A 72,089-nucleotide genomic window follows, 5' to 3' on the forward strand; every position below is an offset into this window, starting at 1 on the left:
TGGTACCTTTGAACCCAAAAGTAACCCTTCAGAAATGGTACCTAGACCCTAGCATTTCCACTGCAAACAGTACTCTTAAATATGGGCGGGATTGTATTTATATAACACCTTTCACACAATCGCTTCACATGAAAATAGACATAATGCCCATTAAACAGACAAGGCAATTTGGTATAAAAAGACATTTAAAACAGTTTAAAACGTGGATTAACTGATTCATAAAATCACAGAGTTGTAAAATTGTAAATCATAAAATTAAGTAAGATTTTTAAAGAGTTCGCAGCAGCATAAGTGAAAATAGAAGGAGTTTCAGACCTGATGTGTTTTTGGCTTTCTTTTAAAAATGTTTAGCAAGCTAGCTTCCCCGATATCTAAAGGTAGTGTGTTCCATAGCTTTGGGGCGTAATTGAGAAAGGCTGCATCCCCGATCTTCTTTTGGCTGTTGCTGGGAACCTCCAATAAACTGGGGGACGGTACAGAACAGTTCCATTGGTACCATCCACAACTTTTCACAATGGAAATGGAAAAAATGCTTACCGAACTGAACTGTACTGTACTACTCGGTGGAAACAGGGCTTAATTAGCACATTATATTGTGTTTAATCTGAACAAGAAGCAAATGTTAAACTGACACTGACTCTTAGCAGTAAAGCGAACAAGCTAATGTAATGTTATACTATTCCATCCTTACATCAATCATCTGTAACTGCTTATCCTTAGAGGGCTGAACACGGTCCCAGACCTCTTGCTGTACTCCAAAATATTCCTTCCCAGACAATTTTTCTTGTTTTTATATATTTATGAAACTTTTTGTGACTTATTGTGAAGCCCTTTGTGCCCAGGATTTCAAAAGCACTACGATGTAACTCACTTACCTTGACTACATTATATTGGTCTTTACTATGATGCTTACGGAAGCATGGTGTCGCAGTTGTTAGCGTTGTCGCCTCACAGCAAGAGGGTTCCTGGTTCAGACCCAGACTGGGGGAGCCCTTCTGTGTGGAGTTTGCATGTTCTCCCCATGTCAGCATGGGTTTCCTCCGGGTACTCCAGCTTCCTCCCACAGTCCAAAGACATGCAGGTTAATTGGTGACTCTAAAATTGCCCGTAGTTGTGAATGTGAGTGTGAATGGTTGTTTGTCTCTATGTGTCAGCCCTGTGATAGTCAGGTAACCTGTCCAGGGTGTACCCTGCCCCTCACCCAGTGTCAGCTGGGATAGGCTCCAGTCCCCCACATGTGCGGTCGCATGTCGCTTACAAGCAATATTGCCAGGGAAAGTTAAAGTAAAAGTCAACCCCAGCAAAGGAATGGCCTGCCCTGCTCTCACTATGATTGGCTAGTACTTGTTGTCTTCATTGGTTCGATTAGTTAAGCAAGAGGAAGGAGATTGGTTAGGGTTGGGGTAAGAATGTGCAGGTAAGCCAATCAAATGCAGAGTAAGATGGGTCTTCCCTTCTCTATACTAGGAATCGCAAATTCGCATCCTGAAACGTCCTAAACACAACAAGAAGAAAATACGGAAAGGCAAAGGACAGAGTCTCTGCAGATAGATACAGCGCTCTTCTAGTGATGATTGTGAGGAATTACTTTTGTACGAGTCCATACATTGTTTTTTCGGAAAATCAAGCATAATACAGCCTAAACTGTCGGAACAAAAGCTGATCCTCCCAAAGGATTCCTCTTAAGCATAAACGAAAAACATTGGACTTCCACAATAGCTGCATCTAAAAAGGAAAAAAACAAGTGCATGTCTCTTGAAACAATTTGACAGCGAGCCTCCAGCTGTCTTGTATATTTATATGTCAAGTTGATGTGCTGATCTTTATGGAAAACATGAAGAGATTATTGGAGAGAGGCGAATCAAAGTGACACTAGTGACACACACTCAAGCCAACCAATATACACTACAGGAACCACAAGCTGGAGTCCCTCAGGCTGTGGTGAGTTTATGGCTTCTCGTGACGTATAAAAGCCGGCGGCTCTTTAGTGTTTCTTTGCTCCTGATTGACTTTTAATTGATTTCTCATAGAAGTGCGGTTCATTCTTGTCATTGAGATGGAGTCTTTTGGGTTTCTAATTTGCAGATCTCTTGATTTATCCCCCGAGTCTGTGATTATTACAATTATGTGGCTTTTGTAATTGGTGGATATCGAGTTGATGTTTTTTTGGGGGAAAACATTACTTTGAAACAGTGAATGCTGCCAGGGACAATGAGGCTGTCCCGGGTGGAGTTTGATACATGGGCACCCTTGTGGTTGAACCAGTGTGTGTATGTGTGTGTGTGTGTAATGTACAGTATGAGCATGTTTATTCATATTTCCTGCATCCTGTGCTTCCACAGTGTGCGTGCCGACCACAGCGCCGTAGCTGCCTTGCCGTCTGCAAGCCAGTGTAATGCGTGTTTATGTTTACTTTAAGTGTGTGTGTGTGTGTGTGTGTGTGTGTTTTAGGAGTAACTGTGATGTGGAGCACCTGCCCTCTCCGCCCAGTCATGCTGCTGTGTGGCAGCTACTGAGCTGGAACCTTCCGGATGACATCATCAAACGGTGACAAGGCAGACAGGTCAGGGCGCCTGTGGTTGTTGCTGGAAAAGGCTACTCCCAAAAGTGTGTGTTTGTGTGTGTTTAAGGACATACACCCATTTTTTTCATATTGAGTTTCATATTGACTTGATCTCATTGACAGGTAGTGTATTATGGTATTTTCAGTTTTAACATGTAACATATTTCACCCTGCTCCACATACATCGTATTGTAGTAACAGTAAAAACAACTATCGCTGTATACAACAGCTGTGTGTATGTGTAGTGCGCTTGTGCTGTTTGTGTGACAGCTGATCATAAAACTTACTAGGAACTGCAGTTCTCTTTGTTGTTGCTCTTCAGACCTCTATCTTGTCTGTTTTTTATGAAGTGGAATTACAAAGTCTTAGAATAAGGGCTGAAGTTGAAACATTTTTCCTCTTCGTATTGACTTAATGTACAATCTTTGCCTCTAAAATTCACCTTGCAGTAAGTGTGGACAGACCTTTGGTTTGGTCACTGTAAAATTGTAAAACAAGATTTTTAAATATTAATATTGTCAAATGATGTGTCACTGACTGAGCATCAATTTAGGAAGCCAGTATATGATTAAAGGCAGTACAAAAAAAATGCAGTTGCAAGTTTTCCACCAAAATTGATAACTATCTCACAGCGCTAGCATTGATGACAGACAAAACGTAGTATCTACAACACTTTGGAGGTTCAACTCGTTGCCATGCAACTAGCAGCCTTCAACAAAATGCTATCCCTAATCTGACAAACACTTGTTAGGGGCCATACACATGCTGCGTCTTTAACTGCCTAGAAAATGCGTGGTCAGGAACTAGGCGCCATTCAAGAGCACGATGGCAGGTTGCGTCTGAGGTTGCTAAGCAACCTTAACAAGCACCGTATTATAGCACATTTACCTGAAATCTTGAGTGCAGAGCTGATCTTCTTCCAGGTGCTGTTTATAAGTGTGTAGGCCTATCATCTGTAGGACAGATGAAAAGCCCTGGATAGCCCTGCACCAGCATGATCAACTTTTCTGTATTTAACACAGACTGATATTTACAGAAGCAGGGAAAGATATCTGTTGGCTGTGATTGGTTGGTCCTTGTCACATGACGTGATTGCTCTGGTGTTTGAATTTGAAGGGCACAAAAAATGCGGCATGTGTTGGCCTCTTTGGGGGGTGCAACTTACAACATAGGTGCATAGTTAGGTTTAGAAAAAAAACATGGTTCAGCTTAAAATAAGTATGTTTGTTAACTCAATTGACTTTTGGTTTCACATGGGACACAAACAGTATTCTCCCATCTGAAAGTCCAGAGTGTGTTTCTGCTCTTTCACCCACCCATGCAGACTTTTTTGCTCTTTTTATGACAGTTGGAGTTTGAAGCATCACACAAACTTTAATTCCAGTAGTCTGTATTTAATTCTACAGTGGTAATAATATGTAAATAAGCAAATAAAAAAAATATTTTTCCGGTGGTTCAGCACAGTGTTTAACAATGCATTATGTACAATCATTTTCATAATTATATGGTTTTATTTAATTACATTTCAAAACACAGTCAGTGCTTTCTAAAAGGGTCCACATACAGAAACAGGATTTTTGCGCCCACACGTTCCTAAAATATTCTACCCACCGCTGAGTTTCTAACCTGTCCATAAATGCTTTCTTACACATTCTGCTCGACTGCTCTTTGTTTGCTCTCTTTAGTTTCACGGTGGAATATGCATATGTTGGTCTGTCTAGACCACAGAGGACAGGTTAGTGAGGGTATATTCTTTTTCCATTTGCAGATTTAGAAGATATTATGGCCTATTTGCACCTGCAAACCCAAAAAGTGTACCTCCGCCTACCTGCTATTTGTCAGGATCTGTGTAATTACCAGCATCTATCCCTCACTCCCCATCTCATATCCTGAGCACAACATTTGCCCAGATTTACCTACTGGCTTTTGAAATGGTTTTCGTTCAAAAACAACACTCAGGTTTCACTGCAGGGGAAAAAGAAGTGGCGGGAAGATGCTGCCAGGGCGCAAAATAGACAAAATATCTCCTGTCCTGTGCGTCCTGCGTGCCACCGCATCATAATCAAATCAAATCATTTTTTTAATGACTTGCTGTGCACAGGAGACGGCGCGTGGCTGCCCAAACAAAATAACCCAGAATGCAGTGCAGGACCAAAAACGGTATCTGCGTTTCAGCGAGCGCTCCCTTGGAGAAACAGTTTTGATTCAGGAACATTCCTATTTCAGGAACTTTAAATGTTAAGTAAAGAAACATTATGAGAGGAGGGCTGAATGGAAATCTGTGTGAGTGTGTGTGCGTGTGTGTGTGTATGTGGACGTGCATGCATGTGGATTGGAGGGGCCGGGAGTGTGTGTGATTTGGACATACACCTCTAAGCACACCTAAGTGTATCTAGCCAAATGTTTTTATATGGTTCCATGACGGGGGAGAGAGTGTGTCTAACAAAGGAGACTATTTCGATGGGGCCGGTCAGTGAAGGAGTGCTGGACTCATAATGACATAGAAAACAAACAGTGGTGAATGGGCACATGGTCCCTCCGTAACCACAGGGCCCTTAACGGGAAGAGCCTGTCCAGCAGTGCACAGCCCAGCTCCAGCACTACAGGAAGACCCAGGCGCCAAGGAGTTAAAGTACACCTACTGTGTCTGTGTGTGTGTCTGTGTGTGCATACAGTGAGTGATATTACAGATCAGCTGCACATATACACAAATACCTGCTGAGAAGATACAAACACTCACACACAAATCCCTAACACCCCCAGTCAAGAAGGTCTATATTAACATACAAATACACACATTCATGCTCCCTCTCTGTCTCACTCGTACACACAGTCACAAGGGAGGCTTCCCAATCAACCACCAGCAACAATATTATTCTGCCATTCACTGTCGCAGGGGTGATTGATGAAGGCGAGAGAAGGCCGGACTCCAGATCCCAACATGGAGCTCATGTAGAATAACAAGCTGCAGACAATGCTCATATGAGACTCAGACTGTTGCTACATGTGCAAACTAATGGCCAAAAAATACCCAGCTGTACCCACGCTGTGTTCCTATTACATGCTTTGGTGAAATGTTTGGCAATGTACGCAAAATTTTAATGGGATTTTAGTTACGTTTGAAATATCAAATACTTGCATACCGTATATCAAGACAGAATTTGGTTTTGAAAATGAAAATGTCAACTGGATTCTGTCCACAGGGAAAGTAAGGTGTCGTTTCTTACCACTTTATCTGAAACAGGACAGTATGTTGGAATTGAAGAACAGGATCAGCATTGCTCAGTATGTTAGTTACATGAAATAGAACATGAAATACATTTGTTTCACATTACTCTTTTTTGTACTTTATCCTGGGGTTAATTCCGGATTTATCAACTTTAGTATTTCTTTAATGTGTTGCTGCGTTAAACATATTTAACTTTGGCTCTGGAATGACGAACGCAAAACATTCTCACACCAACCTTGTCACATATCTCTGCTTGGTCGTGGACCTTTCACATCTACATATGACATGCAAGGTACCCAGGGTGCATATGTTGTTGACGTTCTGGGATGCCGTGTCATCTTCTGCCTGTAACATGCAGTGTTTTTTGAAAATACACTTCTGTTTTCATGGGAAATGTAGAGTTTGCATACAGTCTTTCTCAAAATAACTGTACTACTTCAGCATAACGGTGCAACTTGGCTTTTTTTTCCTTCAACTACAAATGCACGTGGTAACTTTAAGTCAGCACATGCATGTGGTTGGGCTAAGGCAACAAAAGCAAATGGCTGGGTTTAGAAAAAAACAATAGGGTTTGGCTATACAATCAATGAGTAAGCAAACACCGGCCTCTGGGATGAAAGTCAGGTGATTGTTGGACCCATCCACCACCCCTTACGCATGGCATACTTGGACTTTTTGCCCCCTTAAGTTATGTTATTGTCCCGCCGCATCTGACATGGAAGTCACTGCCCAAGCACCGGCATGCAGTGACTTCAGAATGAGACCGGGTTGACGTATAGACAATACTTTGTTTTTCTTCGGAAAATGAATGTCACCTGACCAAGGTGTGTTTTTAGTGTGTCATGTAGTCCCACATGGGATGGACCATTTTAATAGTATGGCACAAAAATTAAAAAATTATTCAGTCATACTCAACGTCAATTGGATAATTTTTTTCTGATGTTGTCACTATTGTTTTGCAATGAAGCGCTCCTACCTTTGCAGAATATTGACTATGTAATATTCATCCATTATCCGTAAAAACTTTTCCTTAGAGGGTCGTTGGGGGATAGGTGATATTGGTACTTGATACCTTTTAAGGTATCAACTGAAATAACCCAGTACCAAGTAGTATCGTACCATCTCCAGTCAAACTATACCTGTATTCAATCCTATTTGTGCTGAGAGTCTCATTTTAGCCACTCTCCTCCCAGCTAACAGAGCTAACATCCGCATGAGCTAACACAGCAGCACCAGCTAACATACAACACCGAGCTGTTGAAAGGTTCCGACAAACTCACATCAAAATGGCTCAAGTCTGTTGTTAAACTTCCTGATAATTGTTAGCCATGCGATGCTAACAGTTAGCTCTGTCACTGTGTGTGTATGTAGATACAACCCATACAGTCTGTAGAGAGGTGAAGTCGAGTGCGTTGTACTGGATGCAGTTGGCAGTTTGGGAACTGCCCATTGGTCCGACATCCCATTGTTCCGACCATATTAAACCCATTGTTCCGAAGTCTGTTCCAAAATCATCATGATGCCCTGTGGTTAAGGTCTGGTTAGGTTTAGGCACAAAAACCACTTGGTTAGGGTCAGGAAAAGATCATGGTGTGGGTTAAAATAAAAAAGAAAGTGACAAACACATAAGCCATGAGCCTGCTTCACTTCAAGTCTTTCCCAGCTGACCCAGAGCTGGTCGCGAAGCATCATCAAGGTAGAAACACCCGCCGGGAGCCGTTCAGCACCGCGGACCGTCGGACTAATGGGATGTCGGACCAATGGGCTGTCAGACCAATGACATGGACCCGGCAGTTTACTGTGCTGAGATGCCACCAATATGTTCGACTGTATGGCTATACTAGTTGCCACTCGATTCGTAAGATGGGTATTGAATGAAGTATTCTACCGGTATCAGTATCACTTTAAGGGTTCCGGTATCGTTACTCTTTAAAAAATTACCCAGCCCTATAGGTAGGGTGGACTTTGGACAGGTCAGTTACACAACATAGAGACAGACAACCACATTGACATTCACATGCAATTTAGAGTTGGCAGTTAACTTAATCTGCATGCTTTTGGACTGGGTAGGAGGAAAACTCTTAGAAAGGCCACACTGACACAGGGGGGAAGATGAAAACTCCACACAGTGTTCCAACTGGCCTGGAAGCTGTGGATAAAGGTCAGCTGCAGAGAGTTGATAGTTTCTCAATTCCCACACGTAACACCATTGGTTGTGCTTTTAATTATTCTTTGCGTCCTGTGACAGTATGACTGTTAAGGTTTTATTCAAAATAACTAGTGCCCTGTATTTTTTTGACAGTGTGTGGGTGTGAACAGTTGGTAAGGGTAGTTTTTGTAATTCTGGATTACTGTGAAGGAGCAGTATCTAAAGATGTCAGTGCAAAGCAGATTTTTTAATTATTATTACCTGTCTTTGGTTTCAGATAGTAATTGCTGTTTCTACAATATTAATGATTTAAAGTATTTTATTATACTGTGCATTCTACACTACACAGATTTGTCTCTACAAAGGCCTGATATTTTGGGATATTTGTTCCCTGTGTGGCAGGACAAGGCTGGTGAAAACATTTAGCGTGGGTTGTAGGTGTCTAAACAACAGATGCACATAGAAGTGCAGACATGTGTTCGTTTTCCGGTTTATGTCCCTCTCCGTCAGCCCACACAGATGTTTTAGAGACGCTGAATTTAGTTTTATTTATTTTCTTACTATGTCTGGCACATACACAGACTTTTCCACCTTATGTGGTTTGGAGAAGACACTTTGAGGGGCCATTTGCTATTTTGAACCCAGCACTTACTGTTTCTGTCACAGTAAACAATGTGCAGCGACTACTACGAGGCTTATTTATACATTTGCAATGCTTATATTTTAAGCACATTGCCATTTTTTTTGCTGATGCACGGGATCATCTGAGGACACACGGGTGATTTAATTATAGATGCAATCACTCAAATACATTGTGTATTTATTACATATGTATTTAAATACACAGAAACAAGGCCCCTTTGAGGCGCAGACACATGCACAGTCATGATGATTGTGGTGTCTCTTTTCACTCTGCTTGTTTACGTGTTACCATGATAACTGTCAATGGCTCTTCACCGACAGCTCTCCCAGCCCACACCTACCCCCAGTTCACTCCCAGTCAGACATCCCAGAGGTCCATTTACCGCACTGAAAACATCATAAAACAGACTCCATGCTCAAAACTGTGCCAGGGCGTCAGCAGATGGTTTATAAGGTCACGCTGATGACTAAGCATCAGGAACGTGTCATAGACAAGCCCTTCACAAGGTGCTTTTTATTGGGAATACAGTGATTTTGTGAGCAAAAATGACACCACATAAATTCATGTTATGTAATTTTAAAAGCATGAATTTAAAATTTTGACATGCACATATGATCATTTCTAGGTGTTAAAACACTTAAGTATTACTCAAGGAATTACTAAAGAATCACCAAAAAAAACCAAAAACAAAAAAAAAAAACAATGAGTATAACTAGAATAATTCTGTGTTTTTTGGAACACACTATTGAAAATTATTTTAGTAGTACTACAGATTTGGTTTTGGTAATAGTTACAAACAATTAAAGACACTATAGTAATACAATAAATTATGACATCATCATTGCTGAAGGAATTTTTTATGGTACTCGAAAAACAACTACAGAAACACTACATAATATGCTATTGTAATGTTATTTGAATTAATATAGGAATACTACCAAAACAGAAAAAACACTTTAATAATACTATTAAAAATACTACTGTAATAGTATACATTCACACTAACATTATCATAGTATTACTGTAGGAATGCCCTATAGTTTGTTTAGAAGAACGACTATATAATATACTATAGTACTACTATTACAAACAAAATAGTAAGACTATTAAGACATTAAAGTAATACTATATATTTTATATAATATCATCATAGTATTACTCACTTGGAAAACAACACTATTTCATATACTATAGTTATTTATAACATTATTGTAGTCAGTGGTGGAAATGGGGTGGAACGCATTGGAACGGCGTTCAAGGAGTAAATGTCGAGAGGGAACAGATTTAGAAAATACAGACTATTCAATGTTTTTGTAGGGGAAATCACTATAGCTGTTTTACAGTGTTTCTAAACTGCACGCTCCTTCTGCCAAAAGCACTTAAGCACACTGAATCCATCTGCAGCCCCAACAGCCAATGGGAATTCATTCCTGCCAGCACGAGACAGCTGCATCTTTTCCAAAGTGCGTTGTCTGAGGAGAACTTGACAGGCTGACAGACGAACAGCAACGGTAACGTTAGCTAACAGCAGGTAAGTTATGAAGCTGTTGATGGTGGGAGTTCGCTTGAATTTCCTCAAACATTGGTGGTGTCTTTGACATGTCTAGTCTTCTTAAAATAACGTTAATCTTGATTGTTTGATGATTTTGTGTTTACTGTAGCATATGGCCCGCGGCATTGTGTACTGTATGTTGAAGCTAGCTAACGTTAGCTAACACGCTTGCTAGCTTGTTAGTAACGTCAACGTTAGCTTACCAGCTAGCCTTTGTAACAGCCTGATATGGCAGCCAATATACCAGCCAAGGTGTTAGCTAGCCGTTATAGACGCAGAGTAGTAAGCCTTGCTGGTTTAATTTAGTCAGAGATAGTTAGCCAGTTACTCTATGTGAAGGCTTTACATGAGATTAACGTTAACTAATTTATATGTTGATAGAGGATTGAAAGCTTTAGACTAGCTAACATTACCTAATGTTATTTTCATTAGCTAGCTTGTTCACTCATGTCTGTATGCACGGTCTATTATATAGTGAATAGAGAATGCTTCAGATAATTACAGGAATAGTTTCACAGTTGGTATTTATATTTGTCATTAAGAGAGAACAATGCAGTGGGGAGCAGAGCAGTGGAGAGAACTAAGGAGACTGAATGAGTAGAGCAGTGGAAAGGATGCAGTGTCAGGCCTCTGTTTTTAAGAGGTAAATGACATTTATTTCATGATGAGAATTGCAGTACATATGAAAAATGTATTTGGTAGCCTAACTATTATTTCTCATTGTCATTTGTCTTTTACAGAGAGAAGAGAAATGTGGAGATGTATGAAGCGGAGCCATCAGTGTCATCAGTGTGATTCTCCTTAATCAAGTAGGATTGTTTGTTGTTTCCATGTACCCTGGGGGAGTGTTTTAGCTTAGTACCTTTTGGGCGTGTGTTCACTGTATTCATGAGTTGAATGCTGGTGTAGCCACCTGAGAGAAGTTGTGTCGACTCATCCATTTACTGTAGTGACAATGTAATAATAGTTAATAAAATAAGGGAGCCATAATCAATAGATCTTGGTAATCTTTAGTGTAGCTTTCATGGTAATGCATTAAATCAACTGAGGAGACTGAATGCAGAGTAGAGCAGTGGAGAGTTAATTTGAACAAAGAATATCCTACATTATTGTGTAATGCAAGAAAGCATCATTTGTTTATATCTTTAATGATTATCTTAATTTTCCGAACGTGGGGATGCGGGTGGGGTCCGTGTCTGCTGTCTGTAGCCCATCCACCCATATCCAAGGGTTCCACTAGTAAAATCTGGCCATTTCCACCACTGATTGTAGCATTACAAAAGGAATGTTCTATATACAAACATTATAGTAAGACTGTTAAGACACTATAGTCATACTATGCATTTACTACAACATCATCATAGTATTATGAAAGGAGTTTTTGTAGTGCGCTCAAAAAACAACTACAGAAACACTGTCTAACATACTATTGTAATATTATTTAAAGTAATATAGGAATCCTGCCGAAACACAAAAAACTGGCTAAACCCAATACTCTACATCTGATTGGCTTACCCTGACATTCTTACCCTAACCCTAACTAATCTCCCTCCTCTTGCTGAACCCTGGGGGGAGGGACTGGAGCCTATCCCAGCTGACATTGGGCAAGAGGCGGGGTACACCCTGGACAGGTCACCAGACTATCACAGAGCTAACACACAGAGACAGACATTCACACTCACATTCACACCTGTGGGCAATTTTAGAGCCACCAATTAACTTGCATGTCTTTGGACTGAGGGAGGAAGCCGGAGTACCCGGAGAAAACCCACACTGACACAGGGAGAACATGCAAACGCCACACAAAAGGGCTATCACACCCCAGCGTTCGAACCCCCCCACCCTGGATGCGAACCAGGAACCCTCACTGTGCTCTTGCCATAGTAATGCTATAAATGAACTAGAACATCATTGTAGAATTAATCCAAAAAACAACTACAGAAACACTATATATTATACTACAGTAATACTATTCAAAATAATATACTTTAAAGATCTAAATGCACAGAATTGCTATTTAAATATTATAGGGCTACTTTAGATAATAAAATGCCATTACAGAAAAAACTATAGTAATACCTGGTTAAAAATGCCTTAGAACACTACAAACTTTCTTTAGGACATGTATGAATTCTGAATGTACTCTATAATAATGCTGTAGTTCATTTTCAGGGAGGCAATCACTTGCATATTCTGCATTCTCTGCAGAGTTAAGCTAACTTGATCCTGATGGGTGAAGTAGAAATGCTGAGAAACATTTTTCACCATAACACCTCTCTGGGGTGTCTGGACGTGCACGTGTGCTGACCGCAGCAGCTCCCCCACTTAGTTTTATTACACGGGGTTGTAATGTTCTTCCTTGCGTTGTTCTACTGGCTTTTTTTCTTCTCTCTATAGTTGCACATAATACTGCCAAAGACTAATTGGCGTAGTTACATATTCTCCAACTGTATCTGGTTCAGTGTGTGTGTGTGTGTGTGTGTGTGTGAGTGTGTGTGTGTGTGTGTGCATGTAAGTGAAAACCAGACACAAACCAGCCAAGAGAGAGACGGGTTACTTGGCAGAATGTCAGGTTCGTGCCCCCGCTAACCACAAGTAGCCGAGATATATCGGCAGTTCCTGTGCATTATGGGATACCGTGCTGGCAATAAACAGACACGGAGGAAATCTGAAATGAGGTGGCTGAGACATTGTCTGAGTTGTCCTCTTCACGATGCAGAGGTCTGCTGCATGAATCGCCAGCTCAAAAATCAAACATATAATCTGTATCATACATATATATCTTACTGTCCACAGCTGAAAAACAGGAACACACACTGAGGTCCTGCATGGAAAAGCTGGACTGTCTTTTGATTGATATTGTCTCTGAGGTTAAGCGCACTTTAATGAGAAGTCCTCCTCTCCTCCTTTCTTTCTTCTTTTAATCTCCTTTTTGTCTGGCGTTCTGGCTCATTGGCCCAGGAAACATGGCCTGAATCAGAGAGGTAAGTTGATGATGATGATGAGCTCTATTCATTCTGCAAGCGTTGACATATTTGCTGCCATAACCATCAATAACTCACTTCCTTATGTCTGTGAGTGTGTGTGTCTGTGCATGCATGAGAGTAAGAGTGTGTCCCTCCAGTTGAGCATCTCTCCACAGCCCCAGCCAATAGGGCGGTGTAGGAATGAGTCTTAAAACCCAAAAAATTAGTTCGCATTTTAGCACGAGGAGTTTCAAAGTCAATGGGTTTTTTGAATGGGTTATTGGTTACATACCTGACATAAGAGCTGTGGTTAAGACAAGCTTAAAAGACTTTCAGTTTTTGTTATGTGACATAAAATTCGCTAGTAAGTATAGCAGAGTGAGCTAGTAAAAAAAAATGGTTGTTCAAAAGTGGCAAAATGAGACTACAGAATGTCATCACGCCAAACACGGCTTTTCAGTCTTGTCGTGGTGGCAACATTGAGTCATGTAATGTTTGTTTATAGCCTAAGGTTAGCTTTTTACTTTTGGTGATTGCATTTACACTCCAAAATCATAAAAGTAGTGTTCATTTTAGTGTTGCAGGGTATACTGGTGCCAACGGTAGACCGTGGTACTTAAACTCCACGGTACATATGATACCATAATGTTGGAGTACTGTAGTGCTACGGAACCTCACAGCACCACTACTGTGGGATAAGTTCAAAGTCCAATTGCAAGAGGGTGAGTGTCCATGTGCCGTCCAATAACGGCGCGCGCCGGCCACCTGACACTCAATTTGCTGCTGCAGTGGTTTGTTTTCCAGTGACATTTCAGGTATTAGCTGAGCTTTTGAGTATCTTTAAGCAGTTAAAGTTATTATTTATTTATTTTTACTTGTAGGTTAGATTTGTAAATATATACTACAGTGATTTGTTTCCACAGAGCTCTACGGTACGAGCATTTTACTCACATTTGCGACTAAAAATAGTTTTGTGTGAGCAAAAGAAATCATTCAGGAGCACGCTGTGCAAGTACAGATTTCAACCAGCAGCAGAAACGAAAGGCAAATCCTGCCGGTTGTGGGTTTAACGGGGGTCACAGACAGGAAATACGGTGGCAATAGTGCTCCGCAGCGCAAGATAACAGCTTACCGGTGACCGAAAAGCCCGGCTCTAGGTCCAATAATTAACTCCTTGTTGGTGTCATGACTGCCCAGAAGTACCTGAACACCCGAGCCATACACACAGGTATGTGGCGTGTCAGGGGAGAAACGAACTGTTCACATTTCTCTCGTTGTGGTAGGTAACGGTCCACAAATCTCACCGCACTGAAGGGACTGTTTTTAACTTATCAGAGGAGGGTGGCTGGTTGATTTTTATTTTATTTATTTATTTTATTTCAAACCCCCCCTATGTTAATCACTTATTGATGCTGTTTTTGAAGTCAAGTCAATAACTGATTTATTCCATTGAAATACCATTGATGTATTATAGAAAAGTGATTTATCTTTTTATAAATGACAAAAGGCACATCTGCGTCATTTTTGCTGTGGTATTGTGATACTACTCAGAACCGTGATACTTTCACTGGTATTGTACCGTGGGTCCCAATTTTGGTACCATGTCAACACTAGTTCATTTTTAAAGGTTATCTTGCGGAACAAAAAGTACTACAAACTTTTGTTCGCCAATTTATTTTCTGCAGAACTCCAAAATCCAATTGAAAAAATCCCTTTGGCATTCTGATGGGTCTTCTGCGTTAGCCAACAAAAAAACATCAGCCCTACAGTACTCTACACACTGTGTATAAACTAGCTGAGTGTATGCATGTGCAGTAGATCTTAGCTTCTTGCACAGGAAGTTGCTTTGCTTATTTTCTCTCCAGAATACTTAGATTAGGGATGTAAGTTAACTGTTAATGGTTAACTGCTGAGAATATTTTTGACCAGTTATGCACGTCGGTCTATAGGTTAATTTTGCAACTCCTCAGTTAACTGCACAGCGCACAACCTGGATTGGGTGGGAGCTAGCTTGCGGCGCTGCTCATTTAGCGATGACTACTGGTAACCTACCCAAGTGCGCTGCTGTGGAAATATTGTGCCCACCAGTCGGTATCCCCTCAGATCAGCTCAGTGAGTAAACAACTCAATTTTTGGCCACAAACCTCCTTTAGCATTGTTAACTACTGTAAGCTCTGTTAGCACCATAAGCAATGTCAGCACAGCTACTGGTGCTAACATAACCAACAATACTAAAGAGGTTTGGCAGCTCAAAGTAAAGCCACTAACTCACTGGGGCTACCTGGGGGGGGGGGCAGAGGGTGGCCATCATGTTGCCGCAGCACCGCCTTTCTGATGGCAAGGTTGCGTAACCAGCTGCAATCACAAAATGAGTGGTGCCGTTAGCTAGCTCCTACCTGACCTGGGTGGTGTGCAGTACAGCTGCCAAAGCAAGCTAACCAGTGGAGACTGAAGGGTGGGCAGTGGCACAGTATTTCCATATTAAAAAGCGACTCGCCAGCTTTCTGTCAGCAAAGCCAACAGAAAATAAAAAACACATTTACACCACAAAATATTAAAATTTCACCACCTCTAAATGGAAAGTGCTTTGAAATGCAGTGCGTACGTTTTTTTTCCTTGATGGGTGTAGGGCTGTCCAAACCAAAATTAGTCGAAACGGACATCCCTAACTTAGACGTAGTGTGACTGAGAGGCTGCTACATGTGGGATAAAGTCGGAAAATTACATGACATGCTGCTGTGTCAGTTTTTATCCAAGTGATCTTTCAGTGCTTAGATTAGCATGGGTGGCCACAGCAGGAAAGTAACTCATTACTAGCTATAGGCAAATAAATTATTAATATAAACAGCCAAAGAAAATAAAACATCATTGCAAGATTTAGCTCATCTTTTTAACATCACTGTGTGGTCAGGGTGGACACTGACTGATCAACTGACTTATGATTTAATAAATTGCTTATATCATCCCAATATATCAGTTCAGCTTCACCGTTTCATTTATATTTCTGTGTCACTTCCTGGGATCTTGAAAACATTAGCACTGAATCTTCACCCCCGCTGCTCCCATCCTCATGTTCCTCCATGCTCTTTGATTTGGTTCTGGCTCCGATATCAATAAGCTTGATTTGGAAAGGAATAACTGAGGTCTTCCTGTGAACTTGAACTGGATCCACTGATACTGTTTGGATAGGTGCACAGTAGGCCTTGAGAGACACACAATGTAGCTGTAACCATCAACTTTTTATTGCATGCTTACTGGGCCACCGCTGTACTTTGGCTCTGTCCTCAAGAAGAATTATTTGGGGGAAAGAAATTGCGGATTGAAAGATGAATTTATATAAACATTTCTCAGAGGCAGAGCTGCACTGAGAGGAGAAATAAGTTCATTTGTTAAAGCATAAGGGTCGGAGCCAAATGTTTGGTAGAGTTAGCTAATACAAAGAAATTCCAAACTTCGAAAATAAGAATAAAACTGTAGCACTTGACTTTCAATTCATTACAGTGGTATTAATGATGAATGCTATATATTATTATTAAAAGCCTTTATACATGGTATTGTTGCTAGTTTACTGTTGCACAGGCAGCTAAGCTAACAGGCTAACATAAATAAACTACATGCTGCATGTTCAGTACCAACTTACAATATACAACCCAATGTTTCTTTAATTAAGTTTCATTCTGGCATTACATAATCAGACAGCAGTTCTTAGCAACCATTCATACAGTCCATCTATTTTCATCTGCTTATTCAGTAGGGCTGGGTTGAAAAAATCGATCGAATTGATTTTCCTTTAAATGGCACAATATCGATTCATTAATTAAAAAATCGATCTTTTACTGTAACTATTTTCCTCCGTGGACGTGTTAAACAGCCGATAGCAGACTGCAGCAGCCTGCAGTACTATCAACCCAGGTAGTCTCGCAAGATCAGCATTTAGCACCTGAGGTCATGGCGAGAGATCTCACGAGACAGCCGGACACTGAATGAAGACAGAGCAGCAAACAATGGTGGGAGCACATCCACTGAAGGCATGGGTCTACGGTGCGAGTATTTTCACTCGCATTTTCCCCTAAAAATACAACACTAATAATGTACGAATGTTTATTAAATGCACATTAGTTTCACAGAAAAGATTAAGAAATACCACTAAGCATCAGCACACTGCTAACTGTAGCCTCAGTTTGTGCCTCATACAGATCTGCTGGTAAAGTTAACTTAGCGTTAGCAAGTGTGATAAAAGATGGCAGAGAGGCGACGATGTGCAAATAAACCAAAGATTTATTAATTCTCTGTAGCAGTAAACACATGGGCCGATAACAAATGTGTTAACTAACTAAGCTAAAGCTTTACAAGCTATTCAGGGCTGCCAACAATAACATTAACATGACAAACAGCAAGGCTAACGTTACAGCTAACAAGCTAACGTACTGACGCTCCTCAGACACTCACACTCACTCACACACACACACACACACACACACACACACACACACACACATACCGGACAGCCTCTCAGTCCTTTGCCGCTAACGGTAGCTCATGTACAACACAGAAACTTTTACAAAGGGTCATAATGTGCTTCTAGTGACTGTCAAATCACTAGCGAACGTTGTTTACACAGACACGGAGAGCAGCGTGCCTAGCCTGGTTCCAGACCATAGACCCCACCCACTCAACTGAGTAGGCTTGCATTACTGGTCTGGCATATGTCACTGACTGTCAAATCACTAGCGAACGTTGTTTACACAGACACGGAGAGCAGTGTGCCTAGCCTGGTTCCAGACCATAGACCCCACCCACTCAACTGAGTAGGCTTGCATTACTGGTCTGGCATATGTCACTGAATTTGGGATTTATCTCGTCCAAACGATGGACGGACCAATGAACGCCGGGGGTCTAGTGATTAGCCAATCAGCGCCACGCTGATGTCAAGCTGTACGCCGGTGGGTAACTGGTGAGGATAGCAACAATGGCGACCGCTACAGATCCTACAGACCACATTAACGATGCTATCGAGGTATTTCGCCAGTACTAATGGAGGACCAAATTAAGGAAGCTGCTAAACTGGATTTCACGGCAATGCAGCTGGGTGTGCACGACGACAGAGACATTTTAAACGGGCAATGCTCGCTGGGTGAGTCGTTGATCTCTACTGATTGGTTAGGGAAAAAATCAAATTCCCTCCCCCTTGTAAATCGCCTTCAGTGGAAGCCATGTCAGACTGAAGGTTCTGGGAGCTTCAGTCTGACACTCAGGCTACAGCGTGCCTGCTCTCATGGGACAAAGATCCTCTGAGGAGAAAGAGGGTTCACTCTGCTCTGCCGCCAGGAACAAACTGGGAGGCAAAGATCCTTTGCTGCAGGGTTCACCTACGTATATTGTTTCTCTTCTGATACAGTCAATGTGTGCATCACAACCACTGTAGCGTATTGCACAAAAGCTTTATACGACGGTTACAGGCAGCAAACTTGTGGATGTCTTTTGTTTACATTTTTTGTAGCCACTTCATTTAAATTGTCTGCCTTGTGATTAGATTTAATTTAAAATATTTATTTTGTAAGTGTTGGTCAGGTAATGTTAAATAAAAGTACATGATAACCAATGTAACTGCTTTGGGGTCAGTTCTTAAAGGGATAGTTTGGGTTTTTGGACATGAAGTTGTGTGAAATGCTGACCATCTGTAGCTCTGATGTGATGGTGTCACCACTGTCAACGAGCCTCCTGCTCTGAGAAATGGCCCATAGCTTACCGGAGAAAAAGTAGTTCTTAAGATATAAGGGGGACACGTAACCAAAAGGTTTAAAGCTACAAAAAAGTATGCATGTGTTTTGTTAGACTATTTCAATAATTTTAAAACATCCCTGCATTACGTCGGACCTTGCTATCAATTGGGACTATTTTCTGGCCAGTATCACTCCGCCGTGCAGGCCCGCAAGACAGCACGCCAATAGAAATCAATAAGACAGTTCATCACCACGCCGTGCAGGTGCGCAGGATAGCAATGGCTAACGAAAACTTCATCGGCTGTTTCCAACAGAGAACCAGTAGGCTATTATTAGTGAGGAAGAAGATGTACTAGCCCTATATATACCTATTACTACAGCGCGAACACCGGCTCAGGCTCACGACACACCCTCGTCAGCTGCTGTAGGTAAACAGAGGAATACCAAAATGGTGCGAACTTGTGATTTCCCCAGCTGTGGGAATAAAAACATCGCTGGCTCCCAATTCCATCAGTTTCCTGTTACAGATGTAACCTGTAGGCAACTTGGGCTTGTGTCAACTGGGATGAACCTCGCTACCAAGCCGGCGAGGGTGAAGCAACTGCGCGTATGTCAGGCTCACTTCAGCTGCCCACAGATCCCGACGGACAGAGTAAACGCAATTTTCGCACTGCTGTGCCCAAAGAGAGATATATTACCTAATACCAGTCTATATAACGATGTCTGTAGCTGATTGTCTGTAAAACAAAATGGTTGATTGAACTAATAGCCTGTTGTGTTGTGGAGAGTAGCTACATTATACACGGCCTCGTTTTACCGGAGGCATTTAGTTTATTATATTAGGCGAACTGCTAAATCCGTGACATGAGTAATCAATCACATAGAAATGTGAATTCATATGTGATTACGACCAGTCTCTGCTTTGTTCTGGTGGTGGGTTAGCCAAAGTTGCCTACGGGTTACATCTGTAACAGGAAACCGATGGAATTGGGAGCCGGCGATGTTTTTGTTCCCACAGCTGGGGAAATCACAAGTTTGCAGAAAAAGTTTGGGTGTGTCGTGAGCCTGAGCCGGTGTTCGCGCAGTAGTAGTAGGTATATATAGGGCTAGTACATCTTCTTCCTCACTAATAATAGCCTACTGGTTCTCTGTTTGAAACAGCCGATGAAGTTTCCGTTAGCCGTTGCTATCCTGCGCACCTGCACGGCGTGGTGATTAACTGTCTCATTGATTTCTGTTGGCGTGCTGTCTTGCGGGCCTGCACGGCGGAGTGATACTGGCCAAAAAATAGTCCCAATTGATAGCAAGGTCTGACATAATGCGGGGATGTTTTAAAATTATTGAAATAGTAACAAATTACATGCATACTTTTTTGTAGCTTAAAACCTTTTGGTTACGTGTCCCCCTTATATCTTAAGAACTACTTCTTCTCCAGTAAGCTACGGGCCATTTCTCAGAGCAGGAGGCTCGTTGACACTAGTGACACCGTCACATCAGAGCTACAGATGGTCAGCATTTCACACAACTTAAATATACTTTGTTAGTTCTCAGAAAATATCTTAATATCCAAGCAAATTCTGTATCATAATTGAAATACACTTGACTGAATCGATTTTGAACTGAATTGAATCGAATCGAATCGTCAATCGGATCGAACTGAGTCCTTGAAAATCGAATCGAATTGATCTGGAAGATCTGAATCGATACCCAGCCCTATTATTCAGGGCCAGGTCACATTGGCAGCAGGCTAAGCAAGGTATTCCAGACATCCCTCTTCCCAGCAACACTTTCCAACTTTCCCTGGGGGAAACCAGAAGCGTTCACAGGCCAGATGAAATATATAATCTCTCCAGCATGTTCTAGGTCTAGCCCGGGACCGGTTGGACATGCTTGAAAAACCTGTAACAGGAGGTACCTGGGGGCATCCTGATCTGACCCAAACCTCCTCAACTAGCCTCTTTTAACGAGAGGGAGCAGCCGCTCTACTCCAACTGCCCTCTGGATGTCTGACCCCCTTGCCTTATCTCTAAGGCTGAGCCAGGCCACCCTACAGAGGAAACTCATTTCAGCCGATCATATCCATAATCTCATTCTTTCGGCAATGAGGTTCAGAAGTGGATCGACTGATAAATTAAAGAGCTTTGGTTTCTGACTCAAGTCCATCTTTAACACAATGGTCTGGTACGACATGCAGAGCAGTGCTGACGCCGCACCAAACTGCTATCTCATGCTCCATTTTATTCATAAATAAGACCCTAAGATACTTAAACGTCTTCATCTGGAGGAAGCAACTTACTACCAACTTAAAAGGAGCAATCACCCCTCTCAATCCAAAGCCGTCAAAATTCAGCACTTGGGCAGTAACTTGCGGCATCAGACACTGAGGATAAAAAGCTGTCCTTTAACATCGGCATGATACGCGGCTGGTCGTCTGGTCGTCACAGTTTATTGGCGCTCGGCGGTGTCGGGGAATTGCAGCGGGACAAGAACAAAAGTTAAGGCACCAAAAGTCCGAGTAGGGTGGGCAGGAGGGGTGGTGGATGGGTCCAACAAACACTGACTTTCATCCAGCGGAGCGGTGTTTGTGTCCCGTAAGATTCTAAAGCCAAACCCTGTTCTTCGTTCCTATACCTAACCACGTGCTTTTGTTTCCTTAACCCAACTACATGCTTTACGAAAAAAAAAGTCAATTTGCGGTGTTGTACTTAAGTAGTGCTTTTTTTTTTTTAAAAGGATTTAAAAGGCGTCCCAGAATGTCAGCAACCAACAAGGGTACCTTTCACATTGTATCTGGACATGGAAAGTCCATGACCAAATGTGACGTATATGTGAAGAGGTCGGAGTGAAAATGTATTGGAGCAATCCACCATTTTCCAACATTCATATTGTCCTGTCTATAGAACCTCTCAACCACTGATTGCAGATGTTTAAGTCAAATACTTTTCAGCTTTCAGGATTTGTAAAAAATGTTACATATAATCCTTACAAAGTGTGGTACAAAAAACAGAAGAAACTGGTAAATAGTGCCTGCATAGTCTCGTGTATAGTATGAGGACACTGCAATGGTCCCAATGCAATGCCAAAAGTTGTACATTACATCAAACTGTGCACTCGTGCCTTTTACTGACTGCACAGCACTTATTTTTATGCGCATATATACTACAGCACATTATACTTACCCGTATTAATACGGTTCAGTCATAGTGTTATTTGCTAGCTGGTGCATTGGCCTGCAATGCTGAATTGGCTATGTATGTTTAAAATCTTAAGGGTGCATGAGTTACTTTGACAGGCACCTCCTTACTGACAAGAGCATCTATGAGATCATTTGCATCACTAAGCTGTGAAAACATATTTCGCTTGATCCTAAGACTTGATCCTTAATTCTGTCTTTCAGTAGGAAACTGTTTGAAGTGCTGATCAACAACAGATGTTGCTCTGTCCATTTTGTCAACCTTCATTTATTGAGCGTAGAGATGCTCGAGGTCAGAGTATGTCACTTTCACTTTCCCCACAAAGATTTTTCCAGTGTGGACTCAAACTAGCAACTCTCCAGCCACAGTCTTGACTCTGTGCCCATTAGGCCACAGCTCATGTTCAAACTCTTTGTTCTCTCCAGGATGTTCCTGCTCCGAGCTGCTAGTTGGGTCACTCAGCCAAAAGTCTAAGCCACTGTGACAGTTACTGGCAACAGAGAGCAGAAGCCCTGCGTGAGTTATGGAAGATCACCACATGTGTGATCCCACCGAGCTTGAGTTATGCTCCCACTGCCTCTTGTTGTCTTTTGATCACAATTTATCGCCGTGTGTTTTGTGTCGACCCTGCCTTCTGACATACTGAGCATAATACTGAGGGTGAGATAATGTGAAGATATTTGATGCTGTCTCTTAGATATTGCTACATATCCTTTTCTGCTGATTGGTTGATGTTAGGCAGGGTGGAAGTGTTTGTCCTTTATTTCATGCAAAATTATGGGAGCTTATCAGAGTTATTCTGGCTGATACAGATTGGTATTGATTTCGTAAATTATTTGACCTTTTGGTAAACCTTGCCAATAAACAACATTCATCATCATAGCTGGACAACCACAGACACAGTAGCTCTGACAGGTTTTATATTCTCTATAGCAGTGTACATGGGCCTCAAGTACTGGAGTGGTGTCTTTATTTATTACAGAAGTGTAGGATCTGCTCTACCGCACTGCAAATGTTAGCATGCCAGGCTAACTAGCTTACCTACTGCAGTAACCTAGTGTTACTCTCCAAAGGCAGCCTGTTGTTAGCCAACTGCTGGATATTATTATGTGGGGGTTACAGATTATGTTTCAAAAAAAACTTTTTGGGGACTGGAACATCTCCTGTGTTTGAGTCAAGGTACAAATAAATCAGAGTTTAGCAGCTCCAAAAAACCTTGTGTGATAAATTTGGCAGCATCTTTAACCTCAGTCTTTTAGTATTATATTTTGTACACTATGCCAGTGGTTTCTAACTGTTGGGTCGCTGTCACAAAGTGGGTCGTGGGTCCATTCTGAATGGAATATGTCAAGTTTGTAAAAAACACGTACAGAGTAAGTGAATGACAGACAACTACTTAACAGAGACTGCAAACTAGCTTGGCGACATGGCCAAACACAAGAACATTGCTGGATATATTAAACTGTGTGGACCCTGAACTAATGACTAAGGAGAAGTCTGGACCCACGTGACTGGACTAGTTGGAAACCACTGTGCTGTGCCATTGTCTTCATATCAAAACCCATTTTACTAGCTTGTGTTAAAAAAAGATGGTAACATTCAATCAATCATGGGGTTTTAGCATTAGCAATAGCTTACAGCAGCTAGGTACAGCTGATAACATTAGCTAGAGACAGTTGTCTCCTCACCTGACAAAATACTTGTTAGCTAACAACCATTTCCATAGTTAACATATATAGCCTCATCTCCACTCTATGGTATGGCTCGAAATTACACAACTCAGGTTGCTCTTTGGTTTTCCATTAGCAAAAGTCATGGATAATATCTGAGATTTGATACTTTATTTAGTACCAACTCAGTCGAGGCTCCAAGTGAGCTGAGCCAATAGCTTGTTTGCAATGACAATGACATTTTGCCCAGTGTGGACATGATAATTCTAACAAACTACCTCATCCTCCAGACTTTCTAATGCTACTAATATTACATGGTGAGCCCATACATGCTTATAACAGTATAATTGTAAGTGGATTGTGCAAATGTGTGTGGTTGGGTCCATAACTGAAATCAGTGCCATCTTATTTTTGGCCAGGTGATTAAATGTGCTTAGAACTGTCTTTTATATTTCAACTCTGTACATGGAGGTACTGCTGACAGGCTAACATGACTAGGTATGTTAGCTAACTTCAGCTAGCCTTCTATTTTCTACCTGCTAGGTCAACCATTCCCATAGGTCTGGTAAAAATCTGGGTCGTGGCAAAAACATGGAGATGTTGTTGCAGCACATTGAAATTGCATCTGACTCGTGGCATGTATAACACAAATGTTTAACGTTGCTTTAACGTGGCCCTTGTTTTTTTTTTCCAATTTAATTAATTGGAACAGCCGTAAACAGCGCAAATCATAAGTATTTACATAGTTGTGGTAGTCTTTGCCTACAGTTATTTTATTCATTCAACCCAGATGTCAAAAAATGGCAGCCTGCAAAGCCATGCTGTGGTCAACTGACAAAGTGCAGACATTCCTCTGTTTGTTTGTTGATTAAAAGGATGTAGCTAGAGCTGGATGGAGCAGGACTTAACAAAATTAGCATCAAAAGCACCTTGAAACAAATATGTATAGCGACTTAAAGTGACTGTTCGTTTCTCAAGATCTTAGTTCACTAGTGCCCATGTTCCTCTAAGATGATAACCTCAGTTTCCACACAAGGGGTGGTGCTCTTGTCCTCTTGTCCTTTGGCCACAGGTTCCCCAGATGTTGTAGCTATGAACAGAGGGAAAAACAGTCAGGGTAGCTCTGATGAGTCACCAGCCTAATGGACCATGGTATGAAACCTGATATGGGCTGCGTCTGCCTTGAGAGGGCAGTTTAGTGAAAACAGTGTCATTACTACAACCTGAGGCCTCCCAGGCCAGGACCTCATGCGGTGAACCGTATGCCAAGGAACGAAAGAGAGGAGAGGGAGAGGACAGGCTGAACATGATACAATCGGGGATGGAGGGAGTCCAGTTTCAGACGGCGAGAGCAGGGAGGAAGGAGAGGGAACGGGCCAAATTCTTTGTTTTATCTGGAGCGAATAAGATACTTGCATCATAGCAGCCCTCCAAGAATAATGTCAGAACCTGATGACTCAAAGAGAAAATAGAGAGTTGATGAAAATAAAGCTTAGCCTGTCTCGCTTGGTTAGCACTCAATGTCGGGAGCAGAGTGCGAAAGTGGCTTTTGGACAACATATATGTTTGTATCTCATTATCTTATTTGTAGTTTGTTTAAAATTCTTATTGCTACAAATTCAAGTATGCTACCAAAATAACGGATGCGCAGACAGTGAGAAATACTCTCTCTTACCTAATACAGCCAGTGACACAGCATATCCCAGGTGACCTACTGTCAGCTGTCACTCAGCATTTTACATTTGACCTCAGTTCAGAAAAGAACTAAATTGATCGTACAAAACCTACCTGTGTGTGTGTGTGTGTGTGTGTGTGTGTGTGCGTGCCTGCACACAAGGATTTTGCTTTTCACTGCATATTTGTTGAAATACTGCTAATGTTATTCGAAGTCCACGAGACAAACTGGGGGGAAAAAACTCAACCTTTGCTGCCTTTTCAGCCATCAGCACTTACTCTAGTACCTCGTCAGCTGAAAATTAGTTTTTCTATTTCAGCCTACATTGGCTCCAGCAAAAAAGTTGTCTCTGGACCGTTTGCAGGAAATGCATGGAGGGAAATAACCATTCATGTTGAATAAACTTACAGATATCTTGTATTATGATGCTTTTCCATCAGTGGCAATTCCCAATTCCAGTTCTTTCCTGCTTATAAGGTGGCATTGCAAAATGCCGCTACATCTGCAACCCAGATTTCAGTAAGTAGGTTTATCAGACCAGAGCTGGTTAATTCCATTTAGCTGCTTCAGTTTCAGTGTCCTGGTATTGTTCACGCTGGCTCACTGCCATGGCTTACTGTAACCACTGAATAGAGCAGAGCCATTTACAATGTTATTAGTAACACTTGTGCTTGTCCTGCTTTGACAAGTCAAAGTGTCTGCTGTGAAAAAGGCAGATGAATTGCAGCCATGACTTGGGATATTAGTTAAATCTGTGTTTTGCAAGTCAAAATCTCTGCCGTGAGAAACTTTCATTGTGCAACTGTCCACTGCCAGTTTGTGTAGTACAGGTTTGATACAGTCCAAGTGGTGACTGGTGGATTTTAACTGTATGTTGGCTGATCCTATTGAGTGGATTAAATTCTGTATTGAGGTAGTTATGAGCCTAATCAAAATGTTGCTATCCAATATTGTGAGCATTGTTATCCACTAGAAATTTGATCTACTATGAGGAAAAAATACAGTAGCAAATATTTCCCACAGAGATATGAATGTTACAAGCAACTAAGGGTGCTCTCACACCCTCCCTGTTTGGTTCAGTTCAATCGAACTCAAGTTCATTTGCCCCCTAGGTGCAGTTTGTTTGGGCAGGTGTAAACACAGCAATCGCACTTGGGTGCGCACCAAAACAACCAGACCGAGACCTTCTTGAAAAGGTGGTCTCAGTCCGGTTACAAACGAACTCTGGAGCAGTTTGTTTGTGGTGAGGACGTGTTCCAACCTCGATCTGAACCAACTGCAGTCGCTTTACGGATTGTTTGGGTTAAACATGAGTGTGTTACAGTCCCTGAGGATTACTGATGTGCACCTTCTCCTGTACTGCCTTAAAGGGCCAGTGTGTAATATTTGGCATGGTTTATTATCAAATCTGAATCTGAATCTGAATATTCTACCCATTAATATGTAAGTGTATAATTGCTATAAAATAAAATTTGTTTGGTTTTCGTAGCCTTATAATTATGCTTATATATATATATATGTATATATATATAGCAAGGGCCTTGCTTTAGAGAGGTCGCCATCTTGCGCCGCCATGTATGTACGGCAGACCGAGCGGACAATCCAGCCAGCCAGAGAACGTGTTTTTCGCGTGTATAAATAAACCAATGAGGACAGCGGAAGGAAGGAAGACGGAGGAGGAAACAGCAGAGAGTGTTAGTAGTTCGTCGATAGAGAGTAGTCAAAAGTTTTTTTAGTTATAAAGTTTGTGAATGGACCACACTTGCCACGTAACAGGAGAGAATGAACCCAAACCGTCATCTGCGAGGAAAAGAAGACGCAGCTTCACTCCATGTGATGCACTCTCTGCGGCGCTTTTCCTCCTGATGATATATCTCCCATGGTGGTAGCACCGAATCACATTCTGTGCAGCAAAATGGGAGCAGAGGATTCAGCCTCTCTTCTCGCCCGCTCAGCATCTAAGTTCCTCATCTGTATGCTCCGGCTCAAACAGGTATGGCTCTGGATCTGTGTCCGCCACAAGAAACTCTTCAAAATCGCGTTCAAAGTCGTCCATTGCAGCTACTATAGTCCGGAGACATTGCTAGGCTAAATAAACAGCTGAGCTCTGTTTACAGGCTACGCTGTCAGTCAGTGTGCGGGCTGCAGATTGGTGGAGCAGAGAGGGGAGGGGGTGCCCGCTAGGTATTGTAAACGAGTATGTGATATGGAGTGTGTGTGTTAAGCTAGAAGAGTCAGAGTTTGGGACGGAGTCTTTTACCCCCTGGAGTGTTACCGGAGTTTTTGGAGTGCTCAAATAAACAGGCCTTTTTCCCGAACGCTACTCTGGTCTCCTGCTCGTGAGTGATTCATTACAATATCGTAACATGGTTTAGATTTCTAAATAAACATTCACCTCATCGCTAGATAGACCTACTCCTGAAAAACTCTTGTCTGCGCAAGGCTTTTTGTCCCTACGAGGCCACCGTTATTTACCCGACGGGAGAGGTGAGCGAGTGAGCCCTGCAATCTAGAATTTGACCACTGATGTCACTGTTTTCAATGGTTTTCAACCCATTTTACACACTGGCCCTTTGATATGCACATTCGGTGCATCCAGTGCATCAAAACATTGTTTCCTAGTTGGAGCCGCGTCTTGCTTTCAAACTGTATGGTTTGCCTAAAATGAACAATGCAAGCAATATAGTGCATGATGTTCAGTGCTAAAATCAACCTGTGTAGTTGTCCCTCCATTGTGACATTAGAAAGTGTCGCGTTCATCTTTCAAGTGTACTCTTATCCATATTTTTCCAGCATGGAAATTCTGACAAATCAAGAGTAGCTTTCTGGGGCAAGGTATTTTATCTGGTCCACTTGTAAATTCTGCCGTGAGAACACAAACCAACTTTTGGCAGTTATGCAACTTTGTAACAAAATTAGTCTGATTTGGACCAAAGCAGGCGAACTCTAGATCTGAAAGCCCCCTAAATCTCTTACTGTGAAATGCAATCATTAGTGAATGCAAAGTGTTGACATTTAAAGGGACAGTTCAACCCCAAATCAAAAATACATATTTTTCCACTTACCTTTAGTGCTTTTCTATCAATCTAGATTGTTTCGGTGTGATTTTCTGAATGTTTGAGATGTTGGCTGAAGATATGTCTGCCTTACCTTCTCTCCAGTATAATGGAACTAGATGGACAAAATACATTTAAAAATCGTAACAGCAATGTCTCTTTCCAGGAATCATAAGCCAGTTACTCAAAATAATCCACAGACCTCAATATGAGCAGTTCCAAGTAGGAACTTTTTTCTTTCTACCAAACTGCATATGCAAACAGTATCACCGTGCAGACAGAAGCATGCATCTAGTCACTGACAAAGATCATGGTTGTACCAGTCAGTGTTCGACATAAGCAATGGCCTGATGGCCCAAGGCCAATCAAAAAGTATTTCAGGCAAGTTGACTGGCAGGTCACAGGCCAGTGACGCTCTAAGGCTTTTTTTGTCAGGGGAACAACTCCAGCGGATTTTTATCCCTCTTTTCTCGAGCCTTCAGTAGATTTATTGGGCTTTTTGGCCAAAGGTGCCCTCACCTTTGCCCGTGCAGTGAAACGCCGGAGGATGGGGAAAAGTGACGGTGCGCTTGTGTGTCTCCGCCAACGCGGCCACTGCACACCACTGCCAGGTAGCCTATATTTCTCCCCAACGTGCATTCGCTGACCAATAAACTAGATGAACTTCAGCTACTGATGGTGAAAAACGGAGACTTTTCTACATCTGCAGTTTTGTGCTTCACAGAGACGTGGCTGTGTGGATCAATACCGGACTCTGCGCTGCAGAACATTAGTGGCATCCTCATTTGTATTTCCAATTTATATATTAGGGTTTACATTTGTTTGCTTTAGTTTAGATTGATTGCAGTCCAGATTTTCTAATATGGTTTCAATCCATTTTGAGTTGTCTCTTGAGGAGAGGAACCTTGAGAGCAGATACTGTCCTGTCATGGCATAAGAGTAGGTCACTCTGCTTTTGCAAATCAAAGAGGTGGAGGTGTCCGCTGTCCTGTAGGGGTGCTCTACAGCAGTGGTTCCCAACTGGTGGGTCGCAGTCCAAAAGTGGGTCATGAGTCCATTCTGAATGGGAATGAATGAAAAGTGACTTGCAAACATGTCGACTTTGTAAAAACACAATTTATATTGGAGTATAGTGAATATCTGGCACAGCTTTTAATTTGAAGTGCTGTTTCCTGCTGTAGAGTGAGTGACTTACGGACAGCTACTCGACAGAGAGAAAAACAATAGCTCAACAACATGGCCAAAGGCATATTTAACGCTGCATATATTAAACTGTGTGGACCTTGAATTTCAAGACTTTGGAAAAATATACTATTATATACGGTATGTACAAAGAAAACTGCAAGAAAATCAGCAGCCAAGAAGGTGAATGGTGATGAGTGAATCAGCTCAGCTGTCACGATTGCAAACGGCTGGGTGCTGAGCATCACTCTCTTGAGACACAGTCACGATTGTGTGGCCTATCAAAGGCTATTGCCATCCACATGTGCAATATTCCCTTGCAAGTTCATCCTCTTGGCATTGGAAATTATGCAACAACAGTATTTAGAGATGGAAAAATGTCAAAATAAGGGAATATTAAGAGACATGGGAAAAAAAGAAAGGAACTCTTTGTTTTATCTATTTATTATATAATGGTGGACCCAACTTTCAGCATTCACACCCAGTAGCGCTCAGTACTTGTAGCACGTGGAGTATGCAGCATGAATTCAGACAAATTAAACCCCTTACCACTTTTCCAACTTTTCCTACTACTTCTGCTTCCTACGTATTTAAGTCAGCATTGCAGTGTAGCATAAGCTTTTCAGCAACCCTTAAAATAAAAAAAAACCTTCAAATATTCCACATCCTTTATACATAGTTCTTATTCAACATTTAAAGTCAACATTGCAGTGTAGTGTTAGCTTTTCAAGAACTTTGAAATATTCCACAGTATTTGTATCATTCAACTTTTTAATAACACTTATACTAATTAAGCCCATTCCCACCTTTTCCCACCTATCTATTCCCAATTATTCACCTTCTTTTTAAACATTTAAGCCAGCATTGCAATGTGGCATCTGCCTTTCAAAAACCTTATAGTATTCCACAGTATTGGTATCATTCAGTGTAGTGTCAGCTATTCAACATGCAGCATTCACACCTGCATTCTGTATTTGACATATTGCCATTGTATGTTGGAGGAAGAGTAGTAACCAGCTACTGTTGTCTGTTCACATTGCTCAGTAGCTTTATTTGGACTATTTGAGCGAACAAAATGGCATCTCTAGTGCCTGACACATACATGTCCACATACTGTGTATAGACCTCATTAAAAAAAAAAAAAAAGAAAAGAAAGAAAGCCAATGTCTTGTTCATGTTGGTGAATCTGTGGCCACTGTGCCCTGCTCTCCCTCGACTGTTTTCCCTCAGCCCCCCTCCTTACTCAGAGGTAAACTCTGATTTATAACTGGTACTAACTTTGGAATAGAGCCTGCAGTGGAAACAAATTTTGGGCGTCTGCCTTTTCACCCTGAAGGTCACGAGCAGTACCATGTCATCGCAGCACTCCCCCCAGTCACTGACACAAAAGGCTCTGCTTCATGTCCCCAGTATGCCACTGCATTAAGATTGAGACAGTGCGGGAATGTGTGTGTGTGTGTGTGGGTGTGGGTGTGTCACCCCTGACTTAAGGACACACACAAAAGTACACGTGCTGGGTGTTGGGTAATGGAAATGGAGACTGTTGCACCATCACTTTCTGCTTATGTAGTCTTGAAGATGGCAGACAATAGGAGATTTATAATGTGTGTAAAAGTTTGAAACAAAAGGAAGAACAGGTCTGTAGAAAACCACTGCTAACCTCTTAAAATGACAGAACTAATTTCATAAGTATGTGAAGGATGTTTTACATTGAATGGATATTTTACATTGGTTCAGGAATGTGTCAGGAAAATTTGAACAATTGAATCAAGAGATACCCAGGCAACTCGCCACGTGGTGTAAATATCAGGCAAAGTTGGCCTGGTAGTAGCACAGCTGACTGCAGGATACTTAATCCAGGCACAAAGGGAGTTGAAATGTGTGGAAGCAAGAAAAAGTGTAGCCACATGATAGTGAGGAAATTGAATTTATACAGTCTGATTATGATTATTTTAAACTTAAAGGGACAGTTCACCCCAATATCAAAAATGCACATTTTTCCTCTTGCCTGTCGTGCTACTTGTGTATCTAGATTGTTTTGGTGTGAGCTGGCGAGTTTTGGAGATATCGGCTGTAGGGATGTCTGCCTTCTCTCCAGTATAATGGAATTAGATGGCTCTCAGCTTGTGGTGCTCAAAGCATAAAAAAAAATACATTTGAAAAACTCAGCAGCAATGTCTCTTTCTAGAAATCATGACTTGGTTACTCATCATAATCCACAGACCTTCATGTGAGCAGTTTCTTAAGATTTATGTTCTTTCTACATATGCCAAATGTATCACTGCGCAGAAGGAAGTATGCATCTACTCATGGACGATCCATGGCTGAGTTGTAACGTTAGCTAGCTCAGTGGTGCTAGGTGGACGAGCAGTAAATGCACGATTCCTTCTGTAGGATGATATGGTTAATAAGTGTAGAAAGAAAATAGTTCCTACATGAGTAACTGGGTCATTATTTCTGGAAAGACACATTGCTATTGATAATATATTTTTTTAACACATTCTCCTAACTCAAAATACTGATGTTTAGTCAGTCGCACTACATGTCCAACTGTGATGGTCTAGGTATTCTGCCAGCTTCAGTTTTGAACGCTCAAGGACAAGGTGTCACTTTATGCTTGTTACATACATTTTTTTTTTTTTCCAAAATAAACTTCTGTTTACACAGGAAATGTATAGTTTCCACTTGTTATACACTCTCCTTTCAAAATAAACTCAGGAAGTAAATAAAAAAGACCTTCGTTTTTGGCTTTACTTCCTTAGGTTTTTAAGTATGTGGTTGGGTTTAGGCAACAAAAGCATGTGAACAGGTATGGAAAAAGTTTACTTACTTCTTAACATTATGTTACGTAACATGGCATACATCACTAACATAGTATGCTACACATTCTAGCACACAATGTTGTTATTAAAAAAACTAAACTGACTTTTGGTTTCACATTGAAAACATACATCAGGTTCTCGGGTGAAAGTCCATGCTTTGCTTGACCCACCCACCCCATGCAGACTTTATCCGTCTGTATACTACATCAGTTGCTTGGTGCATGAAAAAATGGTGCCAACCAGTTTGTCTCATACCTCCACTAAAAGGCTGCTTAGGTGTGTTGGTATCTGATGCCAAGGGCCACTGACCAAACATCAGTATTTGACGAGCTGGGAATGAGACTGCGTTTATTTTCTGGGGGGCTGGGCACCACAAGCCGAGCACCAACTAGCTCCATTATTTTCCAGAGAAGGTAGATATCTTTACGTCCAATACCTCCAACACTCAGCAACTCACACTAAAATAATCTAGATTAATAAGTAGCACTACAGGTAGGAGGAAAACTACTGTATGTGCTTTTTATTTTGGGATGAACTGCCCCTTTAAAACTTTGTTTTCATACCATACCATACCATACCATACTGTACCATACCATATCAGTGGCCATTTTCATGTCACTCATGAAACATTCTTTGTATCCAAACAGAATGACAACAGACATGGTGTTTCTCAAGGTGGATGTTTTATTAGGCTTATTTGTCAGCCACACAGGAATCAGTTTAACTCTAAAATACTGTCAAAGTGTCACTCTATTTCAACCATTCTCAGTTCCAATCAGCTAATGACCTGATGAGAATAACAAGACTCATGATACAATATAGTTTTGTTCAACCATGTAAGATTCAAAAGAGCTTTGTCTCCTGCAGTAATGCATAAGCGACCACACAGCAAACCAAGTGGAAAACTTACAATGGCTACAACAAAGTGTGGTCAGCAGAGGGGGAGTCAGTGGTCGGAGCAAATGCACCTGAGGCGATGAGTAAATGCTAATGTTCTCACTTCTGATGTCATGGGCAGGGGGCACAGCAGCTGCTGAAAAGTCCGACCACCTCTTCCTGTCCTGGCATCTGAAGGACACCCGAGGGAGCAAGACGTCAGCGCCACCACAGCCGTCCGCCGCCGCCACCTTCATCAACACTAACATCATCATCATCTGTGGAAGGTAAAGGCCATATATCTTTCATCCATCCATTTTTACCTACTTAGGATGAGTGATTTGGTACCTGTCTCTCTTTACCTGTTTTCCTGACCCTTGTTTCCATTCCTTGACTCTCTCCCATGTTCCATACCAAGCATGAATACACTCCTTCGCACCACATGTCATTTAAAGTGTTCCTTTTCCTCGGTTTATTTTTAATTCTGCAGAACTGCTGTGTCAAAGGCTGAGTTGGCTGTTGCCTTGTCTCATATTTTATTACTAAAACCTGTTAAAGTCGCAGCAGATGGCATGTCTGGTGTCCAAATGCAGAGTGCAGGGAGTTTGAGTCCAATGCTAAAGATGCTAAACTCATTTCACAAATCAGACCTGAAACAGCCAAAAGCTAAAAAACTATTTTCTCACTTCCAAAATCCACTTAAAGCAGCGCAGACACATGTTTCTCGCTATTTCTATAAAATGGCTAAGTACAGTATGCACTTAATTTTCTGTTTTTACTTGATTTTCTCCTTTCCTATGATGGGATTTCACCTCCCTCTTGTTTTCTTTCCCTCTTTTTTCCCCCCCACTTATCCTTCCTGTCTCACCACAGCCATTCTCTATTTGGGTTATATTGCTTGGATTAGACAAGCCAGGATTTACACACACAGGAAAGATAAGGGGACATTTTTATGGCACAACCACTATTTTAGAGGTGTGTATGAGAGTTAAGGAACCATTTTTAGACTGCAGACATGGCTGGAAAATTGGTGTAAGCTACTAAAAACTAGGTTGTAACATTTTAAGGCCACATGGCTTTTCACAGAAACACCTCCCATATACAAATATACCATATTAATCATGTAGCTATTAGCATGGTTGTCTGTATTTAGGCAGGGGCTGCTCAGATTAAATATAATACTCTATTTAGTCTCAGATATTTAGTCTATGATTTTGTGTGCCAGACTCAAATTGCCACCAAACTTTAGAGTCCAGTCAAAAAGGATTTATGCAGTCGAAGGTCAAATATATAGTTGAAAACTCATTAATGTGATCATTTTAAAAGAAACATCACCAGGACTAGAATTAGAAAGCACAGGAATGACACCATAACAATCACATTGTGGGTGCACTGAAGTGAGACAAAAAAATACACATTTGTTGAGATTTCAAGACCATTAACCATTCAGGGAAGACCTTGGTTACACTTGCAACTGGAAGCTGCCTAGTACAGCTGCTGGTGCAGGGGTTAAGGGCCTTGCTCAATGAAGGAAGAGCAAGCGCTAGCCTTATCGATAGCCTGAATAGCCATTTGGTTTCACTACCACCATTCAGCCTGAATGTTGCCTGTTGAGACAGATAAGTTATAGATAACCTAAGGCTAATTCATGTCAATCATAAAGTTCCATTAAACCTCACTCACCCTAAAGACACTCATCATCCCAATCTCTCTCTCAAGCTCCTTTTACACTGCCAGATTTTCCGCGAAGGTTGGGCTGTTTTGCCGGCCAGCTGCCAGCGTTTAGACACACAGAGGCGGAATGGCGAGTTGATCCGAGGCGCTCAATATTCCACTTCGTAGGGTAGTCATATTGGTGGAACCCTTTTAATTTAAACAGACCAAGGGGGCCTTCTGCAATGTTAGGGGTGGTTGATGACTTGTGGGAGGAGCTGTTGACGACGACGCACTTGCGAACCACTGGCAGCAGGAATTAGCGAGCGGGAAACGCAAACCTGACAGACACTGTAAAGATGAGCAACTGGGGAGACAAGGAATTGCGCGCCCTTCTTGCCCTCCCAAACGAAGAGGCCATTAACCGTCAGATGACAGGAACGGTGAAGAACGGGTCGACTTAGGAGAGAATTGCCGCCTGACTAGCCGCGGCTTCCCTCGGAGTACGTCACTGTTTACATCATATGTTGAGCTACACGTTTTGTTTCTTGCTCACACCCCCCATTGCCCCGAAAAAGGCACGTTCTGTATAAACAAAAGTAGGTAGGCGGCATTTTGCTGCACTCCCCGATTTTGTTTCTATACTGCCAATGCTGAAAGAAGACTGATTGGGCTTTCCTGCAAATTTGCACAGTTCCTATCTAAAAAGGGCTTCACACTCTCTCTCACACACACACACACACACACGCACACGCACACGCACACACACACACACACACACACGCAGATGTTTACACAGTTTTGCTGGGTCTCTGTTTATGCCCGTATTCTGCTGTGTTTTGTGTCTCTTAATTTTTATTGTATGTCTTTTTCTCACTGAATCTAATCTTTTTTATTGTCTGTCTATATGTCTCTGCACTTGTTCTGTTATCACAATATTACACAAGTTTACAAAAAAGTTTACATTTCTTTATGTCTTTTTATTAAGCAAACTGAATTTAAACAGGTGTAAATGAGTAAAATGTAGAGGTGCAGGTGGGCACATTTCTTTTAACTTCATACATACAGAGTCAGACTAGCTGATCCTCTGCATCTAATCTCTCATTTTGCTAAACTAAGCTAAGCAAATCGCCTGCCTGCTCTAACTTTGTATACAGGCTATTGATTTTTCATCTCTCTCATTTCTGCTTTACACTGCTGATAATCAGACTTTGCTTATTGCTTGAGGGTAGAAGAATCCCAAAAGTTTTTAAAGTCAGAAAACTCAGCACCTGGCCAAGTTCCTGATCAGAGGTCCTGCAGTATCAACCAATTGCTGCTATATCAGCGTCTTTTTGTGGTAGAAGTGTTCCTTGTTGCACCTTTACAATGTTTAGTACACAATCTGTAGTCTGAAAAACAAGCCACTACCTCCTGTGTGTTGGTACCAGCCATGGGCAGGGGTTCCCCAGGGGTTTAGCGTACTTGTTGGTGACCTGCTGTCCTGTATGGTAATGGTGTCAGTGGGACACAGAGGCCTCTGTACAGCAGCAGCACACTGGCCTGTTGTGACCGTGGCTAGTCAAACAGAGGCCCTGTATGCCCCTTTATGAGTGGCACGTGTGTCCTCTCGCTCTGCTACTAAATATAGCAACAACAATGGCACCAGGGAAATGCGTGTTTAGAAAAAAAAACCTGACCTCAGATGATATCAGTTTACAGCTTATGAATAAAGCTCAGAGACATTTAATTTTCCATCGTTGGTGGAGAGGCTGAATACTAAGGAGGATTGTTTGCTGGAGCCATTTGCTTGTGTTATCCCTTCATGTCTATTTATTTTATCAGTTTAGATCTATAGGTGTAGGTACAGGAGGAATTTCAGTCAGTGGAAAAGCTTTCGGAAACTAGTGAGGAACTTTGGCATTTTTATCAGCTGGTAACGGTGATGAATTGACAGAAATGATGAAGATAATTAATTTAACTTACTTTTAAATTATTTATAAAACACTTTGTATTTTTATTGTCCAACGCCTTACTTCACTTTGTTTCGCCCATATTTAAATGGCCTTTACAACCTATAAAAGATGTCCTGCTTTATCAGGCTTGGTGCCAAAAGCACCATCTGTGGGTCAGCACAGTACAAAGTGTTGACCCACCAAATCCTCCCACGCCGAGGAGAACCATTAGAACAGTCCCTGCAGGAATATATCATAGTTATAGCTCTTAAATGCTCAAATTCTCCCATGCACATTGGTCTGGCCGTCTGCATGCCTCCCTGGTGGTCCGCTCAGCTGAAAGATGGTGATTAAATTATCATCGTTGATCGGAATGGTTGCCATGGGTCCTGATATGCGGCGGCCGGCGCTAAGAAAATGGCACGTTCCTCGTTGAGAGGATCTGTCTGTGGCTGGAAAGCTTGGAGGGACTGTGCAACCTCAGGCAGTGAACTGCAGCTATAGAATGACCCTCTTTCTCTCCTGAGGCCATCACTCACTCAGGGGGCTGTGAAATGACTTATTGAATAAAAGAAAATAGATTTTATCATGTTTTTAATCCTGCAGTGCAACATGATCGCCTTTAAGGGGCAAATACATATTATTACTTAACAGTAAAATAATGATTGATGCATCAGGGAGTTGGCAGAGATGCCTTATAACTCAAGGTGCTGACGAAAGAATAACAGTACTTTTTAAAATGTGTAATATTCCAACAAAAAACTTAGGAGTTAATTTATCTCCTATCTGGTAATGCTGTGGGATTATTTACATATTAATCCTTCACATTTGAAATATCAGAGTTGGATAAAAACTTACAGTGATACTTGAGTAAAATTAGTAATACCTCAATGTTAAAATACTCCATTACCAGTAAAAGTCCTGTATTCTACATTTCACCTCAGTACAAGTATGAGTAATAGAAAAAGTAGCGAGACTGTCCCTGTCAGAGTGTTATGATATTACATACAGTGCACTGCACAGTATTCCTGATGTATGGAAGCCCATTTTCGCCAATGTGACGACAAAAGAGTTTCTATAAGTCGCTGGAAAGTGGAACTTTTTCAAAATAATCAGTATTTGCAAATAATGAGAAGTTTTAGTTGTTTTTTGAGATACTAAGTGGTTATTTTGGGACAGGTTTTCATTATTCATTCATTCAAGTCCTTATTTTGAGATATTTTCTCATTATTTTATTACATTATTATTTATTCAGGTACTAAGTTGTTATTTTGTAATACTTAATTGTTATTTTGAGATAGCTTTTCATTTTGAGAAACTTAGCAGTAATTTTGAGAAACTAAGTCTTTATTTTGAAAAAAATGACTTTTTTTTAGATTCTAAGTCATTATTTTGAGAAACTTAGTCATAATATTGAGATACAAAGTCATTATTTTGAGAGTCGTAATATTTTGAGACACTAACTTGTGATTTTGAGATAGTTTCTCATTATGTTAAGATACTAAGTCATAATTTGAAAATAGTTTTAACTGTTACAGCAAGTCACTACTTTGAGATAATATGTCATGACTTTGGGACAGGAAGTCATTATTTTGAGACAGTTTCATTATGTCAACGTACTAAGACATCAAATTGAATTTTTTTCTCATTATATTGAGATATTTATATACATATACACATTTATTATCGTAGCTGGTTAAAGTGAAACTTATTTTAAACTACCTAATATTTTATTGGGTAGTTTAATCTATATAAGCAATACAATTAATTGTATTATTTATTATACAGCATTATAGCAGGCCTATATAATCTTGATCTTACTCTGAAATAATAAGTACAACTGGCATTTTTCCCTCTAAAATGTGGTGAATTACAGGTAGAAAAAAAATTGTGATGGAGTAAAGTGCCTCAAAATCGTTCAACAAGAACTCATATTTTACTGTTTATTTTTTGTATCTGAATAATTTTGAGAGGTAATCAAAGAAACATATTACAGTGTAGTTACTTCTATATGATGTACACTGTGACGCATCTTTAGAAATCCTTTTCTATTTATTTCTAGCATAAAAATGACTCCTAATATGACCAAATATGGCTGGTAAATCTCTGCTTCTAACTATTTTTATTCAACAAGCAGGATTTATTTACATTTCAGCCCTGCGGGTAACTCCTGGCCCTCCCCAGCCTCTTAAGCGTCTTGTTATCTCTGTTAGGTGTGTTTGGCCAAGAGTGTGAGAGCTGGATGCTGTATGGGCGTCTTGTTCCACGTGTTTGCCTTTCACCGCTGGAGTGGCGAGAAGATGGATGAGTCTTTCAGTGCTGATAACTCTGGTTTTCTGCCACCGTTAGCTACCGAGCAGGCTGACACCCCCTGTGATCCCTCTTCATCTCAAATAGACTGGAAAATCTAAGATTGTAGAGCTGTCAGGAGTGACCACTTCTATATTCAGTCCAACCCTGATGGACAACCTGGGTTCATACCCTGCAGTCTCAGTACCTCTCAGTCTCTCACTCTCTTTTCTGTTTCTCACTCCTTCACACACACACTGTCTGTTTAGAGGCAACACACGGAAATGCAGGAAGGCAGTGTTCCTAGATCCGTCAAAGCTAATTTGTCCGAGCGGTTTGCCAGCAACACAAGGATTTAGACAACGAGGGGAATTACGTTGAAGTAAACATGCCCGTTTGCATGTAAACTCATCAGCACTCGCAACGCGTTCCAAATAATTCCATCTCATTTTCAGAGATGAAGTGGAGGAAAATGCATTGCGATGGTGCAGAGAGTCGTCAGGGTTTAAAGTTGCGGACTGTATAAGTTTGCGTCATGGTTCCCAGACCGCGGCGCTGCACGCGTCATGAACAAGAAGTGCTGGAATATTTCCTTTCAACAGTCATGGGAATCTTAATATTCACAATCCAGCTTTTTGATTGTACCTTCTCTGCTAAGCTTGTTTTTTTGCACGACAGCCAAACGTTAAACATTTAAGCCCCTTGATTAGAGCTGAACGCTCCATCGGCATGATTAGGCAAGTCTGTAAAGCACAGAAGAAACATTGTGGTTTTTTTCTTGAGGGATTAATTAGGCTGATAACTTTTAATAAATAATGTGTAAAGGTTACCCAGTAATCACAAAATCAAATTTCTCAAATTTGAGGACAAAAGGTCCCAGAATGGGGTCATGAGTGGAGTTTAATATGGATGCCAAAGCAAGAAACCCACTTAATGCTTAATAGTTATGTATTTGAAATACTAATATCTGTTTTTGTTTATTCAAATTTGATGACTTAATGCCCAATATTACACGAAAATCAAAAGGATTGAGTGTTTGTTACTGAATTCTAGTCTGATCAGGTTGGAAAAGCCTTTGAAACAGAATTTAAATCATCATGACACAGTAAAATTCTTGGGTGAAAGCTCCTGTTAAATAAGATACAGTTTCAAGATGGGAACCCATGATCAGTGTCACCATTTCAGTACCTGACCAAATGTCTCCCTTGACCTTTTGATATAAAATGTCTTTGTTTCATCATTTTATCCTATTAAACATTTGTGTGAAATAATAAGCATGGGAATTTTTGAATTCTCACCAAAAATGTTGTGTTAGGTCACAGTGACCTTTGGCCACCAAATTCTGATCAGTTTATCGTTGAGCCCAAGTGGAGATATCTGCCAAATTTAACAAATACCCTCAAGGCCTTTTTGAGATATTACGTAACACCAAAATCTAACCAGTTCATTTATGACAAAAGGATATTTGTGTATAATAATCCCTCTAGGTCTTCTTGACACACTGTGTTCACAAGACACAGATGCAAGTTCAAAGTGACCTTGACTTTTGACCACCAAAATCTAATCAATTCATCCTTGAGTCAAAGTGAACGTTTGTGTCAAATTTGAAGAAATTTCCCAAAGGCCTTCTTGAGATATTGCTTTCACGAGAATAAGACTTCCTTAAATATGTACAGACAGACAACCTGAGGATGTAATGCTGGTGTGGAGATTTTACTACGTCATATCGTATCCTCCATCATAATGGCAATGACTAGCCCTAGCCGATCGTAGTATCTACCAGCATGTTTACTTTAATGATATTTGCCTGAGGACGTTTCACAAGAATCCCTGCAAAATGAGGAGTAGCCTGTCAGAATAAATTCTAAACATATCCACCCGCTTTAAATGTTATCACCTCTTTGAATGGACATTATTGGTGGTTATCAGCCTTATAGATACGATTTAGAAGACCATTAAACAGTTGTGTTTATCGTAGGCTGTTATATGCTGCAATCTGCAAGGGCCATAGTGATTATGACAATAGGAAAGGAAGAAGTTTGGTGACGTCAAGAGTGAGAAAGTCCATGAAGACAGAAGTTGAGAATGGTGGTTGGGTCAAACAAACACAGGACTTTAACCCAGGTGACGGGGATTTGTGTCAGCATTGCCTTGTTTGAATTACACGTTGTTTATTGTGTTACTTAAGTCACAAACTTGCTTACTCTAAGTCAAACCCTGATCATTTATTTCTAAACCTATCCAAGTAATATTAGTGCCTAAATCTAATGAAACTGAAAGTGAAACAAAACTGCTCCAGATGACAACTGATAACAAGCTGATAAATGGGCTGATAACAGCTTTCTGAATCTGCCCCCTCTAACCCATGTCTATGAGTCTGACAACCATTGATAACTCTGATTCAGTCGAGCGATAACAGGAGGAGCCCAAACCCCTGAAGAAATTAAAATTCCTGGATTTCACATGACAGCAAAATAGCACCATTGGGCAAATATTTTGCACCGTATTGTGATCATCATTAATCCAAATCATTGCTGCTTAAAATGACACTATGTAACTTTTGGAAGAAAGAATCACAAATAAAATACACTCTTCTGCTGACACAACCTGACTTGGTTTGGTATGATGTGTAGATTATGGTGGCTGATGTTGCCTGATGTAAACACACTTTATATGGATTCTGCTGTGTCAAGAACAAAATCATTTCCCTGACTTGATGGCTTTTCTATACTTGTGCCATTGCTACACTGTGTTTTAGCAATATCCCATAATTGTTAGTTTTGGCCACAGCGGCTGCTATTTAGCAACATTACATAGTATTGTGTTTACTTTTGCATAGAGACAGCTTCTGGTGTCTGGTTTTCACTTAATCTCCAGGTATTTTTAGACCTTAAAGACCTTAAATAGAAAACATGCAAACACCACTTGTACATTTTAGACATCAGAGACTGATCATGAGGCATGCTGCAACTAGGATGAACTTCTTGACCCCCACATACTTAAAAATGTAATATCTGTCTCACCTTATAAATTATACACAGTTATGATTAGATTTGTACCAAACCTGACTGCCAACAATCATGATTTAATGCATTTCTATTTGAGGCTCCTTTATATATACATATAAAAAAGGTTAGGACCTCCTGTGCTATAGTATCAATTACTGCATATTTTAAGAGCTTAGTGGTAGGTAAAGCCCAATGAACAAATATTTGGCGTGTCCAAGCAAACATTTTCCCCTGTGTTTAATCGTTAGGGAGAACAGCAGACCTGTATAGGTGTCCTTCAGTGAATCTCGGTGCTACGTAAACACTTGTGGTGGAAGGTGTTTACTCGAATCTCGAGCAGACGTGTGCTCAGGCGTCCACGGAACAACTTAAATGTGTTGGTTGCATGGCCAATTTGCCCTTCTTGAGAAGCTGCGGTGAGTGTGTGTGTTTGTAGAGATATCTATTACAAACACAGAGTGAAACTGCTGCTGGAAATTAGAGGAGTTTGGTATGAACGAGGTCCTCCTCCCTCCCGTCTAAAGAGGCTTTTGTTTGTTGTGCGAAAAGGGTAAAGGTCGGTGTGTAACCTAGACATACTTCCATGAATCATCTTACATACAGAGCCAGAATTGATTTACAAAACAGGCTCAGAGTGGAAGGTATAATTTGTGAGCTTTCATCATGCATATCATGCCTTAGTGTCCTGTGATGGTCTAAATACAATTTCAGAGGGTTTAATACCCACAAAACTCACCTAACAAAAAAAGCTCTATACACATTGTAGCTTTTAGAATCGTTAATCTGCAATCTATATGTTTCCTTCAGTATACATCACTTGGAATAAGAAAACATCAGCTAAATGCCTTAAATGTAAATGTGAAACCCTAGTATTGTCTTTCCCAGCAGGATGTCTGCAGCCTCTCATAGGGGAGCTGTGTCCGCCTAATAATGCTACTGTATCTGAAGATGGATATGGACATTAAAATTCAGAGGAATGTTGGTGCCAAGACTCTCTCGAGACTGTCCTCACTCGAGCTGTTACACATTCATATATGCAGAGAGACATATAGAAAGACACGCTAACAGTTGTACATATTACATTACTGTGAGGAACTTCCTTAATGACAATCATTACTTTGCCTTAACCTTTATCTGACCTTAAACTCTGACCCAAACCTAGCTCTGTCTGAGACAGTGTCATCAATTATGTGGAAGAAATTTCCGGATGCATCCCATTGCGAAGGTTATGGAAGAGGCTGTGCGCTGCATGGTTTTTATTTTAAAGATTTCTTAACGAGTTCTTATCTTTGCAGTCTTTTCTCTTTTAAAAGCAACAACATACTGTCTGGAAACACTTCCAATAAAGCACGAGTCTGGCCTCTTAAAGAATGTTTCTGAAGGTGACAGAATTGTTTCATTGATGCAAATCGAGGTAAACACCCACAACGACAATGGTTCTCAACATTTAACAGAGACAACAGCAGTTGCGGTGTGTCCTCATTGGCTGCGTGGGCAGTAGGCAGCTTATTCCAGCATGGTGCAGCAGCAGCCCAGTCGCCAGAAGAAAATATTGGCATTATATGTTTCTGCAAACCATGGCAATGTCACATTGGTACATTTCCTCATATCCATGTTTCTAAAGTGACGCAGTTCTGATTACATGTATCTGAGTTGACTTTGTCACTGGAAGATAGAGGGGATCGTGGATTGCATGAAACCTAGGTGAAATGGTTGCCAAGCTGCAAACCACTGCCGATCACTGTTGGAGACCACCCATAAACAAAACTGGGTGTTTTTTGGCGAGACATGAGCAGGCTTTCCAGTCACAACTGTGCCAACAAAACATTTTTTTAGTGTGACATCAGAGGCATTTCCAGCCACACTTGGAGCACCAAAACTTGGTGTTTTATAGCAAGACATCAGAGGCAATGCTGTCATGACTGTGCCGCCAAAGTCGGGTGTTTTTTAGTGAGACATTGGATTCATTTCCATCCACAATTGGTGCCACCAAAACCAGGTATTTTAAGCCAAGACATAATCTTTTCCTAACCATAATCAAATGGTTTTTGTGCCTACACATTACCACACGTTAACCACAGCTTGTCGAAACATAAAGAAATGCTTTTTTTTTGTTTTTTCCACACTTTGGATTTCCTGCCCGACGTGTTATTAACTAGCCTGTGTAATAACCACAGGTACCAGCCCTGTACATGAGAGGCCGTACACATGCCACGTCTTTAACCGCCTGTAAATGCAAGGTCGGGCGCCGGGTGCTACACTTTTACCTTTTTTGTACCAGCTTGTAAGCACGGCCGCAGGTTGCGTCTGAGGTTGCTAAGCAACCTTAAAGGGATAGTGCACCCACAAATGAAAATTCAGCCATTATCTACTCACCCATATGCCGAGGGAGGCTCTGGTGAAGTTTTAGAGTCCTCACAACAGTTACGGAGATCCGAGGGAGAAGTGGGTAGCAGCACAACGGCACACCTAATGGCTGACGGCAACCCAGATTAAAATGTCCAAGAAGACAGAATTGAAACCACAGAATATCTCCATACTGCTCGTCTGTAGTGATCCAAGTTTCCTGAAGCCCTGGCATAAAAAGTTGTTTGGAAAAACGTCATTTGAACTCCGTTTTTTCGCCTCATTGTAGCCTGTAGCTTTAACTGCCTCTGTGTGCACTGCGCTGATGTGTGTGCGCTTGCGTGAGACCGTGAGACACGGGCACCCCCTTCATGTATGTTCATGTGCTTTCATTGGTCTTGCGAGCAAGCGCACACGTGAGCACGGTGCACAGAGAGGCAGTTAGAGCTACAGGCTACAGTGAGGCTAAAAACAGAGTTCAAATGACGTTTTTCACTTGGATCACTACGGACGAGCAGTATGGAGATATTCTGTGGTTTCAATTCTGTGTTCTTGGACGTTTTAATCTGGGTCGCCGTCAGCCATTAGGTGTGCAGTTGTGCTGCTTCTAGCTTGCTTAGCTAACCTTATCAGCTGCTAGATGTAGCCTTGTAACATCAATCTTCACACCTAACCCTCGGAAAGAAAGTGAATAAGCGGATTTCATAAATGCTGAACTATTGTTCTAACCACCAACATTTTGAATAAATGTCAGACTGATACTGAACTGAACCAGAACTGGTTCTATCCGCCTGTCTGAACAGTCTCATCTCTTCAACTGTTCTCAGTAGCTGTGTGGACTTTGACACAGGCAATACATGGTTATGCAAACTGAGGGGAAGTCTACTGAGCCTATTGATTTACATCTGACCCCCTCTGCTCCCCCTTACTCTCCCTGGGCCTATAGATTTACATTAGTCTCTCTGTAGAGAGAAGGAGGAAGCAGACTGAAACATGGCACAGGAACAGGTTTATGGGGTCACTATCTATTTACAGTGATCTACTTTTAATCCCTATGGAGAGGACAGATACATTTACTCTGACATTACTGTTAACATGCATGTCTTGGACTGTATTGTATGAGGTGCTTCAGCATTATTAAAGCAAAGTCACAGTTTGGCATGACACAGCTTCCTGTGATCGTAGATCAACCTTGAGTCCAATTCAAACAGCCCATATTCAGCTGAATTTAAACTGACTGAACGAGTGGTGCGTAGTCAGCGCTGCAGAACTCACTGCTGAGTCTCCCATTCAGTTTCACACTCTAACACCCATCTCAGGCCGGTGCCTCGTTTGACGTACCATGTTTGACAGCGCAAAAGCTGTTTTATTTCAAAATATTTGCTCAATAATTCAGAGACAGATGTGCTCGTATTCCCATAGATTTGATTTCACGCAACCTGAAATAAAAGCTCGCCCCCCCACTCATAAAACGCACCAGTAAGCTGAGTCTGCTGTGGGTACATTATTTTGCACATGGACGGAGGGATCCATTTCAGATTGTTATCAAGGATTGTCCAAAGACTACACATGCCTTCACTGCTATACTGGGGTCTTGGCACGTCAGTATATTTGCACAGTTCTTCGTCCGCACCGACAGACTTATGGAGTCAGTCGCACTATTACATTTCGGTGGCTTGTATGCCAATAAAAATGTTGTATTCATGTCTTCTTGTGTATGCTGATTTGGCACTTACAGTCACAGACTTGTGCAGCTCAGATTGTTTTTTGGTGCACATGCCCAAGGACTTGTCAAGATGTTATACCAAAACATGCTCGAGTAGATGGAAAGAGAGGGATTATTCCCCTGAGCCATTCCACAAAAGGGTGGTAGACAAGCATATGATTCAGTAATTGTTGTACAGGCATGTCTGTCTTTGCTCTTTGCCCATCGTGTCCACCTTCAATTTGTCCATAAGTTAAAAAAAAAGGGCATATTTTTTTTCAGTGATGCATCACCAGTGAGACAGTATTGTGATTGTTGATTGTAAGGGACAGGCAGGAAAAACTTTAAAATGCTGTTAGACACATTCAGTCATAAAAGTAAATGCTGAGAGGAGCAGAGGGTGTTTTTACTTCTTTTAGGGTCAAAAACACTCTACAGCTCACGATAACAATAGTGAGATACTGGCTACAGTTGCATTTGTAGTAGTGATGAAACAGCAAAAACAAACAAACAAAAAAAACAAGCATCAGATGGACTGTGTTCATAATTAAAACGCCACATAATTTAACATAATTGAAATAACCTGTGCCAATTAATCAGTCAATGAGAATGTGTGTGTGGGGGGCATAAGCACATACAGTGAGCAGCAGAAGCAACCCACCGTTCAACACCTGCACACCGAATGGAAACAGGGCAGCGGAAACAGGGGGCTTGGCGGGGATCACTGCTACAGCAAATGAACACGCAATCTGCGGTCATTTTGACTTGCCCAGCAGACTTCACTACAAGCTGATTGGCTGTTGAAACAGGTGCTTTACATTTGAAAACCAGCGACCAGTGATTTGATCAGCTGAGTTGCAGGTGATCAAAGTCAAATCATAGGTGAGTCAGCCGGCTCAAGTCGACATCAGACTAGCCAGTTCACGTCACTGCAACTTTTCTCTGCAATGTGAGGTCTGAACTGGTCTGAACTGGGCTTTACACAACAAGTAGTTAAGACCAAGAATACTGGTTGCAAGCCACTATTGTACTGTGGGAACATCACATTTGTTTGTAGTGGAAAAGCTGATAGTTTAGCAAGCTAAGCTAACCACTGGCACCTAACTGTCCAAACAAACAACACAACCTCATGTACAATGGTTGGTATGATATTCTACAAATTAGCACTCCCAACATGACATTATGTACTTGATGTAAAGTTACTCTGGTTAGGTTTAGAAAAAGAAGCATGGTTGGGAGTCTTGAGGTCTCGACAATTAAAGAGATGTAGGTGTGGATTAGGAAAAGAAACATGGTGACAAGGTACCTTAGAAGGCCTCGAAGTCCACAGGGTTCCGAACACCAGCCTTCTGGGGGAAAGTTCAGTAGGGAAGTCCTATATTTTATGACCCAGAACCTGCCTCCTTATGGGGACCTGCGTCTTTCTTAACTCCTGTCAGTGCACTGACCATGTGATTGCAGCCTCCCCAAATACATGGGTCATACTCAAACTAGTGGCTCATGATGACGTGGGATATGTAGGAATTTTGTTGCATTACTTGTTAGGAAAACAAACAGTGCATGAGAACAGCCTGAAAGAAAACAAACTAACATGTAATTTATACTTCTGCGTTGAATCGGCACATAGGTTACGGCATAGGCTCCACGTCGATTTGGAGCCTACAATGTAGCTTGATGTGCACCTCCCCAGAACTGTAACTACGCGTCGCAGTGACGCAGACCTCCGGTATGTCGCTGTATACTGACACCATTTCCCTCAGGGGAAAAGGAGCTTGTATTTACTTTTAGTTCACAGATAAGAGACAATAAATTGTTAAGACAGTAAGGCCTCCACTAAAAGAGCATTTTAAGTCTTGTGTGTGACTTATCCAGGGATTTATCCAGGTTTCATATGAGAAGAGGGAAAGATCGCCGGCTGCTAGGCTAATCAAAACAATGTAAAATGCCATAGGCTTGTGCTAATAACATTAGCATGTTGTATTTGTTTAAAAAACGTGTTTAGTACAGGACAGTTGTTTTGTCAGTTAACCTTGTGAGTTGTTATGCCAAATGGCGTGCCGTTACCTTTGTTAAATGTTGTCGTTGTCCCTGGCTTAATATGAGAAGAGGAAAAGATCGCTAGTTGCTAGGCTAATTTATACAATGTAAAATGTCATAGGCTTGTGCTAATAACGTTAGCATGTTGTAAATGAATGCTTCAAGATGTAATGAAGCTGATTTGTGTACTTGTTTTTCAAATTGTCTCTATTAAGCCATGTTTAGTGTGTGTTTTGGGTGTGTTTTGAATCAATTAAACTTAACAGCGCTTCAGAAAAACCTCTGCTGCCGACTAGTGTTTTGGAGGTGTAACTGCAGAGTGACACAGTACACACCACTGCAGAAGTAAAAATGCTCACAACGGCATAGGCGACGTGCGTAGGCTACGTGCATAGGGTCTCCGCACAACCATGAATCCCCTTTAACTCTGCATCACAATGCTTGCCAACAAAAGTGAAAGCCAACCTGAGATTCACGTTCGTTTTGGAATGAGCTTTGTCTGCTTGGTGTTTCACCTTGCTATATTTCCTTTTTTCAATGCTGTGTCAGCAATTCTTGTAGCTTCCTCTTAGGTACATTCTGCTACTGTTATTAAGTCCTGACCTCACGTATGCGCTGTTTCGCCTGGGGGCTATGTGCCCAAGAATGTCCTGAAGAAAATAATATAGGCAGAGGGCAGGGTCTCTGCAGATAAATACACCGCCACACACCTCTACTGGGTCATAAGTTATGATTGAGAGGGCTTACTTCTGTATGAGTCTATGCATTGTTTTTTAGTAAAATCCTGCATAGAATACATTAAAGCTACCTTCCTTGCTTACAAATTCCACTTAAACTTCTTTCAGTGCTTACACTCCAACAACTTCTGGTGTGTTCTTATTTTCTTTCCCCTTTTCCTCCTTTTTTTAATTTCAAATTATTTCTCACCCTCTTACTAAATGGCTCTAGATGCATTTAAAGAATGGCACATGCACAGGCAGCACACTGAACACATGAACTCAAAGAGAAAGCCAGAAGATACTACAAATAGAACTCTCTAATCATGTTTCTCTTAGTGCAAACATGCAATTCAGTGTACTGTGCTTCTATCAGTGCTTTAAAACTCCACCTTACAAAGAGAGTGATGTCACCCTTTTAAAACCAGATGCGTGGTATACCCAAGGCCACATGATGGCTTTATATGTCAGCTCTACCTGCCATGACATCTTCATAGGTTTGGCCAAAAGACTTATTGCTTTAACACAGGGTGTATACAGTTCAGATGAAATTCCCTTTCTGAGCTTTGAGTTAAACTGTCAAAAGAAGCCAAAATAATTCAAAGAAATCTATAAAAGAAGTTTATTTTGACAGAGGGCGCAACACAATATCCTCAGGTTCTCCAGACAATAGCCCCATCTGATCATTTGATATCTGAAATACACAATTCCAGAGAGGCTTTTGGCAAACAGGCTGCATATTATTGGGGGAAGGTAGTGGATAAGAGTTTTTTGGTGGCAACCGACTGGCAGGTTTATTAGGTGTGATGTAATTCGATATCCAAAGTGTCCCGCAGACTGATGTAGCTTGTGTCAGGGCCCTGTTTGATTCACTGAGATCCCATAAAGGCCAAAAAAAAACAAAAACCTCCTAACCTGATGCCTTCAGCCTCCTGTCACCACAAAGTCTCAGGCCAAAAACGTTGATGATAAATTACATCAGCATTTACCCTGATATCAAATGTCAAATAAAAGAAGACATTAATTGGACTTACAGAATGTAATGCAGTCATTTTGAAGATAAAATAAGATTTGAGCCCAGTGTTTATCTTATTGTACTTCTTTGGAAGCCAATGCCACTTCATATAACTGAATGTTTTTTCTTCCTTCATACCCACAGACTGTTGTAAATTTAGTGTTGTAAATTAATTAGTGTTATGAGAGAAGCTGGGACTCTTTAAATGGGATCACAGCCAGCATACACTGGCCAGGACAGTAACAGCTGCTGAGCACACTTAAAGCTGATGTATAGTTGTGCGTAGGCTCTACACAGAGCCTATGCTGTAGCCTACAAAAGTGGCCTACACTGTTATGAGCAATTTGTGCAGTCGTGTCTGTGTTGCTCTGCAATTACAGTGGCCACTAGTTGGTGGTGTGGCAGTGTTTCTGTATGTCATTGTGTTGAGTTTCCGTGAAGTGCAGTAAAGAATGATTGATTCAATTGACACTCCTAAAACATGCATAAAACGTGTATTTATAGCAACAATATTTTACAAAAGTACAAAATTCTGCTCCATTATAACTCACAAGGTTTACAGACAAAACAACACATGCTGCTTTTGCTTTTTAATGATTATAACAGTGAGAAAAAGACTGACCCTGCTGTACAGGAACCAGTGAAGGGAAGCAGGGAAACTTTGCTGATATTGAACCAGCTGTGTGTCATCACAGTGTGTGCAGATGCACGTTGTTTGCCTTCCCCTGATCCCTGCCCATCTGATGGCAGAGGTCAGGTGCTGCCAGCGGCACGGGGCAAAGCCAAACACCGTTCATCTGCACACACTGTGATGCCACACAGCTGGTTCAATATCTGCGAAGTTTCCCTTTATATTCATTGTCTTCTGAGGCGATCAGCAGTGATGTGGTGGTTCACTTTTACACTGTGATATGTAGCCTAACGTTCGGCTTTAGCTTCTAACTATCTTTGTCTTTTTAACCTGTTGTTGCTGCTGAGTCAGTTTGACATCCTGGATATATCCTTCAAATACATTTTGTAGACTCCTCTGTCTGCTTCTCTTTGGAATCACTATTTCATTTTTCTAAAAGTATGATAATATTTCTTCAGGGAGTGCAGTTAGTTACAGTGTGGGCTCCATGCTTGCTCCGACAGCTTGTCGGACCATCACAAAGGGGCAGGGGCTTAGTGAAAGGTCAACTGTCTTTTGCTAGACACAGTTTCCCCACATTTATCACATGCTAACGTTATTAGCATAAGCCTATTACATTTCGTGTTGAAACTGGCGTAGTGGCTAGCAGACTTTCCTCTACTCACATGATAAATCAGGCATGATAAATCACACACAAAACTAAAAATGCTGTTTTGTGGAGGCATAATTTTCTTCAAAATTTGTTTTTTGATTGTTTTTTTTTTACCTAATAATAGATAAAGGCTTCATTTCCACTGAGGGAAATGGTTACATTTTCGGGGAGGTGCGTGTCAGGCTATTGCGTAGGGTGCATGTCTTTGCAGAGCCCATGCCTTAGGTATAGCGTGGATTCAACAGAGAAGTATAAACCCTATTGTACTCTTCTTAAAGGCATAACCACGTAGAATCGTGTGTCAGTACTTGTCAAGAGCATGTAACAGGTTATAGTTTTTCATTGATTTGCCCAGACTTTCTCACGAAACTGCTGTTTAACTTCTGTAAATGAAACTTTTTTTCTGATGCTTTATTTTAAAACTGAATTCAACAAAGTTGTACACTTTTTGTATGTAATCCATGGCACTCCCTGTCTTTTTGTAATACAGACAATAAGTGGTATGCAAGCACTCCTCAGTTCAATTACCAACATGTTAAATAAGAGCTTAGCAGCATGTAGTGTTTAGAGTATGGCGCCATATTGATGGCACTTCACACAACCGTATCAGACAGCTTGGGGTAAACAGATCAGCTATCGTGGTTTCCTGCTTGGAAAACCAACATTTCTGTTCCAGTGCTGAAGACAGTCTGTGTTTCTGTCTTTCCAAATATCTGTGGAATATAACAATTCCCAGAAGTGAACCATTGCCTAATACCTCTGCAAATACATGAGCTACTGATTCACAGTAAGACTGTGAGCATGTAGGCTTGTACTGACCTGTTAGCACTATTTTATCTGTATCATTCCACAAAGGCAGAAAAAATATGAATTTAAATGAAATGATGGACAACAGGGAAGAAAATGTTGATAAAGCTACCTTTAGGCACCCAGCAAATAAAAAGAAGCCAATTTGTCACAGAACTATGACCAAAGGGGTGTAACATTAGCCTTTTATTTATTTGTGTGCAAAGAGAATTTAACACAAAGAAATAAAATGCAAGGAGAGGGGTAGTAAAGATTCTCTCTGTCAATGACCCAAATCTGCCTCGCTGAGGTAAATTTCATCTCCAGGAAAGAGAATCCTACAAATCTTTGCCAACAGACAGACAGACATGGACAGAATGGTCCCATCAATGGGCCGTGACGGCTGAATTTCAAGTATCTCTTCTACAGCAAGGGGGAAAATATAAATATTGTTCTTGAAGAAGCCTGGACACTTGACTATTTCAATCCAAGCTAATTCTGAAGCTCTCTGATGTTGAGGAAATGAACTCAGAGGTTCAGGAGTTCTGCAGAGCGATTTGTCAGCGTCCCATGAGAACGTTTGTATTGTACTGTGCAGCTGAAATATCTTTCAGTTGGCAAGTAGTAGTAACTCTAACTTTTAGAACTTTTCAAGGACTTTTGGGGCAGCGGAGAGTAGTTTGGGCCATAAATTTTAGTAGTCATTGTATAGGATATGATCTTTGAGTATTTATTTAATAGCTGTGTTGTTCAATGTTGGACAATAGGATGACAGAATCTAGGGCTGTTGTACTCGACTGGGGCAACTTTTTTGAAGTATTGCACTTGTCTTGGTCTTGTGCCTTGTTTGGCTCTGAACTGAGAACTAGTCAAGTTGTTCCTGGCTGCTAATGCAGGATCAGTTGTATTGAACAATGCCTGTCTCTACCGACATGATACATGAAAAAACAAAACAAAAACTTCCTCCACTTTTTCGTTGGTCAGAGTAACACTGGCTCTGAGCTCACACAGTCTGCAGTGACATCACTTACAGGAAGTCATTAGCTAGCAACTTCAGCTAACGTTAGATGGTAAAATGTCTGCAAACTCTACCATAATTAAATTTGATTTTTTGAATACGACTCCACCCGCTCTGGACTCGGTCTTGACTTGGTCTTGACTCGGACTTGACTGGACCAAGTTTTGGACTTGACTTGGACTGGATTTAGTTGGGTTTGACTTAGGGTTGTGCCGATGGGCGATCCGATCACCCATCGGGGATAGAAGGGTTGTTTCACGATGTCTTTTTTAAATGACGATGCAATCGCGAGGTGTGGGGGGGAGACTGCACGTGTGTGGAGCATGCTGACAAGATCGAGGCTGAGTGAGAGGAGACAGAGAGAGGCTGCTTAGTGAGAAAGCGGAGGGGGTGGGGGTGGGGGATCAACGTCTCCGCCCGATGGACACAAGCATACTCCTGCGTACTATTAGCGGAGCGGACTCCGCGAGGAATGTCCGCAGTCATTCAGACTTTCATAGTCGAGCGCACTTCCACGTTGTAGTTTCCTGTAAAAATGTCCGTGAAAAATCCCCACGATGTGAAAAATACATGCTGAGCAGTCAATGGTGCGCGGAGCGGAGTCCGCGCGGTTGTAAAATCTGAGCTTTGCGCGCACAGGGCTTGCGGACGTCCGCTTTGAGTCCGCGCGGACCTCCACGGAATCCGTTCTGAGTATGTTCGGGCCTTAACGCGCATGTCGCAGAGCGGTGAACAAACCAAACAACACAATGTCAGGAGAAATTGAAAAGATATGCCATCTATGTGAAGTCAACTTGGCAATTAAGGAGCCATTACATGTTCAAGAGCATTATAATGCTGCTCAAACGCCAAAGAGAGGCAATAAGTGAACGTTTCAGCGGCAATTTCACTAGATGGTGATAGGACGATAGGATATGGACAAGATCGCCCAACTCTAGTTTGACTGACAGAGTCTGTCAGGAGGTAGCCAATAACCTGCTTTTATACATTCTTATACTTACAGTGTTTGCCAAACGAGACAAGAGCTTATTTGTCAAAATGTGTAGCCACACCAGGCTATAAAAGGGGCGTGCGTTAGATGAGAAGATCAATAGTTTTATATCTATCTGTTTATTGTAAAGCTAAAGCCAGGAGACTGTCAGCTTATTTTAGCATACTAAGTGGAAGCTAAAAGAAACTGCTAGCCTGGCTTTTGCTAACAGTAAAAAATCCATCTACCACCTTCCAAACAAGTTGTGGTTAACAGTGGGTTAATGTGCTTGACTATTTGCATGTCTTGAGTTACAAATTTCCTAAGCCTTAAGACTACAGCACTCTGGACCTCCTAAATTCTTTCAAAAGAGCCAGGCTTGCTGTTTTTGTAGCTTCGTATTTAGCATACAGACATGACAGTGGGATCAATTTTCACATCTAGCTCTTGGTAAGATAGCCAATGAGCATGTTTCCCAAAATGCTGAACTAATCCTTTAAGTATTACATTAGATATTACATCATGTTATGCTATTGTAATTGCTAAATGACTCAAATCAGGTGAATTGTATTATCAACAGAGTCTGAACAGAATAAGCTTCCTATTAAATATGAGAAATATGACTGCAATATAAATTATGGATGTCTTGTAGGGTTAATGCTGTATTTGTAAGGAAAAAACATTTATGTCAGAAGTAATTATTGGACATTTGACATGTAGGGATTGCTTGCAAGTGTGAAACTGACTTATGCTGGCAATCCAAAGTAAGAAAAGTCTGACTTGATTTATGAATTCATTATGAAAATGATTGTAGCTCATTCAAACAGATCACAAGAAATGAGCAATACAGCATTAGATTCTGACATTTATATAAAGTGAACTGATATGTGCAGTACATAATAATGACTTCTTTTTTTTTAAACCATTTTTTTTAATTAATCTAAAGTGTCGAAAATGCTATTTGTCTTTGAGGAAACCTAAACGTTTACATCACCAGGAGCTCTCAGTCTCTTCGTCCATCTCTCCCACACCCCCACCCCCCTACCCCTCTCCCCAGCGTCATTTGTCAGTGTGACAAATATGACTTTTAGCTAAATGTGTCCTGTTGTCCCCAGACTGCCCTAAACACCAGTCATGAAAAAGTCATTGCTAACAGCCAGACATCCTGATCCAACTCCTGTCATGGTGTATGCATTAAGCTTCCCTGGCTGCCTCCTCACCCCTGTGGAGAGGGGAGCGTAAACAGGAGGAGGTGCAGTCGAGAGGGAGAGAGGTGAATGGATGGGAGTGAAAGGTAGAGAAAATGAAGGAGGGCAAAGTTCTCCAGAAAGGGAGGGTGGGCGCTGGAAAGGAGCTCTAGGAGGAAAAACTAGCAAAATATGAGGAAGACGGATAGTTATTGAGTGAGAAAGACGGCTGAAAGAGGAGGAGAGTGAAGCAGACATGTTGGATTGGGTATAAACCGAAGCGGGGTAGCACACTGGGGGGTGTATTTGAGGGTACCTGTGGGACAACCTTGCAAAGCAGCTCGAAAAGCATCCACAGCCCCTGATGCTTCCAGCAGCTGTTCCAGAGGAGCACTGCGTGTCTCGCTTCTGGGAAAAACATTTTCCCTCCAATTGTGGGGTCTCTCTCTCTCTGTCTTCTCTCCCATCATGGGTAAAACATATCAAAGCAGTGTGGCGGGACATCAGGAACACATTGGCCCACAGGGGTCACTTTGAGAGGTGATTTTTTTAAAACTTTTTTTTTCACCCCTTATTCTAATTTTCCTACATCCGTCTCAAGCACTCACTTTGTCATCCAAAGCTGCTGTTAACGTCGACCGGAGGGCTTATTAAAGGAAAGTGTTAACGGAGAAGCAGTTGTCACGTTAAAGAGAGCAGAGCAGTTCTCATCGTGACTCATTGCGTGAGGAACTATCAGTTTTCTTCTTGTTTCATTCAGATGGAAGTAACAGTGTTCAGATTGTCTGGTTTCCCTGAGGCACACCTGTCAGCTGAGATATGTCTCTTTTAAAGCAGGTGCTAATATATGTGTGACACAGCTTGATCGATATGGGTTGTTAAAGGCTAATACAGATATCTTTGAGAATGAAGTCACCTGATATTTAAACCCGGGTCTTTAAAATGTACTTACTGACTATATCAGTGTTTCCTCATGTGTTTTTCTTTATCTAATGCATCAATCAGACCAGTGGTCCCCAGCCCTTTTGGCTTGTGACCCTTTAAAATGAATTAATGTGTACAGTATTTGTGCCCACTGACCACAGGTGATGGCCTTAGTGTGGACAAGATTTGAATATAGTTTAACCAAATAGTGAAATTGTCCTTACTGAAATTAGGACTGGGCAATATAACGACTATGTACGATATATTGAATTGATCCAAACTACATGGATAGAGGCCCACTTGATACTTTTATACTCATGTTATAGTTACGTGGCCTGTGCTGCAAACCTTTTTCCTTTCTTGTCCCTTTAATCATCTGGTGACCCTTCGGCTTTACTTGTCTAGATTCATTTGAAATTTATGTTATTTGCCCAATTTGTCTTGGACATTACTGATTGAAGTCGAGACACCAACCAGGTTGGGAACCACAGATTCAGACCATGATAGGATGCTCCTTAGTCAATAACGATTAATAAGTCTTCAAGCTTGTGAAATTATGTTCTGAAATTATTTGAAGGCCATTGGTTGTGTATTGTTTTTAAATCTGTGCAAAACTGAGAATTTCATGTTTATGAATGTGAACAAAAGACTTGCAGTTGAGAATCTGTGTATGAAATGTATTTTCTGAAAGGGTCCAAGGAAAAAAAAAATAACTGTGATTGTGAACATTTGAGTACAGATTCAAAGCAAAACTTGATAAAGACACCAACCTAAAGTTAAATTAACAAAATGCAAAGATTTAGTCCCAGAATACAAAAAGTCAAGCATGTGTGACGGGTCAAAGGGTCCTGTTTGAAAAGAACAATGAATGTGAAAACGTTTGGGACAATAGAGGAAATACTAAACTTAACCAAACAAAGCTGCAAAAACATCACTACCAGTAAGTCTTAGCTCAGGGGGAAAAAGGGAAACTAAAGGTCATTCCTAAAGGCACGATCGTAAAGTTGGTGTACAGCCTTTCTATCCTGACTTTTCACATCGTCTGAAATAATGTGGCACATTTAACGTAGTGAAGTTCATGTGAGGACTCTCTACTACAGTACAGTACCTGCACAACTGGAATATGGCCAGCCCATGTAGACTTCATTGTGACAGCTGGGGTAAAAAGTGCTGTAAAGGACTGGGCCTTTGAGAGATAGTAAATGAAACTCTTTAAAAGAAGCATTTAGATTTTTTACTTGAGTAGAATTTGCAATACAGCAGTGTAGAAATACTCCATTGAAAGTAAAAGCCCTGCGCTTAAAAATATCATCAAATACACTTCAGTTACCACAAGGTAAAGTATTCATTATGCAAAATGGCCCATTTAATAATCATATTATTACATTGAAATAAGTGATCCATAACTGGGTATATCACTTTAAGTGTGGCAGCTAGTAAAAGTAAAGCTCATTTTACTCTATACACTGCTTGGTAGATAAATCTGTCATTAATTAATCATAATTTGTCAGTTGAAGTATACTTTAATTCATCATTAAGTTTACAAATAAATGTAGTGGAGTTAAAAGAACACAATTGCTTCCAAAAAGAAGTGGAGTGGAAGTATACAGTACCATAAAATGGAAATACTCAAGTAAAGTACAAGTACCTCAAAACTGTACTTGAGTAAATGTACTCAGTGATATTCCACTGCTGCTCTCAACATATACATAAACAGTGTTAAGCTTTTCTGACATCTAGCTGCCCTCCTCAGAAAGACTTGATGCTGATCAATAAGCCAAAATGCCTTGAACACTAATATTACAGGCAACACTGCTGATTACAAATTTTTCAGCCATGGTACAGAAGAACATAGTCTTTCTGTTTCTGTGACTCAGTGAACGTGGACATGGTCAAGTGATAGCCAGCAAAACCTAATTAGAAATCTGTTAAGGTTACTTAGCAACCTCAGACGCAACCTGTCACCATGCTCTTGAAAGCTGGCACAAAAAAGTCACAAGAGTAGCACCCACAGCCCGACCTCGCGTTTTTCAGGCAGTAAAAGACAGCATGTGTACGGCATCTAATTTACAGGGCTGGTACCTGCGGTTATCACACAGGCTAACATGTCGGGCAGGAAATCCAAAGTGTGGAATCATTTTGAGAAGGTGAAGGAAGAACCCAAGGTGATATGTAAACTCTGCAGGCAAACATTAGCCTATCATTCGTCAACTACAAACATGACGTATCATCTGAAACATGTAAGTAGCTACATGCCCATTAGCCATGCCAACAGTATAATTAACAGGTAGCTCGCTCAGTGTGTGATGTGCACACTACGGTTTTGTATTTCTCTGTAATGTAGCACAGTGTTAGTAATGTTACTGATATTATTCTTTCTCAGACCTTGAGCTCAATCCGTTGGGTTGCCCTGCCCAAAATATATGATTTAGTAATTAAATTAATATTGTAAACATGCGGGCTACTAGTCTAGTCGACTAGGAAAATTCTTCGGTGGCAGTCCTGCTGCTCAATTCAGATGACATCTCCGCAGATTTGTAGAAGATATATATGTATATTTTCTAAATAGATACTGTCTATCCCAAAACAAGCAAAAAAAAGACCCAAAGTTCTATAGATTGTCATTCTGGGTCACCCCTGAAAAAAAAAATCTCCAGATTTCATCAGGGTCAGCTTATACCCCATTTACACCAACCACTTCATGCATCATGGTGGGATTGGATTGCTGTTGGATAGCTCAAAAATCAAGTGTAAATGCAAATAAGATGCATAAGGATGGCTGACGTCTGTGAACTGATTGCCCAAGGTAAATTTTCTCCTTTAAAGTCCACCTATGTGTTAATTTTGATTGTGCTAAGTTAGTTGTTAGCTTCATAGCTTACCTGTTACTGTTGTAACTAAAACGCTAATGTGCACGTCATTCTTGTTGTGGTGTTTTTGTCAGTTACCAAACTGGTGTCAGTGCATGATCGCTCATCTCTGGGCAGGAGAAGAACCCACTCTGTTTTGCATTTAGCCCATGAAAAGAAAGACAAATGGAATCAGATTTGTAATCTTGCTAACAGAAGTGCATTTATGTGTTTATGAGATGCATGAAATATGAGTATAAACAGGGCAGCTTTTAAATGGTAATGTATCTTTGATAGGAGAGTGCAGAAAAGATGACAATGCAACTATATTGTGGAGAAGCAATAAGAATGCACCATGGATGAGAACAAAGTGATGGTGTTGTAGCTGTGGGTCGAGGGCAGAGAAGTAGCTCTGCACAGAGACTGTTGAATCAAAGTGTTGACATGCCAAACACAGAACACAATAATTGGGGAGTTAGTAATTGGACGCATTCAATTTTCCTTCAAGAGGGAAATGGGTTTTGAAGAGTGGTGAGTAATAGAGGTGCACCACTGTGGGGAAAGTGGATCAGTAGAATATGAGATTTTTTCCTCCAAAGCTTTTGCCATGCACTTCAATTAAGCCACGCTTGGCACCACTAACAACAACATGTCATCAAACTGCTACCTCAGAGATTATTGTTCTTTCCGAGGTCTCCAAATATTACAGCATGAAAAGCTAACGGTAAATGTTAGGCTAAGTAACATGCATTTTCATAACAAAGCCATGGATACGGTCATACCTTTGGCTAGTCAACAGCAGATATGACTCATAACTCATCCTGAGGGCTAATAGCTAATGACTTGTCATGGCACAATGCAAGAGATGCATTGAATTAATGTTTTCCCAGACTTGAAGTCTCATAGTTGAGCACTGAGACCAATTTAGAGTCAGGATTACATGTCAGAAGCCATGACTTTGCAACCTTCATGGGAAGTCTTGCTGCCAGCCAGCCGGCCAACCTGACAACAGCGGCGGTCAAGCTGCTTCATGATTTCCCTGTCAGCAAGGTGAGTCAGGCCGTGACTAACCAGCGAGACTAAACCACTATCGAGCGTCTACATCTATGGCACGAGGGCCAGCAGGCATGATGTGTAGCACAGGAGTAACTCTATCTATTCCCCCCTATTCTCTGCTGTCCCAGAAAAATAAGCCACGCTTTTTCTTTTGGTAAGAGTGGGGTAGATTTGTTCCTTTGCTGGATCCTGACATGAACCTGGAAGCTTTGGAGCCACAGGGGCCAAATGTCTGGGAGCTACCCAGTCCTCAAGGCACACAGACTGGGGAGCGAGTGCCAAGAGGCTGCCTCGTCTGGACCCGATGTCTCCCCAGGGCTTGGACTCAAGAGCTTCGAGATGAAGGGTGGAGGAGCTAAACATGGACATTAGCTAGAGCCCATACTATAATTTCAGGTACATTATGACCCAGAATTTGCCATGTGTGGACAGATATGATGTTCTTGTTATTTCTACCAAAATCATCAAAACACTGCGGATAGTGATCCACTGGCATCGGATTTTACAAAACCTCATGTAGAAATGTGGAAAAAGCTTCTAGTGGTGTTAACAGCAGCTTGTCGTCAGTCAGATGGAGGAGTTGGCTATTGACTTTTCATTCCGACAGCAGCTCCATTTAGACTTCATAATTTGACCAAGATAAAGAAATATACTTGTAGCTGTGGTATTACAATATATATGGGGCACAATTATTAGAGGACATTTAAGTTAGCAAGGATGAAAGCTGTCGAGCAAGCGCTTGTTCTCTGTTAGGGTTTGCTTTTTCAGTACCACAAATTTGCAAAGCCAGATGTGCTCAGGCCACACTTCGGGGGGTCCTGGTTCATGTTCCTGCAAGTTTTTTTTTTTTCCCATTTAAAGCAGCTATGTGCGCTATTTTTAAAGCCATTTGACAAAATAAGATGCCCAAAATCTGTACGTTATATGGGCAAAACATGATAGTTGCCAAGATTTATATTTCACTTTTCTTCAACTGTCTTCATCAATCTGAAACTATAACACAACAAACGCTGAGGACGACTAATTTTACTCCTGCCACCTAAGCCATGTTTTCACTGAGCAGTACAGCACGGTAAAGTTCAGTTCGGTACGCTTTTTTCCGTTTCCACTGTGAAAAGTTGTGGATGGTACCAATGGCACCATTCTGTACGTCCCCATTTTTGGTCCCCCCTCTGTTGGGGTACCTAGCACACAGATCTGGTACTAAAAGGTGGAGCTGTGAACACTACAGTCCGTTGATAGGTCAGTAGCGTACGGTCACTCTGCTCAGGGCTGAGTTGTAGCTGGTTTTGAGGCTCGTGTAACCACCGTTCGTACTGAGGAGAGTTTTACATACATTAGTAAACTGTAACTAGAAAATGAAAGGATGTTTTGCTGCGTCGTGCAGCAGCTGGAGTTGACGACGTGAATCCATCAGCACATCCTGAATTTCATTGTGACAACTTTGACCGTTACTTTACCGTTAAGTTTTTATTGTCTTTCTTGAATGACAGACTTTTAGTAATGAGTGGATCTTCAAACATTTAAAAATATATATCAATTTTGACTGGGTTATGTGAACTGCACATATTCTAACTCTCACTTGGAGAAAAGAAAAAGCGTTGCAGAGCATTTTTCCTGTGGGCTACAGCGACATTAAACCCCTGAGCTTGCCTTGGAAGGACTAAATGCCCAAACCTGCTATTTCCAAATATCCCACAGAGACAGACTGTCACTGCAGCCTTTTCTTTTTTGTTCTGAAAATGTTGGCGTGCAACCTTGTTCTCTGGATGATAAACGAGTTGCAGACTTCCATCTGCATCACCGGTAATGAGGAAATACAGTGAGTGCTGGACGGAGCAGTGAGTGATCACAACCCCGCCCACATGAAAGAGTACTGTTTGCGGTGGAAATGCTAAGCAGATCTAGGGTCTAGGTACCATATCTAAAGGGTTACTTTTGGTTTCAAAGGTACCATACAAAAAGTGTTTGGTAGAAACACGGCTCCAGAGGCAGAGGCAACAATTGTTTGATGTTTCTATATTTTATTTACATTAGAAACATAGTGTTGAAATTTGGCGTAAACAGTATTACTGATCTTGAGACCTATTTTTGTTATACTTTGCTTGAGCTCACAGAATTAATATTTTGCTTACAAGTCTGGTACATTTGAATCCATGCCATAATTCTAATTGCCAGTCAAGGGTCCCAGACAATGCCAAGTAAATGTGGTCCTCCTACACTAAATTATATAGGGCCAACAGAAGAACATTTACCCAATTATATTAGATTGTTTTAGGGAATACCGTTGGCTTAAGCTTTTGAGAAAACATTCAGGGCTGGAGCCCATAGAGGGACCTTTAGCTTTAAATATTTTCACAAACTTTAAAGTTGCAATTAGCAATATCTGAAGTGTCTTTTAAGGCTTAAAGTATATGTTTATACATTTACATGCATAACTAGGACTGTACTGAATAGTTGGAAGCTTCAAAGTGTCATTCATAATGTTGACGTACAAAGCTTTTTTTCTATGTCTAATCACTGTTTAAACCTGGTGTTTCCGAACAGTTGTAGACAGGTGGCGAAACAGGAGCCCACAGCAGAAAGTAGACTTGCGGTGTTTTTCTTACAACTTGAAAAGTTGACCTTCAAAGATTCATTGTATGTTCATCTTACCGTTTTTGCGGTATTACAAAGGTCATTCAATTTTTACTCAGAAAATGTGCAGATACTCTGATCTACTGTAAAGGATGTATTTGGCCCAAAAAAATATCCATGCTTTTATCAATGTCAGTCACATTTCACTGCCACATTTATTAAGTAAATAAAGTTGATTGTTTAAAAAAAAAAAAAAAAGTCATTACACACTGAATCTGATGCATTTCTTTTGTTCTATGCATTTCGAAAATTCACAAGATGAGGAAAAAAAAGAAAGGACACATTTGTTCCCTTGCTTCTCTCCACTGGAGTTATTTATTTGTCACCACTCTTTCTCCCCGTGTTTTGTATTTGGCACCACAGCTGCATAAAGGGGCCAGGCTGTCCTCCGTCTCTGTCTTCACACTGGCTTTCCCTCTCTGTGTGCAGTCGACACCTTCTTCCTACTCATCATCATCATCATCCACCTGATTATTACTATCTGACCTGTTGAACGTGAGCTATCTGAGTTATGAAATGATTCTGTGCAACCCGTTCCTGTGTCTTGTTGTGGCTGTGTCCCACTGCCACATTTTCTTCACTGATTCTTCGTCTAACATCTCTAAAGGCTTCTGACGGAGGCAAAAAATGCAGATTATCAAACCTGTTCCAAAAATGTTAATGCTGGACGTAAGTTTCGGACTTAATGCGCAAACGTGATTGACACAATGTGAGGTTGTATGTATTTTTAGACATATGATAACTTTGGATGGAAAAAACTCTTTGTACAAACTGAGGATTTTGTTTGAGGATTTGTATATATATTTGATGAAATTATATAAAATGACGACAGACAGATTTGAATATTAAGAAAAATGGCCCTCTACAGCCCTAATAACTACAATGATTGTGTTGGGTTGTGAGTGCTGACAAAACAAGAACCTACACAGCATAATGTGCCTGAATGCATCTTTGGGCTTTATGGGACTTAAAGCTTTTAGCGTTGAACTCAGAAACAGCTTTAAGCAATGAACCTAGCTTTTCTTGGTCTGATCTGTTGTTTAATGATACATTTTCATACACCTGTTGATAACTTGACAAAAGCAGTGTGAATGTGACATCAGGTTTTGTCACTTGTAGAAGAGGCCAAGACATAAAGTCCAATCCACGGAGTAAAGAAACCAGAATGCTATGCAGCAGCAATGCAGGTTGTGCTTTTAGAAACTAGTCCACAGCTAAATGCAACATGTACTTGTCTTGTTAGGTAAAAGTACATGAATATTACTGACTGATCATATCTAACAATGTGAGAGAATTTTCTTTGATGTTAAAACTCAGTCCCTGCACAGGAAATTGGGCACTTTTCATTCAAAGCATAGCAGTTTGTACTTGAGCCTGTGTTGGTGTGTTTGTTTGTTGTTTCTAATGCCTACACTGCCGACCACATGACAGGGAGCGGCGAGAGCCAGGCCAACCACCCAGACATGATGTGGAATTAAGCAGCCTGACCGCACCAAGCCAGCCAATCAGAAAGAGACTAATGGGCATACACGGGACCTGGGTATTTAGCTGTCACAGGGCCGTCAGCGGGAGATGGAGAGGCGACCGCGCTGTGGTGCCGCAGTCTGTGATTACGCTCTGCCGCCAGAGGAAAATCAAAGCGCTGATTACACTCTGCAGCTTGCTGTGGGCCTGGCCTCACAGACTCAGTGGTCAGAGTTGACTGACACTCAAATGGCAATGGAGAGAATTAACAGTTTCTGCCTTTTCATGTAAAGCAGCCCTCCCTTACTGATCATCAGGGATTCCATTTCACTGTGGGAATCCCATGAAATGTTGATACTACACTGCGGTCAGCTCCCATTGTGTTGTTTATACACTTCTTCCAAAACTACTGTCAACCATGCAAGTCTATAAGAGATACTAAAATCCTCTTCACACTCATCTCTGCCTCCGCATTGATGGAAACACTGATTACAGTGTTGCACAGTGTGGGATTACTCTGACGACCACATGCTGGTCAGAGGTGGCCGACGTTCAAACAGTAATGGAGAGGGAGAGGGAGCCGTTTTCTTTTCCAGAGTGGTTTTGTTGTCACATTTACTTTTAGTTTTTTCAGTTTCGTTCTCTTCTGTTGTTCTTCTGTACCTTCCAAATCTAACCAGCAGTGGCACGAAGTATGCCGCTGATGTTCTATTTGTGCTCCTGTTCTGTTTCGCTGCTGCTAAACCAGGTAAAACTTTAGCAATGTCCTCTATTCTCATAAAGTGATTTGTGATGCCTTCTAAAGGTTCAGTGTGTATGATTTAGGGGGATATATTGGCCGAAATGGAATATAATACAAACAATATGTTTCTTTAGTGTAATCGCCTGAAAATAAGAATTTGCTACGAATTCATTACCTTAGAATGAGCCGTTCTTACCTACATAGGGAGTGGGTCCTTGTCCATGGATATCGCCATGTTCATCACCACCTTTTTACAGTAACCCAGAATGGACAAACCAAACTCTGGCTCTACAGTCAATTGGACCATTCACATTTTTGCATCGACCATAGTTAGCAGCCCCTCCGCGACAAGATTTTGCTCCCAGCAAAAACCTCCTCTGGATCTTCAGTTGGAAGAGAAAAAAGGTGACCACAGATTGCCCCTTCTCCGACATGCCAAACTGCACAGAAAAAAACACCGATTTGTAATATGAAACTGCTGCATTCAGTGTTTTCACCGGATTAACTCACCGGTTCGGTTTGTTTTGGAGAAGAGGAGACCTCTGCGAAAAGTTTAGTTCCCAGTAAAAACAGTGCAGTTGCCCTGTTTGCTCGGTTGGTAATCCAGCCCTGCTGCACTGTCAAATCCAGATTATGATGGTTTTAGATTAGTAATGTGTAACCTTTCTTGCTGCTTGCAACATATTAAGCAGGATTTAAATTTGTGCGTCAGGTCTATACAGAGCCTACGCTGTTGAAGGCGTTGATTCAACACAGCAGTATAAATCCCACATTACATTACACCTATCATCAGTTTGACAACACATAAAAGAACCGCACAATAAATAGATATTACATTGATATTGCGATAGGAGACTAGATTTCATCATAGATTTTGGATATCTTAATATCACAAGCGTTGTCTTTATCTGGTCATATTACAGTAAAGTGATATAGTTTTCTAAACTAACCAGGCTGTTGTACCTGTTCTAATTTTTGCCTTTATTCATTTAGTCCTTATATCCACAATACTTATGTTTATTTAGCTAAAATCTTAATGTGTTAATATTCTATGGAAACCAATACCATTGCAATATGGATATCAAGGTATTTGGTCAAAAATACTTCATATGATATTGATATTTGATTTTCTCCATATTGCCCAGCAACACATTATAAGCTTCTGTGATTTAGAATGCTGTTTGTGTCTTACTTTTGTAAAACTCCCATTGAAAAACAGTCAAACGATTTGTGTGACCCAGAAAACCAGAAACAAAAAGAAACTCTAAATCCAAGGTTTCAAAATCTAACCTTCAAAAATCAGGAAAAGTCCAGGTAAGGCCGATCTCTCGACAAAGTGTAGATCCCAGCTCTTAATAAGGAGAAAAAGGAACTCCTGAAAACCCCCAAAATATGTATCTAGTGTATACCACTGCAGCATTTCTTCCTCAATAAAAGAATAAAACATCCCATACTAGCATATTTGGATCCAACACCCAGTGTTTCAAACAACTCCCCCTCCGAATTCATTTTACTGTTGCTGACCACCCCTCAAACATAATCCCTCTTGACCCATCCACAGCTGGTTAGCAACCCGTTGCCAGCCACCTTTAACCCCTCATCCAACATAGCTGCCATCTCCCACAATTATCAGCAATTGGTCAGTTATTTTCTTAGGCCACTGAAATTACCATGTCGTCAAAGTAAGCAGGCGATAAAATGTAAACGCTTCCATTCGCAGATCAGAGAACAGAGAGGTGTGCGCCCTCACACATGTGGGTAAACAGCTTTGTACGTGCACCAAAGGACTTTCTTAGAATTAGTCCTAAGTTACCCACTACATTGTAATCCTAGGTTTTTGTAGACTAATAATATTAATATTTCTGACACTGCTCTCAGGATGAACATTTTCCTTGGTAAATTCTGTCCAATAAAAGAAGTCGAGGTTTTGAACATGTGAACTTCCCCTGTACTGAAACACTGTAGCTGACTGCTGCCCAATTAAATCCCTATACACACTTTCCATCGTCAGTTCCAGATTTATGACCCTTTCCAAACAATACAGATCCCCCAACACAAGAATGATTTAGTGCTGCAATGAAACTATGATTCCTGCGAGTGAGGGAAAAAGTGAGATGGACAGAGTGGAAGAAACTATAATAGAGACGTTAATGGTGGATATTGGGTGACTGGCGTTTGACAGTGGTGATTACTGGAGTGGTGAAACAACAGCACTTACAGGAAGCTGCTGACTCTCATCCAGGGCTGGATTGCAGGATCAGCTGAGATGGATGTCAGGCATCGGCAGTGAGTGAGGGCTTTGCCACGACATCAACACTGCAGGGTTAGCAGTTTAAATCTGAGTGGAGATGCTTAGATCCTTGAAAAGTATCATTTTAGTCTCTGCATCTGTATTTTAGTCTCGAATCTTCATTTGATATTATGTGATGAGTGAGATGAACTAAATGCGTTACTGTAGGAGTATGACCCACTGGGGGAGGAAGGGGTGTATACCAATATACACTTCCTCTCTGATTGCTGAATTTGATGTACTGTAACCTAGTGTTGTTCGTGAACAAAAGAGTGTCTTTTAACCTTACCAGGTTAATTGGTTAACCGCTGAGAAAATTTGAGTGGTTACACATGTTGGTTTATAGGTTCATTTTGCAACTCTCCGGTTAACTGCACTTTGTACTACCCAGGTCTGGTGGGAACTTGCTAACAGCGCTGCTCATTCGGTGATTACCCCTAGGCACAATTTCTTGACCCAACAGCATTGCTGCAGAAACATTGTGCCCACCCTCTCTCCCCAGGTCATCCCAGTGAATAAGCGACTCAGTTTTGAGCAGCAAACCCCCTTCAGCTTTGTGGACTACCACTGTTGGCTCTTGTAGCACAGTGAGCAGTGTTAGCACGGGTAGAGGTGCTAACATAGTTTACAATGCTAAAGGGGTTTTGTGGTTTAAAATACAGCCAGTTACTCAACAGGGCTGTATGGGGGGAGACCGGGGGTGGCTACCATGTTTCTGCAGCAATGCTGCCTCAATGGAGGGGCATTACCAGCAGTATTCATCAAATGAGCAGCAATTCCTAGCTAGCTCCCACCCAACTCAGGCGGTACGCAGTGCAGAGCACCCAAGAATAATGTTAGATAGCTAGTGTAGATGAGAGGGTGGGCAGTCGTCACTGTGTTTCCACATGCTTATGTAGCTAACCGGCTGTCTGTCAGCAAAACCAACAGAAAATAAAATGAAAGGCAAGACATTTACACAACCTCTTGAAATGCAGTGCTAAAGCTCATTAAGTGAATGAAGCCCCACACTAACAGAAAAGACCTCTTATTTTTATTTATTTATTTATTTTTTGTTAAAAGTTGGACGTTGAACTTGGGAGTGTTGAAAGCAAAATGAAAAAACTGACATCCCTAGCAGCAACAAATTGAAATGACACATTGAGTCGAAGCATCCAACCAGTCTGAGAGATTATTAGATCTACTAGTTCATTTTCTAGCACTGTGAAATTAGATCAGAGTTCAAAATTGTGAACGATAAACGTGAACTACTTAATTTCCATCTCTGTGAACTGACCTTTGAGCGAGCCCTTATGAAGTGTGAACGTGTACAACACTGATTCTGACTTGTCTGTCAATGCTCAACATTTGACATCGTGATTCAGCAGGATTCTGGAAATACAGACTCAACGGCAGTGATGCCAGTGGCTTATTTACTTATTTGCTTGTGTGTGTGTGTGTGTGTGTGTGTGTGTGTGTATGTGTTTGAGAGAGCTCCTTATTAGTCTGTGTCTGTGTTTATGTTGGGATGGAACTCCTCATGGCGCCATTTTTGCTATTTACGCAACGGCCTGCATTGCGTCATGTTTGTGTTTTTGCTGACAGGGCACGGCAACTGACGCACAGGAAAAACAGGTCTACGTGCCTCTGCTCGGCTTATTTTCCTCAGTGTCTTCTTTAGGCACCAAAACATGTTCGGGGGACTCTCGAAAAGCAAAGCCAGAGGATCTGAGTCGTTTTTCCATGGAGGGCCGGTGGAGACTAATCCAGTGATGTCACCAACACAGTTCTTACCTTTTTCACTGTCAGCTTCTGCAAATACAGTAATTTTCTGAGTGATTGACGGAGCCATGATGTAAGCAGCACCTCGTACATTTGCTTGGATAGTGTTGAGGATTATCTGCCAAGATGGTGTCATTTGTTTACAAAGCTCATTCCTAATACATACTGTATGCTCTAATGCTGCACTGCTGTACAGTTTCCATCAAACTGCTCTCACAGCATAATGTTCAGGTGAGCAGAATGACATTTTAGTGATAATTTGAGCCACATTAGTGCCCATTTGCCCTGTTTTTCTTCCATCTCACCAGAAAGAGTCAATCTTTAAAATTTCCAAAACGTTCAACCCCGATTTGAAGAAATTTGGAAACATGTTCAGGAAACAAAACACATAGCCCACCATTCATTTAGCCTCTGTTGCCATGACGATGTTGCAGTCCAGTGGATGCGCATGCATGCTTGCACCCCGGTGACGCTGACTCACGCAGGGGCTGCGGTCCATGAGCCAGGCGCCAATCAAATACAACTTGTGTGCCACTGAAACCGCCGAGTCCATGCCACCCTGGCCTTTCTCTACAGCTGTCACTGTTTGGCAGGCAAAAAACGAAAGCAAGAAAAAAAAGAAATAAAGAAAAGAAAGAAATGTCTCGCTCTCTCAGGCAAGTGACAGGTCTCAGACGTTTGGCAAAGAAACCAGAGAGGGCAAAAAAAAAGAATTCCTGAAGAAAAAAACCAATCAGGACAGATTTTTCATTGCTGTTCTTGTCAATAAATCAAGATCTCTGACAAGAGGTTTGAAGGAGTTTTCGTTTTTTGTTAAGCACGCTGTCCCTCCCTCTCGTGCATGAGAACAAATGAGAGGCAATGAAAGGAAACAAAGTGGGTCTAAATAAAGTCTGAAGGCAGAGGAAATCAGAACGGAGGAATAAGACGGGGCAGTCGGCTTTCTCTGGCCCTAACAAATCAAACCACGTAAAATTGTCCCAGGGCTTACAGTAGATGTTTGACATGAGCGCTCTCCACCCAAAAACACACACTGACGGAAACGTAGACACACACATACACACTTATGCGTGCATGAGTGTACACACATAGATGCCGAGATTGCGAGCATGTCTCGCCTCAATAGCAGTAGAGTCAAACAAATTGCTAAGGTCTGTGCAAACAAGAACAATGTGTGGTTAGATCTGTTCAACCTCTCTCTCTCTCTCTTTCTCTCTCTCTCTCTCTCTCTCTCTCTCTCTCTCTCTCTTTCTCTCTCTCTCTCTCTCTCTCTCTCTTTCTCTTTCTCTCTCTCTCTCTCTCACACACACACACACACACACACACACACACAGTCCCTCGCTATTCTCCCTCAGTTACCTATATTTATTCCAAAAGAGTAAACCACCCAACATCATGTACACGGTTTGTAATAACGCTAAACATGGAATGTTACGTATCATGTCTTTTTTTTTTTTTTTGACATTTTCCAATCATGTATAAATCTTGTGACCAGTCACGGAGCAAAGCGCTTCATCAAGCTTTATTTAGATGTGTCACATTCAAACCTGCAGAGAACTGTGGGTCTACCCTGATTACCAAAAATAAACATTGGGGAAAAAAAGGTCTGACTCATTCATCATTGCATCATATCGACTGGCGTTTGATGTTCTGAGGTTTGTGGATGTAAGTGAGAACGGGGAGGATTTTCCTCTGCATTACTCAGCATCTGTACTGTGCATTCAAGCTTGTGGTATTAAACCTTAACATAATGCATTGGAATAATGCAGTGTTGAGGGTCAGTGGTTAAGTCTGTTAAAGTTATGTCTTTAGAGAGAATCTGTTTAAGCATTGCTCGTACTCACAACTGCACCCCTCCTTAATATCAGCGCTGGAGAAGAACCTTGGTGTCCACATCACCAAGGGCCTTTTCTGGGCGCTGCTTACTGATTAAGTGATAATGTTGCGTTCACATCGCGTTACTCATGCAAGTTTGAACATTAGAATATTAAGTGTTGACTCACTTCAGAGGTGCGAATAACTCACTTCATACGCGTGTGAAATCGCTGAATCGATGAATGAACTTCTGCCAGTACATCCTCGGTGTCATACATCTCTGGAGGATTTCAGTGCGACTTGGCTATCGCCGCACAAATTGGTCACCAAAGTTCAGATTGTTTAAAATCTCACAAATAAGTGTATGACGTAAAATCATACTACTTGCTTCATTTGCACCACTTGCACTGCAGTCACGTCATTCGCATTGCATGCAACGCATCTATTGAGCCACCCGGGGGGAATTTGCATTAACATCACATCTTTACAATATGTGATTTACTCACGTAAGTTGTTTTATTCGCGCCCAGTGTGAATGCAATATAAGAACGGCAAGGCAGAGACTTTACCTTGCGAATAAGTGTATTACACGAAATCACACCACTCACTTCATTTGCATCACTTAACTCACATCAGTCGCATCCATCACACTGCCTGGCGGGGAATTTGTGTTTAATCAAGTCTTTACATGGGCTTTTCGTGTAATTCACTCACCCAAACTGTTTTATTTGCACCCTATCTAACCACAACATAAGAAAAGGCAAGGCAGAGACATTTTCAGCTCAGACATTTGAGGAAATTCTGGGTATCCCCTCAAGTACTGAGGAATTTCTAAAATTCTGTCCAGAGCTTCCTGACTGGAAACATCACTGCAGTGGAGGGTATGTGCAGGGTAATTGGGCATACTCACCACTGTTTCTGGTTGTTTACAGTATACTCACCTATCAGCCAAAAAGCTTTTATGAAATATAGGACAGTATTCCTGCTTGCTTCTTGGTACCCATATATGCCTAATAGTACACTCACCTACACACCGCAAAGATCAGCTTCACTGTGACATAATGTTCTGCATAAAACACTTTTCTGGCCATTATAAAAACAATGTCCACAGACAGTGATCATGTACATCAACCAAGGTCACCAGTCATCCATGTAAACTGTTGGGCAAGAATAGTGCAATTACCAATGTCAGAGTGGGACTTAAATGCACAGTATTAGAAAACATGGTCTTTTTTGTTTTCCTGCATTTGACTGTCATAACTTAGGCTTGTCTTAATCTTTGAAAAGCGCTTTGCTCCTTTGCA

General features: G+C 41.3%; 1 long non-coding RNA gene across 1 annotated transcript; it reads left to right on the forward strand.

Moving 5' to 3' along the window:
• The first annotated feature begins 10,681 nt into the window (after positions 1 to 10,681).
• LOC125880746 (uncharacterized) lies at positions 10,682 to 33,574 on the forward strand. The gene is made up of 3 exons (XR_007448145.1): positions 10,682 to 10,779; positions 10,877 to 10,945; positions 33,443 to 33,574. It is a non-coding gene; the product is annotated as an uncharacterized LOC125880746 (long non-coding RNA).
• Positions 33,575 to 72,089: the final 38,515 nt, after the last annotated feature.

Source organism: Epinephelus fuscoguttatus, linkage group LG20, assembly GCF_011397635.1.
Source record: "Epinephelus fuscoguttatus linkage group LG20, E.fuscoguttatus.final_Chr_v1".
NCBI classification, from domain to species: domain Eukaryota; kingdom Metazoa; phylum Chordata; class Actinopteri; order Perciformes; family Serranidae; genus Epinephelus; species Epinephelus fuscoguttatus.